General features: G+C 41.2%; 7 protein-coding genes and 1 pseudogene across 7 annotated transcripts in view; 4 read left to right on the top strand and 4 right to left on the bottom strand.

Moving 5' to 3' along the window:
* Nucleotides 1-1385: 1385 nt before the first annotated feature.
* Nucleotides 1386-2339, bottom strand: LOC117458529 (olfactory receptor 5B17-like). Its single transcript, XM_034099087.1, has one exon. The coding sequence runs from the start codon at nucleotides 2337-2339 to the stop codon at nucleotides 1386-1388; it is 954 nt and encodes a 317-aa protein (XP_033954978.1).
* Nucleotides 2340-12820: 10481 nt separating this feature from the next.
* Nucleotides 12821-13771, bottom strand: LOC117458530 (olfactory receptor 5B17-like; annotated as a pseudogene).
* A 10284-nt stretch (nucleotides 13772-24055) lies between these two features.
* LOC117458531 (olfactory receptor 5B17-like) lies at nucleotides 24056-25009 on the bottom strand. The gene has a single exon (XM_034099088.1). It carries the CDS (start codon nucleotides 25007-25009, stop codon nucleotides 24056-24058), a length of 954 nt encoding a protein of 317 aa, XP_033954979.1.
* Nucleotides 25010-37958: 12949 nt separating this feature from the next.
* Nucleotides 37959-38909, top strand: LOC117458532 (olfactory receptor 5B17-like). Its single transcript, XM_034099090.1, has one exon. The coding sequence runs from the start codon at nucleotides 37959-37961 to the stop codon at nucleotides 38907-38909; it is 951 nt and encodes a 316-aa protein (XP_033954981.1).
* A 3471-nt stretch (nucleotides 38910-42380) lies between these two features.
* On the top strand, nucleotides 42381-43325 carry LOC117458535 (olfactory receptor 5B17-like). Its single transcript, XM_034099096.2, has one exon. It carries the CDS (start codon nucleotides 42381-42383, stop codon nucleotides 43323-43325), a length of 945 nt encoding a protein of 314 aa, XP_033954987.1.
* Nucleotides 43326-51539: 8214 nt separating this feature from the next.
* Nucleotides 51540-59320, top strand: LOC117458536 (olfactory receptor 8U1-like). The gene is made up of 3 exons (XM_034099098.1): nucleotides 51540-52051; nucleotides 52948-53377; nucleotides 58988-59320. Exons 1-3 carry the CDS (start codon nucleotides 51540-51542, stop codon nucleotides 59318-59320), a joined length of 1275 nt encoding a protein of 424 aa, XP_033954989.1.
* A 2168-nt stretch (nucleotides 59321-61488) lies between these two features.
* The window catches only part of or6at1 (odorant receptor, family 6, subfamily AT, member 1), a 12024-nt gene continuing 1423 nt past the window's right edge, over nucleotides 61489-72089 (bottom strand). The window contains exons 3-5 of the mRNA XM_034099100.2: nucleotides 71390-72052; nucleotides 70668-70767; nucleotides 61489-61634 (exon numbers count right to left, since the gene is read on the bottom strand). Coding sequence (XP_033954991.2) covers nucleotides 61489-61634; nucleotides 70668-70767; nucleotides 71390-72052 — 909 coding nt within the window. The remainder of the gene's footprint in view (nucleotides 61635-70667; nucleotides 70768-71389; nucleotides 72053-72089) is intronic.
* Nucleotides 67255-68211, top strand: LOC117458537 (olfactory receptor 5B17-like). The gene has a single exon (XM_034099099.1). The coding sequence runs from the start codon at nucleotides 67255-67257 to the stop codon at nucleotides 68209-68211; it is 957 nt and encodes a 318-aa protein (XP_033954990.1).

Genomic DNA, 72089 nt, shown 5'->3' on the forward strand with positions numbered 1-72089 from the left:
AAATATCTGGAACAAACTCCCAGCAACCTGCAGGTCCGCTGCAACTCTTACTACTTTTAAATCAAGGCTGAAGACTTTTCTTTTTGTCGCTGCCTTTAATTGAAACTGAGCCGTTATGTTCATCAGTAAAGTGGAACTTCTGTGTGAACTATTCATATCTTAAACTGCACTGTAACCTTTTATTCATGTACTTTTTATTCATGTATTTGTTCTTATAATGTTTATTTTATTATCTTTTACTGTTTTTAAATGCCTTTGTCTGAATGTCTTTCATTTTTGTAAAGCACCTTGACATTCCTTGTGTTGAAAGGTGCTATATAAATAATCTTGCCTTGCCTTGCCTTGCCTTGCCTTGCCTTGCCTTTAGCTTAGCGGTGGTGACGTGAAGTCATGTGACCGTGCTGTAGTTCCTTTATAGCCCAACATTTGCCACCTTTAGCTTAGCGGTGGTGACGTGAAGTCATGTGACCGTGCTGTAGTTCCTTTATAGCCCAACATTTGCCACCTTTAGCTTAGCGGTGGTGACGTGAAGTCAAGTGACCGTACTGTAGTTTCTTTATAGCCCAACATTTGCCACCTTTAGCTTAGCGGTGGTGAAGTGAAGTCATGTGACCGTACTGTAGTTCCTTTATAGCCCAACATTTGCCACCTTTAGCTTAGCGGTGGTGACGTGAATTCATGTGGCCGTGCTGATGAGTTGTGGTGTGTGTGTCTCACCTGTCTCACCTGGAGCTCCTGCAGATAGCCGGCGCCGCAACGCCTTTTTATAATCTGAAACACTGTCCTGCAGCGCTGCACGGCTTTCATTAAAGATCACTGTTTCTGTGCTACAGAGAAAACACCTATGGAAAATATAAAATAAACATTTTAGTTTAGGTGTTTTGGATGCATAAATACGAGTAGCATGACTTCCTATTAAACAGTCCAACCCTTTCACTTCAAAACTATGATATTTAAAGGCCAAAAACTTCATTTATAATAAAATAAATGTGAATGGCAGGCCTAGTTCCGACTTTAGGCGGCATCACATTTTTTTATAGTTTAATCATTTCTTTCTTGGCCCATGCTACACTATTTTGCTGAGTTTCATTAAAAGTGTTTCTGTGATCCTACAGACTGACAAACCAAACTGAAAACACTGTCAGAGTAATAAGAGTCATGAAACGATCCGTAAAAACCAAGTTCATAAGATTTTATTTAAATATTATTCTGGATGTAATCACTATTTACAGCCTTAATGCATTCAGACATTGAAATATAAGATGTATTTTGGAACAATGCAGTTCTTTGAAGCGTCATTTATAATAATATGATACACACTATGGGTCAGGGGTATTTCTGTAGATACACTGCTATCCAGTCGCTTCAACATAATCAACACCGTGTCATTTAGCATCCATTGAAGCGACTTTACTCTTACGAAACAGAGCCATAACCCTCTGCCGGACCTCTTTGATCTGCAGTCCGTAGATCAGAGCGTTCAGGGCGGGCAGGACCACGTTTAGCATGACGGACGCCACCTTCCTATGGGACGCCACCTGAGGGAAGCGGTGCAGAATGATGACGATGAAGCCGGACACCAGCAGGATGGCGTAGACGGCCAGGTGAGTGGCGCAGGTCTGCAGCGCTTTTCTGTTCAGAGTCTTGTTCTTACTGCGCAGACACACCATGGCGATCCTCAGGTAGGTGAGCGTGACGCTGCCGATGGACGAGCCCAGCAGGACCACGGTGTATCCGAGGCCGTAGATGTTGTTGATGAGCACGCTCTCACAGGACAGCTTGAACAAGGAGGCGTTATTGCAGGAGAAGGAGTGGACAATAATCCACCTGCAGCGAGACAGACGCACACTGAGGCCGATGAGGATCCCCACCAAGGGGAGGGGGATCACCCACGCCCACACGGACAGAACCAGCACCATCCTGTGGGTCATGATGGTGGCGTAGCGCAGAGGGTTGCAGATGGCCGCGTAGCGATCGAACGCCATAATCATGAGCACGGTGTGAGAGGCGCTGGAATGGAGGTGGACGCAGAAGGCCTGGACGACGCAGTCCATGTACCGGATGACCCGCTGCGAGTGTGGCGTCAGGAGGTCCCGCAGAACATGAGGGATGATGATGGTGGCCCCGAACACATCGTTGATGCTCATGTTGCACAGCAGGAGGTACATGGGCTGGTGGAGGCCGCTGCTCCTTAAGATCAGCACCACCAGGCCGATGTTGGACACCATGATGAAGAAGTATACGATTAGGAGGAGGATGAAGCAAGGAATATAAGACTGGGAGGGGATATTGAACCCCTCTAGGATCAGGATATCTTTACCAAAAGTGCTGTTTTCCATAGCTTTCTATCATGTAGCAATACAGGCTTTTATATGTTAAAAGTTATATAGAGTTGCAGTTGCAGAAAATCAAAGACATGTACCTGAAGATCTTTGAAAAAAAGTCTTAATAAAGTGACTACAATGATTCTAAATATGCCCACATCACATAACAATGACTCGCTGTAAATAAGACGCATACATTCTGTTTTTTGAAGAAACAGAAGCACTGAACATATTAAGTCACCATGTGTTCAAAGTCAACATCTACTTCAGTTCATTAAATGGTTGATTCACCTAAAATGAAAATAGACAATTTTAAATGGTATTTCAATATTGGATGAAGTTACGCAATGAAGAGTTGTTCCTGAAGGCCGTTAGTTATTGACAGTAACATAGACACTGGTTCTGCAAAGGCAACATGTTCATGTTAAGCTCAACATAGAACAGGTTTCAGATCAGTACAAAACTCCAATGAAAACCTTTAAATGGGGAGAAAATGTGAATTACCTGAAGATGATTAAATAAAGTCTTAATAAAGTTACCACACTGAATCCAAATGATTTCACATCACAATAACAATGACTCGCTGTAAATTGGACGCATACATTTTGTTATGTTGCAGAAATAGAGACACTTAACATAATAAGTCACCATGTCTACCAAGTCAACATCTACATCAGTTCATTAAATGGTTGATTCACCTAAAATGAAAAAAGACAATTTGAAATGGTATTTCAATATTGGATGAAATTACACAATGAAGAGTTGTTCCTGAAGGCCGTTAGTTATTGACAGTAACATAGAGACTGATTCTGCAAAGACAACGTGTTCATGTTAAGCTCAACATAGAACAGGTTTCAGATCAGGAAAAAACTCCAACAACAACCTTGAAATGGGGAGAAAATGTGAAAGGAAACAGCAACAGAGGAGGGATCGCTCTTCCAGGACAGACAGATACATCCATGTTGAATAGTTTTCAACGTCATTTTTCAATGCTATGAGAAACAAAACAACACTTTACATTCTCCTATAATGCTTTAAAGTGAAGGCAGAAAGAAACACACCAACAAGACATGAGAATTGAAACTGTAGCTGGTTAAAATTGGGGTAAACCAACATTCGAAGGAAGCTTGAACACTGAGAAATCCTATAAACTGCTACAGTGAATAAAGGATATGTGAAAGTACATTCATTAATTAAGCACAATGTCTAACAGCAGCTGCTCAGACACAGTCCTGCCTCCACCTCCGAGCAGAAGTGAAGACTTTTATTTGGTGCATCGCGCGTTGATAGGTCAACGGTAACTTGGCAACAATGAAGCTTCATTATGTGTATCTAACGAAGGTTAATTCAAGATATTGGCAGGAAGGGTGGCTAAGACATATATGACTAAATATCTTAGGGTTTGCTCGTGTGTTGACCAAGCAGCAACTTCCGGTTCTAATAAATAAAGCCAACACGGCCTGGTGATCTTCAAATGGCCACTTTAGGGCTCTGAAAGTGAGATAATCCCCATTGACCCCCTTGTTAAAAGGCCCAACCCTATACAGCAGAAACAAACATGTTTGCAGCCTGGTGGAAGAAAACAAACGTTCTGGCCTATTTATGACAGCTCTACCGAGGTTTACATTTGTATATAACTTGCTTGTTTAATATAAATGTAATGATGCAGGAATAAGTCCTAAAACCTGTAAATTAGTCAGCATGTTGTAACCTTCAGTCCCCTGGTCTGTAGGTCGATGGTTTTTGGTTTTGGTTGTTATCCTGAAATAAGGTCTGTGGTTAACACAAGCTGAAGAGGTTAGAATTCTACGGCCTAAAATACGTCAGTAAATACCAGAGGTGGGGTCTCGAGTCACATGACTTTCCTTTTTTTAATTAAATATTTGCGTTCGTTTTTGTATTGAGATATTACGTTTAGTTTTTTCGAAATGTGATTGGGTGATTATAGCGCCGTGTGTGCAAACCTGGCAACTGTGGAGTCTATTTTTATATAACATTACAAGACTGATTCTTATTATTACATGATATGCTTATTATGCTCATGATATTGCTATGACTATAGAATAAATAGACACAATCACTAATCCCAGGTTCTGATGGGTTAGATACCAACGAGGGGAATAGTCAGAAGAAAGTTTGGCTTGCAATATCGAAAGTAGCAAGGTCGAGTGCAGAGACTGAGAGAACACAAAGAGGTGGTCAGAACGGCACATCGCACCGGCCTTGACTCTGTATGGGAGCCGCGCTCCCCCGCAGAGCTAGGAAGCAACATTATGGTTTCCCACTATATCTGAAGAAATGTTAGAGAAAACAAATGAGTATGATGGTGCCAGAGTAGGGAGGGACTTCCACAGGCCGGCCGAATGCTGATTGGAGGATCGTGTTGCCAAGAGATTTTATCTGAGTCTGCGCACCGACCAAAGAGAACCAAGTCTAAACCGCGCTATCTCTTCAGCTATTCTTGACCAATCATAAATGTACGGGCAACGCCCTGTGTAATAAAATGTATTGTCGCACGAGGTTCAAGGCTCTTGACGGATTTGGTGGTTACAGATTACAGCTTTGCTGCCTGTGATTCCCAAAGACGTGACGAGTCCTTGGCCAAGTAAAATATATCTTTCACTCTCTTAACAATACATAGTTAAACTTAGAAGTTGTCTGTCTTTTCTGGAATTCTGAACCCAACACAACCCAGGAGTGTCAGTTAACATGGCAGCGGCTAGCTTTACTCCAAAAATAGTCAAGTTTTGATTCAAGGATTATGTTGTTGATGACGCGACTAAGAAAAGAACAGCGGTATGAAGGGTCTGCAGCATAAAGATCGGTGACAGGACCACCACAGTCCACAACATCCAACTTCATTCGTCACTACAAAAAAACCCACGGAGAAAGGTAGGCTTCGTGGATGTGTTGTGTTAGCCAGAAAGCTAACGTTAAGTTTAAGCTACGTTAGACTTGGTTTTAAATTGATTAAGCAAAGAGAAGACAAAACGGTAAATGAACACTAGAACCGACAAGGGATATCTTTTTTTACTGACAGGCTGTCAGGAGAGAGAGAGAGGGAGAGGAAAAGAGATGCCTCGTTTATTTCCCCTGTGTTATTATCAGAAGTTACTGTAAACTTTTGAATAATGTAGTTCATCTACTATATACTATAATTTGGAATTGAAATTTGTCCGACAGTCTTTCTTCTCTGATATCATTGCCAAAAACAAAAACAACGCACGTGCCTTGTTCGCTACCGTCGACAGACTAACTAACCCCCCAGTGTCAGTAGCCTCTGAATTTCTATCCACCAGGGTGTGCAATGATTTTGCCTTCTTCACTGCATCAGGAACAGCAAATATGTTGTCTCTGTGTCCACCTAATATCAACTCAGACATCATGACACAATTCCATCAGATTAATGATAAAAACCGAGAGGACATTATACAACTTTTGAAATCCTCCTCTTGCTGCCTTGATATTATTCCAACAAGATTTTTTTCAAAGATGTTTTGCCTTGCATGGCCTCAGATCTACTTCATATACAGATGTAGCACCCCAGATAGGACTCACATGGGTGTGTCCCAGTCAAAAGCCCAGCGGATGCCAGTGGCTGGGGGTGTTGCCAAATTGCTAGAGGGCGTTGCCCAATTTCCCCATGTGTTCAATTACAGGATTTAACCAAGAGATGGCGCTTCATTCACAAAATACACAATGGGTGTTGTAGAAACATCAATATTTTAGATCAAATAAAGTATATAGTTTGCTTTATGCAGTATATTTCTTGTAATATTGTTGGGGTGTTTTTACACAGTACAGTAGATTGAAGTAAATCAATTTATACATTAAGATAAGATAAAATGGATCTTAATTAATCCCGTGGGGAAATTCAGTAGTTCAAACAGCAACAGGGTGAGAGTGAAAAACAGGACAGCACAGATTCATACAGATTAATACAATCAAAAATAAGATGAGTGATACAAATAATATTAATGAGAAACTATGAAATAAGAAATGAATAAAACTAAAATGTAATTATCATATCATATATTATAATGTATTGTATTATTAAGTAATATCATACATTAACCCCATTATAGTAGATGCCACATTGAATGGATGAACACATGTAGGCTATGCATCAATAATTACAACAGAGTATTTCTAAATACAAGTTGTAAAAATACTTATATGTATTTAATATTAACCCTTTGGAGTCGACCGTCACGCCGGCGTGATCAGATCACATGACCTGTTCAAGCCGGTGCCGCATAAAAACAACAGTCCGGACAACATTGCCGTGTGTTTCTGTCGTGTGTTTACTGGCTTGAAACTATATCCCAGTCTTTGTTTCATGCAAAAATACCCAGTAAACACGGAGATACGATGATATAAAGTTAATACATTTCAAAAGTATGAAAAATGGAAGCACATTTTTGAATATATTCGCCGTATTTGATCATTTCACGAAATGTAAAATACTGGAAACTGTAGATCCTGCTCAACAGGATGTATATGTGTATTTCTGTCGAAAGTACTTGCTTGAAACTATATGCCAGTCTTTGTTTCATGCAAAAATACCCAATAAACACGGACATACGATGATATAAAGTTAATACAGATATATTTCAGAAGTATGAATAATGGAAGCACATATTTTAATATCTTCACCGTATTTTATCATTTTACGAAACGGAAAATACTGGAAACTGTAGATTCTGCTCAACAGGATGTATTTACCAGGGAGGGGGTGAGGTAATCAGGTTTGTGTACATAATGTGTATATATATATATATATTTGTATTATATTTATAATAACACTTTTGCCTTATCAGAATGAAATCCCATGCTACCTCAATCAAACTTTCACATTATCATAGTGACATCCCATGTATATATTTACAGCTTTTAAATGGTTTCGTTGTGTATGTTTGTGTTATGAAAAATAATGTAATTTTCAAAACGTTTTTTTTTTGTGATTTTGGCTCCAAAATGTTCATATAGTAGAAGATCACTGCTCTAAACAAAGTCAAAAATCCTACATCCAAACGAAATAAATATAATTAATTATGATGAATACGTTAAGTCTTGTTCATTGTTTTTCACTTTTATTAAATGTTTGATATTTCCGGTGGAAATGGTGGACTATCGGACATTCAAAATGCAGCACATTTTCACTCTTACACACGGATATTCTCCTTTTGCTCTCATGCGAAATCTACTAAAACAAAGTATGTCATGTATATTTAGTTTTCGTTGAAGAGACGAGACGGACTAAGGTGTTAATGGTGGACTATCGGACATTCAAAATGTAGCATATTTCCCCCAAGTGTCTGTCAAAATGCATTTTACGTTTTTAACTTGCAATATCATTATTTCCGCTCTCTTCAGTCCAGAAGAGCGATCTCCCTGTGTCTCTCTGTGTGCGGGGGATCACAGAAGGGGGGGGGGGGGGGGGGGGGGAGAGCTGTGGAATTTGACTCCACACATTCCGATGGCCAATTAGTTTTAAACAAAGAGTCCCCAACATACAGCATATGAAACATGGGGGGTTGGGGCTGGTGAACGGTATCTTAGCATATTCATACACACTGTTAATACTGCACACTGGCTGATATCTAGTGTATTCATATCCCTCATCACTGTTTATTCATCATTCAATTAATTCTATATTTTATTCTGTAGATTGTGAACATTACTTTTCACTTTACTGCTTGTTGCTCCTGGTTAGAAGCTGCATTTTGTTGTCTCAGTACCTGTAATCTGTGCAATAACAATAAAGTTCAATCTAATCTTGAGCAGGAACTAATGTAGGCTATTTACTTAGTAGGCCTACATATCTGACATTAACGATTAAACACGTTTGTGCATTCTTTATGAATGCAAACCGAGTCATTTCGTTTATTTTTAACGAAATAAATGTGATTTAATCCACATAATTTACTGTGTTAATTGTTTACTGTAGTATTGTATAACTTGAAGGTGCCTGATGTGAACATTTCCAGAATGTATTGTCTTAACTTTTTAAATGCCTCTGTGATGTGCTGCTACTCATTTCCCCTCGGGGTCTAATAAACGAATACTATGACATTAACGATTAAACACATTTGTCCATTTACACCTTCCTTTTTTCCCGTCAAGAGTTTGAATTGGAGAAAGGTAATCGATGGTGCTTTTATAGCCTATTGCATAATAACTGTGTGATTTATATTGCTTTTCAAATGAGAACATGCAGATATTAAACTCATAAAATAAATGGTAGACATATTAGTACTCTTAGTGCCAAGTTGTCTCAGACAATCTGCTTTTCCTAATGTGGGACAGTTCTGTGCAAAATGTGGGACACTGAAAAGTGTATATTAAAAAGCCTCAGTCACCTTCATTCATGTAATACAAAAATATCAGGCCAGTAACACTCAAAGCTACAGTAAATGTGCAATACCATGCTATGTTACTATTTATAATGTTATTGTTGTTACAACAGAAGATGTTTTTATTTAAATTGAAGTTAAATGCATCAATCTGGTGCACTGAGTACAAAATTAAGAGATTTGTGGATACGGCTCTCAACACTCATATGAAACAGAACAGTTCTTACAATGTGTGTTGGAAGGTATTACATTACTATGAATATTTTATTGTGTAAACACACAGCTGATCACCTGAGAGCTGCCGTTTCATTCAGAGCGTTTAAAAAAAATAGCGGTCTGATTTCAACAACTCAATGTGTGATTATTATAGCAGTAATATTAGACACTAATAATACAATAAACTATTAACACTACATATTATTGTTTGTGTCAGAGAATATTTTAAGGATATCTCTTTTTGTTTTAAGATGCTCAGTTCTTTTTACCTGTGCTCTGTCTGTAACTAGAGGAGGACAAAGGTCAAAGAGGTCTTCTGCTTTCCTGTGGGTGAGGGGTTTAAAGGCACATGCAGAGTTGCATATAGAGATGTCTTTGTTTTTAGGGTCTGGTGTTGATTACCAGAGGTGGGAAAATAGGCCACTCCTTATGGATATACAGACCATGTATTTGAGTTATGTCTTCAGAGATTGCAAGGTGGCTCACATGAAAATGTGACTATGCTGTGTAATCTCTCCCGGCCGTTGGATCTCTCAATAAATCCCAGTGTTTGACATTCAGAATTCCTGCTCCTCCCGTGTCTCTCTGAGTCCTGATTTCCATTGCAACAGAAGTTTCCCTTACAGTTTGCACGTGGGATTAGGATGATCGGGAGTTAGAGCCGCTGCATTTTCCTCCGGTCGGATGTGATATAAAAACAAAGCGATTATTTTTGTTGTTGTAAACTCACGTGGATTACATTTAGTGCATTCATTTCAACTCACGAACATATGACAGGCCTACATTAAATGTGACCCGCTCTATCGAAATCAGTCGGAAGTCGCAACGGCTCATTTCAGAATAACCGTGGATTTACGTAAAAAACTATTTTTTCAAGGTTCGGGTGTTTTGTTTGATTTTAAACAAACCAAGTCTTGGCTTTCAGAATATGAAACTTGTATTTCCAAAATCACACGATAAGTACATTTTTGAAGCTTGTGAAGGGACGAAGACAGGCACCTCTCACTCGCACTCTGCTCTTCCAGCAGCGCCGCCCCCCCTCCCTCCGGCTGACATTATGAACGTAAGAGTATAGTAATCATAGATAACACGGCAGGGTCCGTTACAGTTTGTTTTCATCTGATTTCAAATAAACAAAGTATTGGCTTTCAGAATATTACACTTGTTTCGGCAAATTCAGATGATAAATATAACTTTGAAGCTTGTAACGGCATAATTACAAGCGGAGAACGGAGTAATTTAACGCCACAGCAGGCACAACAACAGCCGGTGTTTCTCGTGAGGGTTTTCCCCGGGAAACAAACACAATACACACAAACGCAAAAATACACAAACACACACGCACACACACGTATACATGTACACTCGCGAGCTTCCCCTCCAAACGAAAATATCTTCCCTCCGTAGTATTTTGATCATTTGCTCCACTAATAATCAATCAGAACGATGGATTCCAGAGAAGAGGAAACTTTAAAGGCCTTTTTCTCAAAATGAGGACTCGGTGACAGTCATTATATAATGTGACATATTTCGCTTAATATTTGGAGTACAAAAACAATCCTGATATCATTAGAAAGCTAGGAATATCCTCTTTCCAACAGTGTATAGACTCAAAATGTGTCTTCGGGTCAATGCGACTGATTTCGATGGAGCAGGTCACAAATGATCGCGAGGATGACGATTGAAAATCGTTTGTTTGACCCTGGATGCATTTCCTGATCTAAAAACATAGCGATGGTTTTGTACTTACACCAACGTGAATTAAACCTTATTTTGTTAAATAAAAACATGGTGATGTTTAGTAAATGATTACATGTCTCTTACTTAGCACAGAATATGATCCTATCCGTGACATATGGATCTTAACAAATATCCGCTATATCAGATACCTGTAGATCAGCTGTTTATTTCACATGAGTTCCAGTGTGGCAGGTTTTCACAGCTCCCCCTGGTGGATCCATGATCCATTGCAGCTGGTTTCATTATAATTAAATGTATTTATCAAGGGGGCGTTTCAAATCCTGCGGGGGGATTTCCTTTTCAGCAGGGGCCCACCCCGTGCCGATCACGGACCCGCACGGGTAGGCGTCTGAAACGAAGCGCTACATCTGTAGTAAACAAATCTCTTCACTCAGGTATTTTTCCACAGGCCCTGGAAACTGCAGTCATTAAACCGCTCTTAAAAAAGAATAATCTAGATGCTTCAGTAATGAACAATTACAGGCCCATATCAAACCTGCCATTTCTAGGTAAAATCATTGAAAAAGTAGTCTTTCAACAGTTAAGTAATTTCTTGCATTTAAATAGTTGTTTCGATGTGTTCCAGTCAGGATTTTGTCCAAACCACAGCACTGAGACTGCTCTTTAAAGGTCTTCAATGACATCCACTTAAACACAGACAGTGGCAGAACTTCAGTGTTAGTATTATTAGATCTCAGTGCTGCGTTTGACACTGTTGACCACAGCATATTACTAGACCGACTGGAAAACTGGGTGGGACTTTCGGAAACAGTTCTAAATTGGTTTGAATCCTACTTAAAGGACAGAAACAACTTTGTTTCTATAGGTAAATACACATCTGAGTTGACACTTATGACATGTGGGGTTCCTCAAGGCTTCTTGGGGCCTCTTCTCTTTAACATGTACATGCTACCACTGGCTCAGATAATGAAAAACAACAAAATAAGTTATCATAGCTATGCGGATGACACACAAATGTAGATAACCATTTCACCAGGAGACTATGCTCCAATTCAAACACTGAGTAAGTGCATCAACAGTCACATTAAAACAGTTACTAAATCAGCCTAATATCACCTAAAGAATATATCTAGGATTAAAAGACTAATGTCACAGCAGGATTTGGAAAAACTTGTCCATGATTTTATCTTCAGTAGACTGGACTACTGTAATGGTGTCTTCACAGGTCTCACTAAAAAATATATTAGAAAGCTGCAGCTGATTCAGAACGCCGCTGCTCGAGTCCTCACTAACACTAAGAAAGTGGATCACATCACTCCTGTTCTGAAGCCCAACATTTTCCACCTTTAGCTTAGCGGTGGTGAAGTGAAGTCATGTGACCGTACTGTAGTTCCTTTATAGGCCAACATTTGCCACCTTTAGCTTAGCGGTGGTGAAGTGAAGTCATGTGACCGTGCTGTAGTTCATTTATAGCCCAACATTTGCCACCTTTAGCTTAGCGGTGGTGAAGTGAAGTCATGTGGCCGTGCTGAAGAGTTGTGGTGTATGTGTCTCACCTGTCTCACCTGGAGCTCCTGCAGATAGCCGGCGCCGCAATGCCTTTTTATAATCTGAAACACTGTCCTGCAGCGCTGCACGGCTTTCATTAAAGATCACTGTTTCTGTGCTACAGAGAAAACACCTATGGAAAATATAAAATAAACATTTTAGTTTAGCTGTTTTGGATGCATAAATACGAGTAGCATGACTTCCTATTAAACAGTCCAACCCTTTCACTTCAAAACTATGATATTTAAAGGCCAAAACCTTCATTTATAATAAAATAAATGTGAATGGCAGGCCTAGTTCCGACTTTAGGCGGTATCACATTTTTTATAGTTTAATCATTTCTTTCTTGGCCCATGCTAAACTCTTTTGCTGAGTTTCATTAAAAGTGTTTATGTGATCCTACAGACTGACAAACCAAACTGAAAACACTGTCAGAGTAATAAGAGTCATGAAACGATCCGTAAAAACCAAGTTCATAAGATTTTATTTAAATATTATTCTGGATGTAATCACTATTTACTGCCTTAATGCATTCAGACATTGAAAAATAAGATGTATTTTGGAACAATGCAGTTCTTTGAAGCGTCATTTATAATAACATGATACACACTATGGGTCAGGGGTATTTCTGTAGATACACTGCTATCCAGTCACTTCAACATAATCAACACCGTGTCATTTAGCATCCATTGAAGCGACTTTACTCTTACGAAACAGAGCCATAACCCTCTGCCGGACCTCTTTGATCTGCAGGCCGTAGATCAATGCGTTCAGGGCGGGAAGCACCACGAGTACCATGACCGACGCCACCTGCCTGTGGGACGCCAGCTGAGGGAAGCGGTGCAAAATGATGATGATGAAGCCGGACACCAGCAGGATGGCGTAGACGGCCAGGTGAGTGGCGCAGGTCTGCAGCGCTTTTCTGTTCAGAGTCTTGTTCTTACTGCGCAGACACACCATGGCGATCCTCAGGTAGGTGAGCGTGACGCTGCCGATGGACGAGCCCAGCAGGACCACGGTTTATCCGAGGCCGTAGATGTTGTTGATGAGCACGCTCTCACAGGACAGCTTGAACAAGGAGGCGTTATTGCAGGAGAAGTGGACAATATTCCACCTGCAGCGAGACAAACGCACACTGAGTCCGATGAGGATCCCCACCAAGGGGAGGGGGATCACCCACGCCCACACGGACATAACCAGCACCATCCTGTGGGTCATGATGGTGGCGTAGCGCAGAGGGTTGCAGATGGCCACGTAGCGATCGAACGCCATGATCATGAGCACGGTGTGAGAGGCGCTGGCGTGGAGGTGGACGCAGAAGGCCTGGGCGACGCAGTCCATGTACCGGATGACCCGCTGCGAGTCCGGCGTGAGGAGGTCCCGCAGAACATGAGGGATGATGATGGTGGCCCCGAACACATCGTTGATGCTCATGTTGCACAGCAGGAGGTACATGGGCTGGTGGAGGCCGCTGCTCCTTAAGATCAGCACCACCAGGCCGATGTTGGACACCATGATGAAGAAGTATACGATTAGCAGGAGGATGAAGCAAGGAATATAAGACTGGGAGGGGATATTGAACCCCTCTAGGATCAGGATATCTTTACCAAAAGTGCTGTTTTCCATAGCTTTCTATCATGTAGCAATACAGGCTTTTATATGTTAAAAGTTATATAGAGTTACAGTTGCAGAAAATCAAAGACATGTACCTGAAGATCTTTGAAAAAAAGTCTTAATAAAGTGACTACAATGATTCTAAATATGCCCACATCACATAACAATGACTCGCTGTAAATAAGACGCATACATTCTGTTTTTTGAAGAAACAGAAGCACTTAACATATTAAGTCACCATGTCTACCAAGTCAACATCTACATCAGTTCATTAAATGGTTGATTCACCTAAATTGAAGAAAGACCATTTAAAATGGTATTTCAATATTGGATGAAGTTACACAATGAAGAGTTGTTCCTGAAGGCCGTTAGTTATTGACAGTAACATAGACACTGATTCTGCAAAGACAACATGTTAATGTTAAGCTCAACATAGAACAGGTTTCAGATCAGGAAAAAACTGCAACAACAACAACAACAACAACAACCTTGAAATGGGGAGAAAATGTGAAAGGAAACAGCAACAGAGGAGGGATCCCTCTTCCAGGACAGACAGATACATCCATGTTGAATAGTTTTCAATGTCATTTTTCAATTCTATGAGAAACAAAACAAAACTTTACATTCTCCTATAATGCTTTAAAGTGAAGGCAGAAAGAAACACACCAACAAGACATGAGAATTGTAGCTGGTTAAAATTGGGGTAAACCAACATTCGAAGGAAGCTTGAACACTGAGAAATCCTATAAACTGCTACAGTGAATAAAGGATATGTGAAAGTACATTCATTAATTAAGCACAATGTCTAACAGCAGCTGCTCAGACACAGTCCTGCCTCCACCTCCGAGCAGAAGTGAAGACTTTTATTTGGTGCATCGCCTGTTGATAGGTCAACGGTAACTTGGCAACAATGAAGCTTCATTATGTGTATCTAACGAAGGTTAATTCAAGATATTGGCAGGAAGGGTGGCTAAGACATATATGACTAAATATCTTAGGGTTTGCTCGTGTGTTGACCAAGCAGCAACTTCCCGTTCTAATAAATAAAGCCAACACGGCCTGGTGATCTTCAAATGGCCACTTTAGGGCTCTGAAAGTGAGATAATCCCCATTGACCCCCTTGTTAAAAGGCCCAACCCTATACAGCAGAAACAAACATGTTTGCAGCCTGGTGGAAGAAAACAAACGTTCTGGCCTATTTATGACAGCTATACCGAGGTTTACATTTGTATATAACTTGCTTGTTTAATATAAATGTAATGATGCAGGAATAAGTCCTAAAACCTGTAAATTAGTCAGCATGTTGTAACCTTCAGTCCCCTGGTCTGTAGGTCAATGTTTTTTGGTTTTGGTTGTTATCCTGAAATAAGGTCTGTGGTTAACACAAGCTGAAGAGGTTAGAATTCTACGGCCTAAAATACGTCAGTAAATACCAGAGGTGGGGTCTCGAGTCACATGACTTTCCTTTTTTTAATTAAATATTTGCGTTTGTTTTTGTATTGAGATATTACATTTAGTTTATTCGAAATGTGATTGGGTGATTATAGCGCCGTGTGTGCAAACCTGGCAACTGTGGAGTCTATTTTTATATAACATTACAAGACTGATTCTTATTATTACATGATATGCTTATTATGCTCATGATATTGCTATGACTATAGAATAAATAGACACAATCACTAATCCCAGGTTCTGATGGGTTAGATACCAACGAGGGGAATAGTCAGAAGAAAGTTTGGCTTGCAATATCGAAAGTAGCAAGGTCGAGTGCAGAGACTGAGAGAACACAAAGAGGTGGTCAGAACGGCACATCACACCGGCCTTGACTCTGTATGGGAGCCGCTCCCCCGCAGAGCTAGGAAGCAACATTATGGTTTCCCACTATATCTGAAGAAATGTTAGAGAAAACAAATTAGTATGATGGTGCCAGAGTAGGGAGGGACTTCCACAGGCCGGCCGAATGCTGATTGGAGGATCGTGTTGCCAAGAGATTTTATCTGAGTCTGCGCACCGACCAAAGAGAACCAAGTCTAAACCGCGCTATCTCTTCAGCTATTCTTGACCAATCATAAATGTACGGGCAACGCCCTGTGTAATAAAATGTATTGTCGCACGAGGTTCAAGGCTCTTGACGGATTTGGTGGTTACAGATTACAGCTTTGCTGCCTGTGATTCCCAAAGATGTGACGAGTCCTTGGACAAGTAAAATATATCTTTCACTCTCTTAACAATACATAGTTAAACTTAGAAGTTGTCTGTCTTTTCTGGAATTCTGAACCCAACACAACCCAGGAGTGTCAGTTAACATGGAAGCGGCTAGCTTTACTCCAAAAATAGTCAAGTTTTGATTCAAGGATTATGTTGTTGATGACGCGACTAAGAAAAGAACAGCGGTATGAAGGGTCTGCAGCATAAAGATCGGTGACAGGACCACCACAGTCCACAACTCCAACTTCATTCGTCACTACAAAAAAACCCACGGAGAAAGGTAGGCTTCGTGGATGTGTTAGCCAGAAAGCTAACGTTAAGTTTAAGCTACGTTAGACTTGGTTTTAAATTGATTAAGCAAAGAGAAGACAAAACGGTAAATGAACACTAGAACCGACAAGGGATATATTTTTTTACTAATCCTGATAGTGACAGGCTGTCAGGAGAGAGAGAGAGGGAGAGGAAAAGAGATGCCTCGTTTATTTCCCCTGTGTTATTATCAGAAGTTACTGTAAACTTTTGAATAATGTAGTTCATCTACTATATACTATAATTTGGAATTGAAATTTGTCCGACAGTCTTTCTTCTCTGATATCATTGCCAAAAACAAAAACAACGCACGTGCCTTGTTCGCTACCGTCGACAGACTAACTAACCCCCCAGTGTCAGTAGCCTCTGAATTTCTATCCACCAGGGTGTGCAATGATTTTGCCTTCTTCACTGCATCAGGAACAGCAAATATGTTGTCTCTGTGTCCACCTAATATCAACTCAGACATCATGACACAATTCCATCAGATTAATGATAAAAACCGAGAGGACATTATACAACTTTTGAAATCCTCCTCTTGCTGCCTTGATATTATTCCAACAAGATTTTTTTCAAAGATGTTTTGCCTTGCATGGCCTCAGATCTACTTCATATACAGATGTAGCACCCCAGATAGGACTCACATGGGTGTGTCCCAGTCAAAAGCCCAGCGGATGCCAGTGGCTGGGGGTGTTGCCAAATTGCTAGAGGGCGTTGCCCAATTTCCCCATGTGTTCAATTACAGGATTTAACCAAGAGATGGCGCTTCATTCACAAAATACACAATGGGTGTTGTAGAAACATCAATATTTTAGATCAAATAAAGTATATAGTTTGCTTTATGCAGTATATTTCTTGTAATATTGTTGGGGTGTTTTTACACAGTACAGTAGATTGAAGTAAATCAATTTATACATTAAGATAAGATAAAATGGATCTTAATTAATCCCGTGGGGAAATTCAGTAGTTCAAACAGCAACAGGGTGAGAGTGAAAAACAGGACAGCACAGATTCATACAGATTAATACAATCAAAAATAAGATGAGTGATACAAATAATATTAATGAGAAACTATGAAATAAGAAATGAATAAAACTAAAATGTAATTATCATATCATATATTATAATGTATTGTATTATTAAGTAATATCATACATTAACCCCATTATAGTAGATGCCACATTGAATGGATGAACACATGTAGGCTATGCATCAATAATTACAACAGAGTATTTCTAAATACAAGTTGTAAAAATACTTATATGTATTTAATATTAACCCTTTGGAGTCGACCGTCACGCCGGCGTGATCAGATCACATGACCTGTTCAAGCCGGTGCCGCATAAAAACAACAGTCCGGACAACATTGCCGTGTGTTTCTGTCGTGTGTTTACTGGCTTGAAACTATATCCCAGTCTTTGTTTCATGCAAAAATACCCAGTAAACACGGAGATACGATGATATAAAGTTAATACATTTCAAAAGTATGGAAGCACATTTTTGAATATATTCGCCGTATTTGATCATTTCACGAAATGTAAAATACTGGAAACTGTAGATCCTGCTCAACAGGATGTATATGTGTATTTCTGTCGAAAGTACTTGCTTGAAACTATATGCCAGTCTTTGTTTCATGCAAAAATACCCAATAAACACGGACATACGATGATATAAAGTTAATACAGATATATTTCAGAAGTATGAATAATGGAAGCACATATTTTAATATCTTCACCGTATTTGATCATTTTACGAAACGGAAAATACTGGAAACTGTAGATTCTGCTCAACAGGATGTATTTACCAGGGAGGGGGTGAGGTAATCAGGTTTGTGTACATAATGTGTATATATATATATATTTGTATTATATTTATAATAACTCTTTTGCCTTATCAGAATGAAATCCCATGCTACCTCAATCAAACTTTCACATTATCATAGTGACATCCCATGTATATATTTCCAGCTTTTAAATGGTTTCGTTGTGTATGTTTGTGTTATGAAAAATAATATAATTTTCAAAACGTTTTTTTTTTGTGATTTTGGCTCCAAAATGTTCATATAGTAGAAGATCACTGCTCTAAACAAAGTCAAAAATCCTACATCCAAACGAAATAAATATAATTAATTATGATGAATACGTTAAGTCTTGTTCATTGTTTTTCACTTTTATTAAATGTTTGATATTTCCGGTGGAAATGGTGGACTATCGGACATTCAAAATGCAGCACATTTTCACTCTTACACACGGATATTCTCCTTTTGCTCTCATGCGAAATCTACTAAAACAAAGTATGTCATGTATATTTAGTTTTCGTTGATGAGATGAGACGGACTAAGGTGTTAATGGTGGACTATCGGACATTCAAAATGTAGCATATTTCCCCCAAGTGTCTGTCAAAATGCATTTTACGTTTTTAACTTGCAATATCATTATTTCCGCTCTCTTCACTCCAGAAGAGCGATCTCCCTCTGTGTCTCTCTGTGTGCGGGGGATCACAGGAGGGGGGGGGGGGGGGAGAGCTGTGGAATTTGACTCCACACATTCCGATGGCCAATTAGTTTTAAACAAAGAGTCCCCAACATACAGCATAGGAAACATGGGGGGTTGGGGCTGGTGAACAGTATGGTCCTACCGTTTTCATACTTTATATATCTTAGCATATTCATACACACTGTTAATACTGCTCACTGGCTGATATCTAGTGTATTCATACCCCTCATCACTGTTTATTCATCATTCAATTCATTCTATATTTTATTCTGTAGATTGTGAACATTACTTTTCACTTTACTGCTTGTTGCTCCTGGTTAGAAGCTAAACTGCATTTTGTTGTCTCAGTACCTGTAATCTGTGCAATAACAATAAAGTTCAATCTAATCTTGAGCAGGAACTAATGTAGGCTATTTACTTAGTAGGCCTACATATCTGACATTAACGATTAAACACGTTTGTGCATCCTTTATGAATGCAAACCGAGTCATTTCGTTTATTTTTAACGAAATAAATGTGATTTAATCCAAATAATTTACTGTGTTAATTGTTTACTGTAGTATTGTATAACTTGAAGGTGCCTGATGTGAACATTTCCAGAATGTCTTAACTTTTTAAAAGCCTCTGTGATGTGCTGCTACCCATTTCCCCTCGCGGACTAATAAACGAATACTATGACATTAACGATTAAACACATTTGTGCATTCTTTATGGATGCAAACCGAGTCAAGCCGACGCTAATAAATGAATACTATATATTGAACGTCTATTGAATGGCCTTTGTATGTATACAGTACAGTATAGCCCAACCATTTACACATTCCTTTTTTCCCGTCAAGAGTTTGAATTGGAGAAAGGTAATCGATGGTGCTTTTATAGCCTATTGCATAATAACTGTGTGATTTATATTGCTTTTCAAATGAGAACATGCAGATATTAAACTCATAAAAGAAATGGTAGACATATTAGTACTCTTAGTGCCAAGTTGTCTCAGACAATCTGCTTTTCCTAATGTGGGACAGTTCTGTGCAAAATGTGGGACACTGAAAAGTCTATATTAAAAAGCCTCAGTCACCTTCATTCATGTAATAAAAAAATATCAGGCCAGTAACACTCAAAGCTACAGTAAATGTGCAATACCATGCTATGCTACTATTTATAATGTTATTGTTGTTACAACAGAAGATGTTTTTATTTAAATTGAAGTTAAATGCATCAATCTGGTGCACTGAGGGCAAAATTAGTAGATTTGTGGATACAGCTCTCAACACTCATATGAAACAGAACAGTTCTTACAATGTGTGTTGGAAGGTATTACATTACTATGCATATTTTATTGTGTAAACACACAGCTGATCACCTGAGAGCTGCCGTTTCATTTAGAGCGTTTAAAAAAAACGACGGTCTGATTTCAACAACTCAATGTGTGATTATTATAGCAGTAATATTAGACACTAATAATACAATAAACTATTAACACTACATATTATTGTTTGTGTCAGAGAATATTTTAAGGATATCTCTTTGTGTTTTAAGATTCTCAGTTCTTTTTACCTGTGCTCTGTCTGTAACTAGAGGAGGACAAAGGTCAAAGAGGTCTTCTGCTTTCCTGTGGGTGAGGGGTTTAAAGGCACATGCAGAGTTGCATATAGAGATGTCTTTGTTTTTAGGGTCTGGTGTTGATTACCAGAGGCGGGAAAATAGGCCACTCCTTATGGATATACAGACCATGTATTTGAGCTATGTCTTCAGAGATTGCAAGGTGGCTCACATGAAAATGTGACTATGCTGTGTAATCTCTCCCGGCCGTTGGATCTCTCAATAAATCCTAGTGTTTGACATTCAGAATTCCTGCTCCTCCCGTGTCTCTCTGAGTCCTGATTTCCATTGCAACAGAAGTTTCCCTTACAGTTTGCCCGTGGGATTAGGATGATCGGTAGTTAGAGCCGCTGCATTTTCCTCCGGTCGGATGTGATATAAAAACAAAGCGATTATTTTTGTTGTTTTAAACTCACGTGGATTAAATTTAGTGCATTCATTTACGTAAAAAAATATTTTTTCAAGGTTCGGGTGTTTTGTTTGATTTTAAACAAACCAAGTCTTGGCTTTCAGAATATGAAACTTTTATTTCCAAAATCACACGATAAGTACATTTTTGAAGCTTGTGAAGGGACGAAGACAGGCACCTCTCACTCGCACTCTGCTCTTCCAGCAGCGCCGCCCCCCCTCCCTCCGGCTGACATTATGAACGTAAGAGTATAGTAATCATAGATAACACGGCAGGGTCCGTTACAGTTTGTTTTCATCTGATTTCAATTAAACAGAGTCTTGGCTTTCAGAATATTACACTTGTTTCGGCAAATTCAGATGATAAATATAACTTTGAAGCTTGTAACGGCATAATTACAAGCGGAGAACGGAGTAATTTAACGCCACAGCAGGCACAACAACAGCCGGTGTTTCTCGTGAGGGTTTTCCCCGGGAAACAAACACAATACACACAAACGCAAAAATACACAAACACACACGCACACACACGTATACATGTACACTCGCGAGCTTCCCCTCCAAACGAAAATATCTTCCCTCCGTAGTATTTTGATCATTTGCTCCACTAATAATCAATCAGATCGATGGATTCCAGAGAAGAGGAAACTTTGAAGGACTCGGTGACAGTCATTATATAATGTGACATATTTCGCTTAATATTTGGAGTACAAAAACAATCCTGATATCATTAGAAAGCTAGGAATATCCTCTTTCCAACAGTGTATACAACTCAAAATGTGTCTTCGGGTCAATGCGACTGATTTCGATGGAGCAGGTCACAAATGATCGCGAGGATGACGATTGAAAATTGTTTGTTTGACCCTGGATGCATTTCCTGATCTAAAAACATAGCGATGGTTTTGTACTTACACCAACGTGAATTAAACATTATTTTGTTAAATAAAAACATGGTGATGTTTAGTAAATGATTACATGTCTCTTACTTAGCACAGAATATGATCCTATCCGTGACATATGGATCTTAGCAAATATCCGCTATATCAGATACCTGTAGATCAGCTGTTTATTTCACATGAGTTCCAGTGTGGCAGGTTTTCACAGCTCCCCCTGGTGGATCCATGATCCATTGCAGCTGGTTTCATTATAATTAAATGTATTTATCAAGGGGGCGTTTCAAATCCTGCGGGGGGTTTTCCTTTTCAGCAGGGGCCCACCCCATGCCGATCACGGACCCGCACGGGTAGGCGTCTGAAACGAAGCGCTACATCTGTAGTAAACAAATCTCTTCACTCAGGTATTTTTCCACAGGCCCTGAAAACTGCAGTCATTAAACCGCTCTTAAAAAAGAATAATCTAGATGCTTCAGTAATGAACAATTACAGGCCCATATCAAACCTCCCATTTCTAGGTAAAATCATTGAAAAAGTAGTCTTTCAACAGTTGAGTAATTTCTTGCATTTAAATAGTTGTTTCGATGTGTTCCAGTCAGGATTTCGTCCAAACCACAGCACTGAGACTGCTCTTTAAAGGTCTTCAATGACATCCACTTAAACACAGACAGTGGCAGAACTTCAGTGTTAGTATTATTAGATCTCAGTGCTGCGTTTGACACTGTTGACCACAGCATATTACTAGACCGACTGGAAAACTGGGTGGGACTTTCGGAAACAGTTCTAAATTGGTTTGAATCCTACTTAAAGGACAGAAACAACTTTGTTTCTATAGGTAAATACACATCTGAGTTGACAAATATGACATGTGGGGTTCCTGAAGGCTCCATCTTGGGGCCTCTTCTCTTTAACATGTACATGCTAGCACTGGCTCAGATAATGAAAAACAACAAAATAAGTTATCATAGCTATGCGGATGACACACAAATGTAGATAACCATTTCACCAGGAGACTATGCTCCAGTTCAAACACTGAGTAAGTGCATTGAACAAATCAATGACTGGATGTGTCAGAACTTCCTCCAATTAAACAAAGATAAAACTGAGGTAATGGTTTTTGGAGCAAAGTCAGAACGTATAAAAGTTAGCGCTGAGCTTCAGTCTGCAATGTTCAAAACAACAGATAAAGCCAGAAATCTAGGTGTAGTCATGGACTCTGACCTGAGTTTCAACAGTCACATTAAAACAGTTACTAAATCAGCCTAATATCACCTAAAGAACATATCTAGGATTAAAAGACTAATGTCACAGCAGGATTTGGAAAAACTTGTCCATGCTTTTATCTTCAGTAGACTCGACTACTGTAATGGTGTCTTCACAGGTCTCACTAAAAAATATATTAGAAAGCTGCAGCTGATTCAGAACGCCGCTGCTCGAGTCCTCACTGACACTAAGAAAGTGGATCACATCACTCCTGTTCTGAAGCCCAACATTTGCCACCTTTAGCTTAGCGGTGGTGAAGTGAAGTCATGTGACCGTACTGTAGTTCCTTTATAGCCCAACATTTGCCACCTTTAGCTTAGCGGTGGTGAAGTGAAGTCATGTGACCGTGCTGTAGTTCATTTATAGCCCAACATTTGCCACCTTTAGCTTAGCGGTGGTGAAGTGAAGTCATGTGGCCATGCTGATGAGTTGTGGTGTGTGTGTCTCACCTGTCTCACCTGGAGCTCCTGCAGATATATATATATATAATAATATAATATAATATAATCTGAAACACTGTCCTGCAGCGCTGCACGGCTTTCATTAAAGATCACTGTTTCTGTGCTACAGCGAAAACACCTCTGGAAAATATAAAATAAACATTTTAGTTTAGCTGTTTTGGATGCATAAATACGAGTAGCATGACTTCCTATTAAACAGTCCAACCCTTTCACTTCAAAACTATGATATTTAAAGGCCAAAACCTTCATTTATAATAAAATAAATGTGAATGGCAGGCCTAGTTCCGACTTTAGGCGGTATCACATTTTTTATAGTGTAATCATTTCTTTCTTGGCGCATGCTAAACTCTGTTGCTGAGTTTCATTAAAAGTGTTTCTGTGATTCTACAGACTGACAAACCAAACTGAAAACACTGTCAGAGTAATAAGAGTCATGAAACGATCCGTAAAAACCAAGTTCATAAGATTTTATTTAAATATTATTCTGGATGTAATCACTATTTACAGCCTTAATGCATTCAGACATTGAAAAATAAGATGTATTTTGGAACAATGCAGTTCTTTGAAGCGTCATTTATAATAACTTGATACACACTATGGGTCAGGGGTATTTCTGTAGATACACTGCTATCCAGTCACTTCAACATAATCAACACCGTGTCATTTAGCATCCATTGAAGCGACTTTACTCTTACGAAACAGAGCCATAACCCTCTGCCGGACCTCTTTGATCTGCAGTCCGTAGATCAGAGCGTTCAGGGCGGGCAGCACCACGTGTAGCATGACGGACGCCACCTTCCTGTGGGACGCCACCTGAGGGAAGCGGTGCAGAATGATGACGATGAAGCCGGACACCAGCAGGATGGCGTAGACGGCCAGGTGAGTGGCGCAGGTCTGCAGCGCTTTTCTGTTCAGAGTCTTGTTCTTACTGCGCAGACACACCATGGCGATCCTCAGGTAGGTGAGCGTGACGCTGCCGATGGACGAGCCCAGCAGGACCACGGTGTATCCGAGGCCGTAGATGTTGTTGATGAGCACGCTCTCACAGGACAGCTTGAACAAGGAGGCGTTGCTGCAGGAGAAGGAGTGGACAATAATCCACCTGCAGCGAGACAGACGCACACTGAGGCCGATGAGGATCCCCACCAAGGGGAGGGGGATCACCCACGCCCACACGGACAGAACCAGCACAATCTTGTGGGTCATGATGGTGGCGTAGCGCAGAGGGTTGCAGATGGCCACGTAGCGATCAAACGCCATGATCATGAGCACGGTGTGAGAGGCGCTGGCGTGGAGGTGGACGCAGAAGGCCTGGACGACGCAGTCCATGTACAGGATGACCCGCTGCGAGTCCGGCGTCAGGAGGTCCCGCAGAACATGGGGGATGATGATGGTGGCTCCGAACACATCGTTGATGCTCATGTTGCACAGAAGGAGGTACATGGGCTGGTGGAGGCCGCTGCTCCTTAAGATCAGCACCACCAGGCCGATGTTGGACACCATGATGAAGAAGTATACGATTAGGAGGAGGATGAAGCAAGGAATATAAGACTGGGAGGGGATATTGAACCCCTCTAGGATCAGGATATCTTTACCAAAAGTGCTGTTTTCCATAGCTTTCTATCATGTAGCAATACAGGCTTTTATATGTTAAAAGTTATATAGAGTTGCAGTTGCAGAAAATCAAAGACAGGTACCTGAAGATCTTTGAAAAAAAGTCTTAATAAAGTGACTACAATGATTCTAAATATGCCCACATCACATAACAATGACTCGCTGTAAATAAGACGCATACATTCTGTTTTTTGCAGAAACAGAAGCACTTAACATATTAAGTCACCATGTGTTCAAAGTCAACATCTACATCAGTTCATTAAATGGTTGATTCACCTAAATTGAAGAAAGACAATTTTAAATGGTATTTCAATATTGGATGAAGTTACACAATGAAGAGTTGTTCCTGAAGGCCGTTAGTTATTGACAGTAACATATGCTATTGGCAACAAAAAAACAACTTTACATTCTCATATGTCTACAAAGTCAACATCTACACTGCTCCTATCTATCTCTCTATCTAGTTCATTAAATGGTTGGTTCCCCCTTTAAAAAAAAAAAGGTTAAAATGGTATTTAAAGATTTGATGAAGTTACACAATGAAGAGTTGTACCTGAAGGTCGTTTCTACAAAAGACACATGTTTGCAGAGTTATTGACAGTAACATAGACACTGGTTCTGCAAAGACAAAGTGTTAATTTTAAGCTCAACATAGAACAGGTTTCAGATCAGATCAGGAAAAAACTCCACAAGTCAAAACAACACTTTACATTCTCCTATAATGCTTTAAAGTGAAGGCAGAAAGAAACACACCAACAAGACATGAGAATTGAAACTGTAGCTGGTTAAAATTGGGGTAAACCAACATTCGAAGGAAGCTTGAACACTGAGAAATCCTATAAACTGCTACAGTGAATAAAGGATATGTGAAAGTACATTCATTAATTAAGCACAATGTCTAACAGCAGCTGCTCAGACACAGTCCTGCCTCCACCTCCGAGCAGAAGTGAAGACTTTTATTTGGTGCATCGCGCGTTGATAGGTCAACGGTAACTTGTCAACAATGAAGCTTCATTGTGTGTGTTATGTGCCAGGCAGGCTGTACTTTTGAGGTTTTCCTTCCCTCCTGCTTTTCTCTATTCTCCCGGGTGGCGGTCCAATAGTCCAAAAATCTGCTCCTAACGTCTATCCCTTGACCTCTGAATGAAACGTCACAGGGTTAAGGGATAGTGGATAGGAGAATTCAAAAGTATTTAGGAGAAGAGACATGTTTCTGATGCGCCAGCGGACGTCCTGAATGTGCGTCTGCTGCTGTGGGGAAACCATGGAAACTACAGTTTTCTATACAGCGGACTACAAACATGGATGTTCAATAAGAACGAGGGACTACTGTAAACTCATCCAGAGACTCTGTACCATGCTCTGATGCTGCTGCTTTGCTTTATGAACGTGGACAACAGAGAAACATATTCTTCAGGACCAAAGCTGGAATTGAAATAAAAAAGGAAAGTGAAACTTCTGCTCGTCACCCTCTCCCTCCGGTCCACATTAATACCAATGATCCCAATACGTATGATTGATGGAAAGATAAATCAATACAGATGTATTTATTATAAACGTTAGTCCTTAACATCTATCTCTGTGTATATCACCATTCAAACATCTTTTAGAAGTTGAACAAACTCCACACAGCTCAGTAAAGACTGTGAAATGTTGACTTTATTTGATCATTTCAGTAAAAACTAACGTTCATATTTCTCTTTTTGATTATAATACTGATGAACGTTCAAAACAAAGCACTTTGGCAACTTACCACATACGTTTTAAAAGCTTAATAAGCACCGTAACTTTCATGATATAATTTCTCCGTCATGATCGGTTGTATCCGTGAACGGCCAACTGTTGTGTGACGGCAAATGCTGCTGCCACAAGGCATTGTGGGGCAGCATTTTCTCCTCTCCTTTTGTAAAGAGAGGTCCAGTGGTTCCTAAGCTAAAGGAGGTTATAAAGGAAGTTTGAAACCTCCTTTCCTGGGTGCCACTGAGGGACTTCCGGGTCATTTCACTCCGTTAAAGTTCCTAAGCTAAATGGACTATTGGACCGCAACCCCTGTACAGCTAATCAGCAGCTGATCAGTATATGCCTGTGCACCTGAGTCTGACGGCTGATGTTATCCTCTCACCCTCAGCTGGCCTATCAGCAGCCAGGGCCGACCATAAAGGAGGCACCCAGGAAGCCTTCTCCCTCTCTCTCACCCTGGGCCTGTTGCTGACTGAGGAGCCTGAATTCAACTCTTGTTAGAAACTGATACTACTTTGTATCTTCTCACCTTTGTGAATGTGTGTGTGTTTTGGGAGGTGGAGGGGTTAGTTAAGTCTGGGGTACATTTCTCATCACGTAGGTAACTAATGTTAGACTCACATTGTTGCCACCCCTGTATTTTGCTTTGTCCAGTTCTGAGTAGTTTAGTTAGTGAGGGTTTTTGTTTGAGTTTTGGTTTCAGAGGATAGAAGTAGAGATAGGCCTGGTTTTGTTATACTTATTTATTTTGTTTGGCACAATCTCCTTTGACCTCCAGCATGTCTCCCTCACATGCGCACTTCCATAACCTTGCACACCGTAAGTCCCCGGGTCCCCGGACTTAAGCATCCCCCACGGACTAAACCCAGATGGGGGGCTGGATTTTGCTGTGCTTTACTGGGTAAACATTGTTTAAATAGTCTGATACCTGGCACTGTATCAACCCCTGGGAACCTTCAAGGTTATATAAATGTTTTATTATTTATTTAATTATCACACGATTTTTCCAAAACAGTATACACAATATACATAATAAACATAATAAAAACATGATTAGTGGGACCATATTAGCCGTCTAACTTGTACGATGCACCGGGGAAAAAAGGTTGAGTCCACGGCCCCTACCCCCTCATCAGGAGTATCAACTGGCCCTGAAGAAGAGGTATCGCTGCTCTCAGCCCCTGAGCCCTCTTCGAAGGTATCTGACGGCGGTAGAACTCCTTCCGATGATGCTGCTGCAGCTGCTGCCGCCCTGAACATGGAGCGGATCTTCAATCCCTCCTTTATTCCAGGCGTATTCGCGTAGAACCGGTCTGCAGTGCTCACGTCGTGACATATAAACCTGGCGAGAATCGACCTGCTTTCTGGATCTTGGTGATGCTTGATATTGTGAGCCAGGGCAGTGCGCAGGATTGTGAAGGTGACGGCTGTTTCTAGCCCAGCATCAGCCCAAGCCCTCTTCAAGTGAGCGTTCAGGTTCCTGGAGGCATGCTTCCCCGTCTTGTGAAAAGGAATAATTCATTCTGAGGACCGACAAGCCCTCTTTTATCCCCATCCACCGCATGACCCAGCTAAAGTCCTTTACTGTAAGCACCAGCTGTGCTTCGCCAAATGTCTTGGCAGTGATCCTGCACGTGGATGATGTAGCCCTCAGCAGTGCCCCTTCTGTCCGCCTCAAATACCTCAGTGTTGGTCATGTATGCATACACACCCGGACGGTGGCCATACAGGAGGCTCCAATGGAGGGTTAGATATAATCCGACCTCAATCACCCAGTACCTGCCATATAGCAGGTACTGGGTGATTGAGGTCGGATTGCTAGCCATCAGGTCAAGGAGATCAGGGATGCGCTTCTCAGCAGCTGCCATGGCGGCGAGAAGCTCCGCCTGGCTCGGCAGATGATCCAGCTTGTTCCTCTTCACCTTAAACTGGTGGACAGTGACAGACTTTTTCAAGTCGTTCATGTTGGCTGTCACCTCTCTGATGATGTGGGTCATATCAGACTGGGTGAGCCTGCACCCCCGGAGCTTTGACTCAGACAAGTACCTCAGGATATGGTTCACATTCTTCAGGAACAACAGCGATGTTGTGACTGCCCGGCCCTACTTTGCAATATACTCGCTCCAGCCACGGACCTTCTTCGTGTCTCTTAGGAACAGACAATCTGACAGCCGGTTAACAGCATGGGCCATGAATACAAGGAAGTTCATATGAATGTGTGTCTCCATGCTTTGAGGCAACGTGATTTCACGCATGGTATTCCCCCGTCCCTTCCCAGTGGACCAGTGATGTTGGTGAGAGGGACAGTCCTTATTGTAGACAGACGTACGGGTCTTCTGGCATACAGCGGTCTCACTACCGGAGGCTTCTGAGGACCGCATGAGAATCTTGACCGGGGTCTTGAGAGGGGTATTGCTGCCAGAGGCTACTGTGTTTATGCCAGAGGTACTTGAGATTGCCAGGACCTTAAATCGTATACATTCTTCTTCTTCCTCAAGCACAGCAGCAGTGGCACTCTGCTTCCTGGGTTTTAGCCCCTTTTTCAGTCTGGAGTGCAGGGTCTTCACCTCATCAATGAAGGCATCCTTCTGAGCCCTCAATGCCACACTTTCCAGCATCACCTGCCTGCAGTCCTCTTCGTCACACTCGGTATGTGGGGAAAAGCGTGGGGGGTGCACCGTGTATTCCTCCTCATTGTCTATATCCAATGATGTAGCCATTCCAATGATCTAGTCTCTTCCCAGCATACGAACACCCTGTGATGCGACAGGGTTTGGTCCGAACATTTATTCTGCCACTGGCCATTTTAAGAATGATGCCTCTTTCCTCCAAGTTCTGCACTGCATGTTTGTGCTTAAGGTACTTGTTCAAAGCCAGATAGAAGAGTCTGCACACCGGGCATTCGGACGACATCCTTACTGAAACAGACATAGTGAATTGTTTTTAAATTATGTTCTGTTTATCCGTTTATATGCGTTAGCGTAACCGGTGATTGCAACAATGGGTACAATGCTTCAATGCATGGTACACGGACCAAGGGAGGACTTGGGTTACCACTGGGTTAAATGGTCCCACCTCCGCACCAACGCGGGGCTGGTGATGGCAACATTGGATCCGTGTGACGGAGCGGGTCACAGAGTGACTGACTCTGCCACTGACAGCCGACACACACACACACACACACACACACACACACACACAACACACACACACACACACACACACACACACACACACACACACACACACACACACACACACACACACACACACACACACACACACACCAAACATTTCCTGCTCTCTTCCGTCAAATGAACCATGCAATTTCTTATTTATGTTGTGTTTATTAATTATGGGGAATGACTGTTAAGAGATAGTTAACCTGTGTATGTTTGGTTCAGATAGTTTCCTCAGGTTTGAGGAAATTACATTTATGTTGAAATGTGGTTTTGAGTTGATTGTGTCACCTGTTGACGGTGAGCCTGTGGGAGGGGCCATGGGTTCAAAGGGGACGGTGTTGGTTCCTTGTTGGTTGGGTTTTTTGGACTGTGTCACTCTGAAGAATGTTGCAGTGAAGGCAACAGCTGGGACGTGTTCGGGGGTTTGTTGCAGAGAAGGCAACAGCCAGAACACGTTTACCTGTTTGTGGATATTATTTTGTTGTCTAACTTGCGCTGGTTCGCTATTTCTTTTTGTTGCTGATATAAATAAAGTGTTTTTGGAGCTTAAACAACCGACTAAGCCATGTATCGAATGGACGAATTGAACCCCGTCACAGTCCGATGCATCAATTAATGGTGCCCCGATCATGAGAGGGTTTGGGGTGCCCCGGAACCAGGCAGTACCCCAGCAGGAAACACGTGTTATGGTCAAAGGAGGAAAGAATGATAGAACCGGGGTAAAGCAAAGAAAGTGTCCGACAATAGTGACTTGTGAGGCGGCCAGAGAGTCTGTCACCTTTCGGTCCTATCCTCCAGACAATTCGGAACCAGAACTGGGTCAAATTGACCAAAATGTAAACAACAAATAAGTTTCAATTCATCCATGGAAAAGGGCTGAAAATGAAAAGAATTATGCGAAAATAGTCCATGAGCCCGCAAGAGTCCCCTGACAACTCTCCTTACATTCCTCCAGAGTCAGAAAAAGTCTGAGTTAACTTTTTGCAGATCCATAGAAAAGGGATGAAAATGGAAAAAAGTATCCGAAAATTGTGTCTCATAAGGCGTACGTCCCCGTTGTGAAAAGGAATAATTCATTCTGAGAACCCGACAAGCCCTCTTTATCCCCATCGAAAAATAAAATAGTGTCTCATAAGGCGTGTAGACTCCCCTGACGACTCTCCTTACATTCCTCCTCAGTCAGAAAAAGTCTGAGTTAACTTTTTGGAGAACCATAGAAAAGGGGTGAAAATGGAAAAAAGTATCCGAAAATAGTGTCTCATAAGGCGGGTAGAGTCCCCTGACAACTCTCCTTACATTCCTCCAGAGACCAGCTCAAAAACGTAAAGTTTGGTAAGAACCATGCTGGGGGGTCTCCATGCAACAATTGTATCCGAGCCAGAGCACACATGGAGCGGATACATTCCTCCATGAAGTGAAACAGTCGAGAGGATTCCCCTCTCTGTTGTAAGATGCAACGGGGGAGTGGAAAAGTGTCCGGGGCTTCGGCCCAAAGCGCCGAAGGGTTGAGCTTTTGTGAGCCCCTTCTCCGTTGGCACTTATTTGTTTTTTCGAGAATTTTTTTAAACTTAGTTTTTGATTATTTTAAGATATAATTGACCGTTTTCTTTACTTTTTTCTTCTTTCCACGGGTGGGGGTGCACGGCAGGCCGCCTATGAGTTCCCAAATTTGGCCTGGAACCTTCAGGAATTGTGGGCTAAGCTCCATAAATTGACAAAGTCACCCAGAAATGTCACTTTTATAGCCCAAAAATATATAATACAAATACATTTAAATAGTAAAAGGTACAATTGTGCTCCGAATTACCCGGAATTTGATCTATATAGCCCCATGATAGTGAATACAAAACATTTTGTTATGAACCGAGATACAGGACGCAGGACCCAAAAGCAGGATTCGGAGACAGATGTCCAAAAATAGAATGTTCTTTAATCACAAATTAAATCGTACTTTCACAAAAAATAGAAAGTAGATAAAAAGCCAAAACAAAGTTGTACAGCAACACAAAAACTCACTTGACAAAAGGTCTAAATCCCAAGGTAGGTATCAGGAGTCAAAAGGCCTGGGTGCTCACGACATGAAACATAACGAACTGACAAAGGAACAGAGAAACACCAGGGCTATATATAGGTGAGGGGGATGGGCACAGGTGAAAACAATCAGGGCAGGGCCAAGCAATCTCACTGGCGGGAAACACACAAAGACAGGAACTGTGGGATCTGAAATGACAGGAAATCAATCAATCAATCAATCAATCAATCAATCAATCAATCAATGTTTATTTATATAGCCCAATATCACAAATGTTACATTTGTCTCAGTGGTCTTCACAGTGTGTACAGAATATCAGTATGACAATACGACACCCTCTGTCCTTAGACCCTCACATCGTACAAGGAAAAACTTCCAAAGAAAACCCAGTTTAAAGGGAAAAATGGGAGAAACCTCAGGGAGAGCAACAGAGGAGGGATCCCTCTCCCAGGACGGACAGACGTGCAATAGATGGCGTGTGTAAATTGAAAAGATAATACATTTGCAACATAGGTAGTCCAAATGTTTGGAAATGCATGTGTGTATAATAGGAAGATGAATCCAGGAGGATATCCATCCAGGACCTATGATCCAGGACCACAGCCACGACTCAAGATCCAGCGCTCGCGATCCAGGACACAGGACCGCAGGATCATCCATGACTCCGGATCCCAGCGTATATAGACACCAAAAAGAAAGACATTTGGGGAAGCGGGGTTAATCGGAACATGAGTGTACACGGGTATAGACAGAGAGAAGGAAGAAGTAAGATGTCCCCCGACAAACTAAGCCTATATCAGCAAAACTAGGGGCTGAATCTAATCAGCCCTAACTATAAGCTTTATCAAAAAGGAAGGTCTTAAGCGCGCTCTTAGAAACGGATAGGGTGTCTGCCGCCCGAACACAAACTGGAAGCTGATTCCACAAATGTGGAGCTTGATAAGAAAAGGCTCTGGCTCCCATTGTACTTTTAGAGATTCTAGGAACAACCAACAACCCTGCATTCTTGGAAAGATTACTTTCAAAATAAAAACATAACTAAACCTAACATATCTGTCGAGTCACAACACATTTTCATGGAAAAAAGTGTTAAAACGCCTGATTAATATGTTCGTAATGCTTGCAGCAGGTTCACTGCTGTTAGCAGGGTCTCACACTCACAGGCACCTATTCAGAGATCCAGGGTGATGCACAAGGCTTTTCTACCCAGCAATGAGTCTTTGAAAGCTGGGGAAAAGTGCTGTGAATACAGAGAGAGAGCACCCAGAGAGAAGCGGGGTATGAGACTCACACAGAGACACAGAGAGCTCCTTGCAGCACATGGCTCTCCGACCCAGACTGCACCCAGAAGACAGGCTGCTTCACAGCACTTTGTAACCCAGGAAATCAGCTTGAATTGTGGGTACATGAGTGTTAAACGTGCATTAAACTGTTTTAATTCCAATGCGCATTTGACTGCATAAACAGCCAGTCATATGGACAGGAAAATGTCCATTTCGTCCACATTTGACTCATGAAATGTACAAGAAGATAAGTACAGCAGAGTCACTGCTGTTAGCAGGGTCTCACACTCAAAGGCACACAGACAGAGACCCAGGGTGATGCACATGGCTCTTCCACCCAGCAATAAGTCTTTGAAAGCTGGGGAAAAGTGGTGTGAATAGAGGGAGAGAGCAGCCAGAGAGAAGCGGGGTGTGAGACTCACAGAGCGCACCCAGAGAGATCCTTGCAGCACATGGCTTTTGCACCCAGACTGCACCCAGAGAACAGGCTGCTTCACAGCACTTTGCAAGCCAGGAAAAGTGATTGAATCCTGGGTATACATGTTTTAAATAGTCTGATACCTCCAGGGCACATCACCGCATTTTACAAGCCAGGGAAGGTGCCTGAATCCTGGGTAAACATGTTTTAATTTTTTAAGTGTTTTTAAATGTGTGGAACAGTGTTTTGTCACTTTCAAAACTCTCCTGTCATTGACCGGAGACATTGGGTCGATGTTGTATTCAATCTGACCGTTAATATTCCGGTGAGACGAAGTACGTACAATGACCGGAGTGATCCCATGTTAATTTGGTCCCAAAACCGGAGCATTCCCTCACCCCTCTGAAACTTCTTAATTCGGACTAAATTGAGCTGGATGAACTTTGCTGTCGCACTGGTGTTTATTACGAGTTCATGTTTGTTTGTCTGATTGTTTGTATGGGGGGTATATATACTGGTTTGTCTACCCGCCATCTTGTGTATGTTTTGTAACAACTAATAATGAATCTGTCCATAGCCAGGGTAAAATGAACTAAACTTTAGTTATCTCACCAAAAGTAAATGACTTGAGAAAAAAAAAATATATAAAGATGGAAAGCAATATTCTGGTAGTATAAATGTGCTTCAAAATGAAAATAAATAGCAAAAGAGTGTTTTTTATGTCCTGCATCTGAGTGTGCAGTGGAACATGTAATGTAAACAAGAAGCACACTGTTCAGGGTGTGTGCTGTAGGTGTAAGAAGAAAATAAGATGATATTGCTTTAAGAATCCATCTGTAAACTAGTTAAAAGGTCTATTGAGAGAGAGGCTGGTCAGAATTGATGTGGCAACTCTCCGGGCAGTCAGAACCTCTGGCTGTGTGACTGGTGATGTGAATTTCTCTGGCCGATACTTGTAATAAAACACCAGTGTTTGACATCAAAGCTCCAACTCTCCTCGTGTCTCTCTGAGTCCTGACTCTCCATTGCTGCAGAAGTTTCCCTTACACTAGTCACTCTTTTGCAGCCACTAGTGGCACTTTCGTCTGACTAGTTACTACATAAGCCTTACTAGTGACGCCAGGAGCAGCACCAAAGTCCCAACTTGTAAGCTTTGTTGATGAACTAGTGACCCTCTGACCGTACTAGTGACACTAAAAGTTAACTGCTCTGCAAAGACTTTGACAAGTTGGGACTTTGGTGCTGCTCCTGGCGTCACTAGTAAGGCTTATGTAGTAACTAGTCATACGAAGTATAATTGTGTATTCAACTAGTAAAGCAGAGTGCCAAACTAGTGTGACCATATATCTAACAAGTGAAATCAAAGAGCCAACTAATGTAGGCAGCTGCCGTCTGATATCAAGGATATGGAATACATATTCAAACGGCTTGCAAAACCCCTTGAAATTTTTCTTTTTACAAAAAGAGAATATAACTAATTTGTATTAATTTTACTTTTTTGTGAACAATAAGTACCTTTTGAAATATGTATTTTAATTTCTAATTTTATTTTGAAATGTAACTTACAGTTTGATGGTCTTTAAAAAAGAAAATTGTTGCAGTAAGAAATTGCATGTTTTAGAATTAATGTTTTGATTGGATGAACAATTTAAGGCTGAATAAATTAAAGGAAAGTCTACAGAAGTTGTTGAAGTTCTTTGAGTATTTTGTACTTAAATACATAAATAAGAAAATATTGGCCAATGAGTTATCTAGAAATATATTTGTTGATTAATATATTCCTGCAATTAAGTACTTTTGCATCAAACTAATTAATTATGGAGAAATTAAACATTTAAAATATGTCAAACAATGTTTATAAGTACAGTATACTTAAATAATACAAAAATAATAATTAAAGTTTTAAGTTTAAGTAACTTATCATTTTTGATCAATCATTTACTTAAGTTAGTTTACTTACTTAAGTGGTAATCAGTTTCCACAAAAGTGTTGAGTACTCCGAACTAATCGGGTTTTACAGTGTGTGGTTACATTACTTAACCAGCTCATCATCTTCACCAGTCAGAAAATGTCCGATAATTGATTGGTGATGATCACTGGCACGTATTGTGTCCAATGAGAACGTTAACACGTTTTAGAGAGTTATACAACATTTTTGTTTAGCGAAGACGGAGGTCAGCCACTGTCAGCCGGAAGTGGCGCATTCGATTACTGTTTGGGCTTACTGCCGTGGATGGGCTGCATTCCACTCCAAATAGCCGGTTGGCCGTAACCAGAATCCAAACGCCATCTGTTTTATGGATTCTCATTTAATTTCCAAGAATATCTCAGTACTGGGTTATTTCCAATTTCAAAATGCAGATATATATATATATATATATATATATGCGTGCATATATGCATGTGTGTGTCTGTATATATTTATAAACTGTATATTATTTTCCATCATTCAATGGACAATGGAGTATTTGTACTTTTTTAATGTATACCATCAACCATATGTTGATATATAAAGTGGGTAACTATACAAAACGTGAGATAAATGTTTATGAATATCTGTTCAACTGTATGTAAACTTGTGTAACTCATGAAGGATAAATGAGTGTTTCAATAATATATATATATATAACCAATATATTACAATATATTTTTGTTTCATTATTACATTTATATTCAACAGGCAACTTATATAAAAATGTAAACCTCGGTATAGGCCGACACTTTTTTTTTCTTCCACCAGGCTGCAAACATGTTTGTTTCTGCTGTATAGGGTTGGGCCTTTTAACAAGGGTGTCAATGGGGATTATCTCACTTTCAGAGCCCTAAAGTGGCCATTTGAAGATCACCAGGCCGTGTTGGCTTTATTTATTAGAACCGGAGGTTGCTGCTTGGTCAACACACGAGCAAACCCCAAGATATTTAGTCATATATGTCTTAGCCACCCTTCCTGCCAATATCTTGAATTAACCTTCGTTAGATACACATAATGAAGCTTCATTGTTGCCAAGTTACCGTTGACCTATCAACGCGCGATGCACCAAATAAAAGTCTTCACTTCTGCTCGGAGGTGGAGGCAGGACTGTGTCTGAGCAGCTGCTGTTAGACATTGTGCTTAATTAATGAATGTACTTTCACATATCCTTTATTCACTGTAGCAGTTTATAGGATTTCTCAGTGTTCAAGCTTCCTTCGAATGTTGGTTTACCCCAATTTGAACCAGCTACAGTTTAAATTCTCATGTCTTGTTGGTGTGTTTCTTTCTGCCTTCACTTTAAAGCATTATAGGAGAATGTAAAGTGTTGTTTTGTTTCTCATAGCATTGAAAAATGACATTGAAACCTATTCAACATGGATGTATCTGTCTGTCCTGGAAGAGGGATCCCTCCTCTGTTGCTATTTCCTTTCACATTTTCTCCCCATTTCAAGGTTGTTGTTGGAGTTTTTTCCTGATCTGAAACCTGTTCTATGTTGCGCTTAACATTAACACGTTGTCTTTGCAGAACCAGTATTTATGTTACTGTCGATAACTAACGGCCTTCAGGAACAACTCTTCATTGTGTAACTTCATCCAATATTGAAATACCATTTTAAATTGTCTTTTTTCATTTTAGGTGAATCAACCATTTAATGAACTGATGTAGATGTTGACTTGGTAGACATGGTGACTTATTATGTTAAGTGTCTCTATTTCTGCAACATAACAAAATGTATGCGTCCAATTTACAGCGAGTCATTGTTATTGTGATGTGAAATCATTTAGATTCAGTGTGGTAACTTTATTAAGACTTTATTTAACCATCTTCAGGTAATTCACATTTTCTCCCCATTTAAAGGTTTTCATTGGAGTTTTGTACTGATCTGAAACCTGTTCTATGTTGAGCTTAACATGAACATGTTGCCTTTGCAGAACCAGTGTCTATGTTACTGTCAATAACTAACGGCCTTCAGGAACAACTCTTCATTGTGTAACTTCATCCAATATTGAAATACCATTTAAAATTGTCTTTTTTCATTTTAGGTGAATCAACCATTTAATGAACTGATGTAGATGTTGACTTGGTAGACATGGTGACTTAATATGTTAAGTGCTTCTGTTTCTTCAAAAAACAGAATGTATGTGTCTTATTTACAGCGAGTCATTGTTATGTGATGTGGGCATATTTAGAATCATTGTAGTCACTTTATTAAGACTTTTTTTCAAAGATCTTCAGGTACATGTCTTTGATTTTCTGCAACTGCAACTCTATATAACTTTTAACATATAAAAGCCTGTATTGCTACATGATAGAAAGCTATGGAAAACAGCACTTTTGATAAAGATATCCTGATCCTAGAGGGGTTCAATATCCCCTCCCAGTCTTATATTCCTTCCTTCATCCTCCTCCTAATCGTATACTTCTTCATCATGGTGTCCAACATCGGCCTGGTGGTGCTGATCTTAAGGAGCACCGGCCTCCACCAGCCCATGTACCTCCTGCTGTGCAACATGAGCATCAACGATGTGTTCGGGGCCACCATCATCATCCCTCATGTTCTGCGGGACCTCCTGACGCCGGACTCGCAGCGGGTCATCCGGTACATGGACTGCGTTGTCCAGGCCTTCTGCGTCCACCTCCACGCCAGCGCCTCTCACACCGTGCTCATGATCATGGCGTTCGATCGCTATGTGGCCATCTGCAACCCTCTGCGCTACGCCACCATCATGACCCACAGGATGGTGCTGGTTCTGTCCATGTGGGCTTGGGCGATCACCCTACCCTTGGTGGGGATCCTCATCGGCCTCAGTGTGCGTTTGTCTCGATGCAGGTGGAATATTGTCCACTTCTTCTGCGATAACGCCTCCTTGTTCAAGCTGTCCTGTGAGAGCGTGCTCATCAACAACATCTACGGCCTCGGATACACCGTGGTCCTGCTGGGCTCGTCCATCGGCAGCGTCACGCTCACCTACCTGAGGATCGCCATGGTGTGTCTGCGCAGTAAGAACAAGACTCTGAACAGAAAAGCGCTGCAGACCTGCGCCACTCACCTGGCCGTCTACGCCATCCTGCTGGTGTCCGGCTTCATCATCATAATTCTGCACCGCTTCCCTCAGCTGGTGGCCCACAGGAAGGTGGCGTCCGTCATGGGACACGTGGTGCTGCCCGCCCTGAACGCTCTGATCTACGGCCTGCAGATCAAAGAGGTCCGGCAGAGGGTTATGGCTCTATTTCATAAGAGTAAAGTCGCTTCAATGGATGCTAAATGACACGGTGTTGATTATGTTGAAGTGACTGGATAGCAGTGTATCTACAGAAATACCCCTGACCCATAGTGTGTATCATGTTATTATAAATGACGCTTCAAATAACTGCATTGTTTCAAAATATATCTTATTTTTCAATGTATGAATCCATTAAGGCTGTAAATAGTGATTACATCCAGAATAATATTTAAATAAAATCTTATGAACTTGGTTTTTACGGATCGTTTCACTACTCTTACGGAGCCTAAACACGGCGGCGTGCGTTGCCGCTTGGCGGTGGGCGTGTCTTGAGCTTGGGGAGTCACCGCAAGCAACGCGACCAACAATGTCCCGCCCGGAACACAAAGCAAAGCATTCATGCTACATCCATGCTGGCTAAATATACTGTCTATGCTTGCTAGCTGTCCATTCAAACGAAGTACACTGGATATAAACTCCCCAAACAGGCGAAAACCTACCAGTTTCCCCCACTGTCTCTGCCCCCCCCCCCATGCCTGGCTCCTCCGGTTTGTATCCCTGTATGTAAAGAGGGACTGGTTATAGAGTACCGGGTGACTCCCTACCGCCACGATCATTTTCTCCTCCTTTTGTTGACATATGGGAAATAACTGCGTTTTGGCTCTCCCAACATACACGCGGTTTGATTGGCTAGCGCTTGTACTGTCAGATTTGCATATGCGGGATTTGATTGGCTGACCCCTCCGTCGAGGCGGCAAAAGTAGAACATTGCTCTACTTTTGCAGCGAGCACCGCACTACGCTTTGCTCCCACAATGCAGTTCGACGAATCGTGACGTCACCCCATTCAAAGTGAATGGGCAGAAGCGTTGAAGCGGCAACGCACGCCGCCGTGTGTAGGGGCCGTTATTACTCTGACAGTGTTTTCAGTTTGGTTTGTCAGTCTGTAGGATCACAGAAACACTTTTAATGAAACTCAGCAAAAGAGTGTAGCATGGGCCAAGAAAGAAATGATTAAACTATAAAAAATGTGATGCCCCCTAAAGTCGGAACTAGGCCTGCCATTCACATTTATTTTATTATAAATGAAGGGTTTGGCCTGTACATATCATAGTTTTAAAGTGAAAGGTTTGGACTGTTTAATAGGAAGTCATGCTACCCTTATTTATGCATCCAAAACAGCTAAACTAAAATGTTTATTTTATATTTTCCAGAGGTGTTTTCTCTGTAGCAGAGAAACACTGTGATCTTTAATGAAAGCCGTTGAGTGGGCAGCGCTGCGGGACAGTGTTTCAGATTATAAAAGGCATTGCGGCGCCGGCTCTCTGCAGGAGCTCCAGGTGAGACAGGCGAGATACACACACCTCAACTCATCATCCGTCTCTGTTAGACTCTAAACACTCATTATAGAGAGAGCAAACTCAAGACCTTTTAATTGAGCTTTTAACTGAAGTGTATTTTATTCTTATTTTATTTACAGTATGTGGTATTAAGTGTTCATGGGGAGATAGTATTGTTTCTGTGAAGCACTTTGAGTTACCATTGTGTATGAGAAGTGCTATATAGATAAAGTTTCATTTGATTTGATTTTTCCAACATATATATCTGTATATATTCACTACTGGTTCACTTGTATGCTTCTTGCATATTGCTCTGAATACGTTTTGAAGTTTTTTCACTCTTTCTAACACTGAAGATCCTGCATTAGAAAAGTAAAAAAAACTGTGAAAATGTCAAATAAATAGTAAATACAACCATCGAATTATGATATATAATTATAATAATTCCTAAAATAAACAGTAAAACTATTACGTCTTATACAAGTCAATAAATGCATGTGTTTATTTATTACAGGACAGGTTTTCATTCATATCAGCAAGGCCGCAATTCACAAATGGGTATTACATGTGGCTTTCTTTGATTTTACAGTCCTAGATTAATTTGGGAATACAAATCTTCAGAAATTAGAAAAAAAAGTAGTAAGGCTGCTGGAGAGCAAAGCTTACTGACTTGTTAGAAAGAGTGAAAAAACTACAAAACATATTCAGAGCAATATGCAAGAAGCATACAAGTGAACCAGTAGTGAATATATACAGATATATATGTTGGAATAATCAAATCAAATGAAACTTTATCTATATAGCAGAAACAAGAAACAAAATGCCTGATGTAACCTCCTTATTTTTGATCAATATGCATCTTTCATTTTAAAAGTGAACACCACGTTGAGTCCCCGTAATAGCTTCACAATGTGAGATAAACTCATATTCTGCATCATCTTTTTAAATCTATATTTATATATATATATATATACAGTATATATGTAGAGTATGTGTATTGAGGTCAAATTCAAAACGTCTTTAGTTTTATATTATATATTATATTCAGTTTTTTGTAAATATTTGTACATGCTTTCCAATATCAATTATCATACCCAGAAAATAATTCACTTACATGTTATATACGTTTAATTGGATTACCTCGTGTCTTGTTGTTGCACAGCACGAGAGGAATAATAATACAGTCTTTTTTATCTTGAACTGAAATCTGTGGATATTTAATGAATTACTATAATTGTTTTTAGTTGGCTTTAATTTCACTTTTTCAATCAGGTTTTGAAAGTGTTCGAAAAGAATTTGGACAAAGAAATAAAAAAAAGAAACTGTATTTAAGTAAATGTAACGAAAAGGAAAATGAATAACACCTGAAATAAAGCCTTCACTCAATTATGATACTGTTTTAAAGATTGTATACAATTTTAATAATGTTTTAATAAGTCAGTAAGCTTTGCTCTCCAGCAGCCTTACTACTTTTTTTCTAATTTCTGAAGATTTGTATTCCCAAATTAATCTAGGATTGTAAAATCAAAGAAAACCAAATGTAATACCCATTTGTGAATTGCGGCCTTGCTGACATGAATGAAAACCTGTCCTGTAATAAATAAACACATGAATTTATTGACTTGTATAAGACGTAATAGTTTTACTGTTTATTTTAGGAATTATTATAATTATATATCATAATTCGATGGTTGTATTTACTATTTATTTGACATTTTCACAGTTGTTTTTACTTTTCTAATGCAGGATAAGGCTCTGCACCATTACTGATGACATGATTAATCGAAAAACTCAAAACAGTTTGAGGTCTTCTTGTCACCACTGGGCTACGGCAAACTGAGAACACTTTCCTAAATTTAAAGTAAGTGCCCAATTTTCAATTATACCCGGTTAATTAAGACCTTTTCATTTATTTAAGGCATGTCTCTATTTGTTCTTAATGAGTAGGTTTATATAAATGTCTTTGTATGCCCTTTTTTTCTGTATAGACACGCAGGTTTATTCTAATAAAGTATCACTGAAACTTCTATAAACAGTAAAACCAGGTCATTTTGCAGGTCTTTTTATTTATTTCCAGAGATGTGTATGATTTCTTATCTTCAGCAGGGTGCTGTATTTGAGAGTAAAGAAATGTTTCTCTGTCCATCATTTACTAGGATCCGATAACGCTGTGCAGTATGGAGAACCAGACCCTAGAGGGAGATACTTTGCTCCTGGAGGGGTTGAAGGTCACGCGTCAGTCCTCCATCCCGGCCTTCATCCTCCTCCTCCTCATCTACTTCTTCATCATGGTGTCCAACATCTCTCTGGTGGTTCTGATCAGCACGGAGCGCAGCCTGCACCAGCCCATGTACCTGCTGTTCTTCAACATGAGCATTAACGATGCGTTCGGGGCCTCCGCCATCATCCTGCCCTTGTTGAGCGATATCTTTACTCCCATCTCGGAGCGCTACGTTGGTTACATCCACTGCGCCTTCCAGGCCTTCTGTGCTCACTTGTATGCGAGTGCCTCTCACACCGTGCTCATGATCATGGCGTTCGATCGCTACGTGGCCATCTGCAACCCACTGCACTACGCCACCATCATGACCCACAGGATGGTGCTGGGTCTGTCGGTGTGGGCGTGGACCATCTCCTTCCTCATGGTGGTGATCCTCATCGGCCTCAGTGTTCGTCTGTCTCGCTGCAGGACGGTTATCCTCAACCCGTTCTGCGATAACGCCACCTTGTTCAAGCTGTCCTGTGAGAGCGTGCTCATCAACAACATCTACGGCCTCGGATACACCGTGGTCCTGCTGGTCTCGTCCATCGGCAGCGTCACGCTCACCTACCTGAGGATCGCCATGGTGTGTCTGCGCAGTAAGAACAAGACTCTGAACAGAAAAGCGCTGCAGACCTGCGCCACTCACCTGGCCATCTACGTCATCATGTTCGTGTCCGGCTTCATCATCATCGTCCTTCATCGGTACCCGCACTTGTCGGATCACAGGAAGCTGGCGTCTATCTTGTTCCACGTGGTTCCTCCCGCTATGAACACGGTTATCTACGGACTGCAAATCAAAGCGGTCCGACAGAAAATCTTTATCATGTTAACCAGGAATACAACGACGGGGGGTAAATGACACAATACTGTAAATACATGTCAATAAAACTATTCCACTTGCTGAAATGTTAAAACCCTGATCTGAAATCCTAACAATGCACTGAAATGACGATGAAATAAAAAGTACCTTTACACGAGTAAACTGAGTTTGACCTTTTGATTTCCTTCATAATACGGCCCATACATATTGGAAAGAACCAGGAATCATAAAAACATTATCAGTGTAGTCGTAGCCCCATTAGAAATGATGTGCAGGTCTTTCTCAATTCATGGTATATGACATGTATTTTCTGAAGTGGTGCACACTTAATGGTGCAAGTATGGTACATATATGCTTTATATGTAATTTCATTTCATTTCAAACCTTTATTTATACAGATAAATCCCATTGAGATCATTGATCTCTTTTCCAAGGGAGAACTGCTCAAGTAGTTCCACATGAAACATAAAAGCATAAATAGAACAACAAAAGGACATCATCCAGCACCATGTACATAATTATCCACATAAACAGGTACCAATAGCTTCCGATTGAGTAGCATCCAACCGAGCATTAAAAACATTTAGTGGCACCAGATTGTTCAGTTTCCATTTAATTTGCAGACTATTCCAAGACAGAGAAGCTGCATCTAAAAGCTGTCTTCCCTAAGACAGTCCTAGCAGTTGGCACATTTAATAAAACCACAGCATTCGATCTCAGGCAGAAGCCACTTACAATTCACCGTGAGATCAGGGAGCAGATGTAGGATGGAAGTTTCCCTAACATGAGTAAACAGGCTATGGCAGACTTCCATGAAATACACCGGGAAAAGCACCTCTCTGTGGCGGCTCCAAGAGCCCCAAATGAAGGACTAAGCAGCTCCAGCATTGCTCCCTCACATGAGCAAAGAGGCTATTTTACACTAACAGGAGACAGAGTGCGAAAACCACCTCTCTGTGGCCGCTCCAAGAGCCCCAAATGACGGACTACAGACATCCAGCATGTCTCCCTCACATGAGCAAACAGGCTATTTTACACTAACAGGAGCAACCTGATCTCACCAGAATGCGTGACTCCACCACGACTCCTGTACACCACAATGCGTGGTGGAGTCACGAACTTTGTTACATTTACGTGTCGGCACCACGCAAACAACCCCAATGTAAAGTGAATGAGGCTCCTTTGTCGTGGTGCACACACGCATTTCTACAACGTCCCGCAGTGAGCTTTTATTCTATAAAACGTGTTTAAAATCTACTTTATAGCTTGTAGTAACTCATGGGAGGCTTCTTTTACTTTATTTGTATTCATAATTATTTTTATTTTTCGTCAGAATGTAAAAATTACATTAGTTACGAATTTGTGTTCTCAGAAAACAGTGCATTGTGTGTAATGCAACTGTTAATTTTATTAAATTAGTTAGTTTTTAAGGAAGGCCAGAGCTTCAGCTGTGTCAAATAGATTGTTCCCTTTAGTTAACGTTATTTAAAAGATAAAGATCATGTCCCCTGTATTGTATTACGAGCGTCCATTCCCATTGGATAACGGAGAATTTTACACCCGGAAGTAAGTAGCCTATTCTCCTTACTGTCGATTGATGTTATTTATATGGAATGCAGTTGTAAGTCAACCAATCACAGAGCTTGAGGACTGATCACGGGGTTTGTCAAGCTAAGCACATGGTGTAGTCCCAAACGATAGCTGAGGATTCTGGGTAGTGTAGTGTCTTCTGCCATCCAAAAACTCAGAAAAAATATTTGTTTCTCCGAATCGAAGGGGGAAAATACAAAAGCATTGTACACAATTCAAACCAATCAATGTTGTGTAATTAACAAGGATAATCTGGTGTTTTTTAGTCGATGAGTAGTGCAGATATCACTGTAAAATCAATCGACAGTAAGGAGAATAGGCTACTTACTTCCGGGTGTAAAATTCTCCGTTATCCAATGGGAATGGACGCTCGTAATACAATACAGGGGACATGATCTTTATCTTTTAAATAATGTTAACTAAAGGGAACAATCTATTTGACACAGCTGAAGCTCTGGTCTTCCTTAAAAACTAACTAATTTAATAAAAATCACAGTTGCATTACCCACAATGCACTGTTTTTTGAGAACACAAATTCGTAACTAATGTAATTTTTACATTCTGACGAAAAATAAAAATAATTATGAATACAAATAAAATAAAAGAAGCCTCCCGTGAGTTACTACAAGCTATAAAGTAGATTTTAAACACGTTTTATAGAATAAAAGCTCACTGCGGGACGTTGTAGAAATGCATGTGTGCACCACGACAAAGGAGCCTCATTCACTTTACATTGGGGTTGTTTGCGTGGTGCCGACACGTAAATGTAACAAAGTTCGTGACTCCACCACGCATTGTGGTGTAAAGGAGTCGTGGTGGAGTCACGCATTCTGGTGAGATCAGGTTGAACAGGAGACAGAGCGCGAAAACCACCTCTCTGTGGCCGCTCCAAGAGCCCCAAATGACGGACTACAGAACTTAAGCACTCCCCCACTGACTAAACCCAGATCATCACACCCTCAAGAACCTCGTGCCCCTGGGAAACTTAAAGGGGGGGTGGAGTTTGCGGTGCTTTATTGTCCGCCCATCGGCATCCATATTCGTCCTTATTCACAGCACCACCCACCCTCCTGTGGAGGATGTTCTCATGACCCTGGTAACACTTAAAGGTGGTGTATTTTGCGGTGCTTTATCGTCCACCCATCGGCATTCATATTCGTCCTTATTCACAGCACCACCCACCCTCCTGTGGAGGATGTTCTCATCGCCCTGGTAACCCTTTAAATAATCTGATACTACCACTGCATTTTACAAGCCAGAAATAATGTTTACATTGTTGGGGGAAGTGTTTTAAAACGTTTGGAAGAGATTTTTAGCCTGTCATTTTGCAAGATATCATTTCACATTGAAGCTCTCCTGGAAATGGACAGAATATGTCAATTTACAGGAGAGCGTCTGACTACCGGAGGCTGCTGGAGACCGCATGACAGTCTTGACCGGGGTCTTGAGAGGCGTCTGAATACCAGAGGCTGCTGGAGACCGCATGACAGTCTTGAACGGGGGTCTTGAGAGGCGTCTGACTACCGGAGGCTGCTGGAGACCGCATGACAGTCTTGACCGGGGTCTTGAGAGGCGTCTGACTACCGGAGGCTGCTGGAGACCGCATGACAGTCTTGACCGGGGGTCTTGAGAGGCGTCTGACTACCGGAGGCTGCTGGAGACCGCATGACAGTCTTGACCGGGGTCTTGAGAGGCGTCTGACTACCGGAGGCTGCTGGAGACCGTATGACAGTCTTGACCGGGGTCTTGAGAGGCACCTGACTACCGGAGGCTGCTGGAGACCGTATGACAGTCTTGACCGGGGTCTTGAGAGGGGTCTGACTACCGGAGAATGCTGGAGACCGCATGACAGTCTTGACCGGGGTCTTGAGAGGGGTCTGACTACCAGAGGCTGCTGGAGACCGCATGACAGTCTTGACCGGGGTCTGACTACAGGAGTCTGCTGTGTTTATGCTGGAGGTACTTGAGATTGCCAGGCCCTTAAATCGTATACATTCTTCTTCTTCCTCAAGCACAGCAGCAGTGGCACACTGCCGCCTGGGTTTTAGCCCCTTTTTCAGCCTGGAGCGCAGGGTCTTCACCTCACCAATGAGGGCATCGTTCTGAGCCCTCAATGCCACATTTTCCAGCATCACCTGCCTGCAGTCCTCTTCGTCACACTCGGTATGTGGGGAGAAGGGTGGGGTGGGAGAAATTGTATCCCAAAATAGTGTCTCTTAAGGCGGATAGAGTCCCCTGACAATTCCCATCACATTCCTCCAGAGTCAGAAAAAGTCTAAGTTAACTTTTGGAAGAACCAGAGGAAGGGGTGAAAATGGATAAAATGTATCTGAAAATAGTGTCTCATTATTCCGTGCCAACTCCCCTTGAATTCATCCAGAGACCAGTTCAAAAACTTAAAGTTTGGTAAGAACCATGATTGGGGGTCCTCCAGGCAACAATTGTATCCGATCCAAAGTGCTCATGTAGCGGATGCATTCCTCCATGATTTCTCCATGATGGAAAATAGCCCGTTTTTTTCTAAGTGCTCTCAAAAACCGGGTTTCCGATTTCGTGCAGATGGTAGCTTGGAAAAGATGAATGAATGTTTTCTACGGAGGAAGGGAGGTCTCGATTCCCCTCTCGGTGTGCAAATGTCTCCGGGGCTTCCCCCGGAAGCGCCGAAGACTTGAGCTTTTTGTAGCCTCTCCTCCGTTGGCACTTAGCCGTTTTTTCGAGAATTTCGAAAATCATGCATACTTCCATAACCTCGCACACCGTGAGACCCCGGACCCCCGGACTTAAGCACTCCCCAACGGACTAAACCCAGATGTTCACACCCTCCAGAACCTCGTGCCCCTGGTGACACTTAAAGGTGGTGGATTTTGCGATGCTTTACTGTCCGCCCACCAGCATCCACATTCGGCCTTATTCACAGCAGCACCACCCACCCTCCTGTGGAGGATGTTCTCATGCCCCTGGTAACACTTAAAGGAGGTGGATTTTGTGGTGCTTTATCGTCCGCACACCAGCATCAATATTCGGCCTTATTCACAGCAGCACCACCCACCCTCCTGTGGAGGATGTTCTCATGGCCCTGGTAACACTTAAAGGTAATGGCTTTTGTAGTTCTTTACTGTCCGCACACCAGCATCAATATTCGGCCTTATTCACAGCACCACCTGCCCTGCTGGAGGTTCACACTTTAACTTTTTTTTTTTACCCTCCTCTGCCTTACACATCCTCCCACACTTGCGCACTCCTCACTCGGACTAAACCCCTCCATGCACACCCAGACTGCACCCAGAGAACAGGCTGCTTCACAGCACTTTGCAAGCCATGAAAAGTGATTGAATCCTGGGTATACATGTTTTAAATAGTCTGTTACCTCCAGGGCGCATCACCAAATTTTACAAGCCAGGGAAGGTGCCTGAATCCTGGGTAAACATTGTTTAATTGTTTAAGTGTTTTTAAATGTGTGAAAACAGTGTTTTGTCACTTTCAAAACTCTCCCGTCATTGCCCGGAGAAATTGGGCCGATGTTGTATTCAATCTGACCGTTAATATTCCAGTGAGACGAAGTACGTACAATGACCGGAGTGATCCCATGTTAATTTTGTCCTAATACCGGAGCATTCCCTAACCCTGGCCCGTCTCTCTTCCAGGAAATGTGTCTCTGACACATTGAAGACCTCTTCTCTATATCATAGATATTAAACATAGTATGGAAAGTTTCTCAAACCATTTATTTTTTAAACATTTATACTTATAACTCACATTTTTGACAGGGTCCTAAAAAACGGTTTCTCAAGTTCCTGACTCCCTAATTCTGTCACCCTCTCTCGGACCACACTCATCTTCAAACTTGTGACACCATACTACACCAGGGGCACAAAGTAGGGGGGTGGGCAATATCATCCTGGCCCTCATTACTTGCACCGCACCAACATTTCAACTCGACTTTCATTTTGAACTCAACTTCAAATATGTGAATTTTCCTGTATTTTGCTAAGATATTGAGAAAAGTAATCCCACTTTCTCTCGAATCAGGAAGTAAGTGTGTTGTTATTTGGGGTAAAGAAGAAGGTAATATGACTGAAATGACTAGAATATAATGGGATAAACTTTATTTTAATGTACAACGTTGTCTATTAATTGTAGTAGGCCACTTGTGGGGAACTTCTTATCAGTCTTAGACAATAGTGTCTTTCACACATGTTGTTTATCAGATTGGAAAACAATTCTATTTGAATTCCAGACTTGTTATCCATTGGCCACTTGTTTGGTTTATTATTGGTGTTTGTTGGTGGCTAGGAAATCGTGTTGTTGTTGGGCTTTGCCTCAATGTATTTCCAAGTGAAAAATAAATGTTGCATGAAAGTTTTGAGGAGTTTGAAAAAGTTGAAACCAAAACAAGTTAATGACTCAGTGAAAGGCCCTGAGGGTTGCCTGTAGGGCACTGGGAGGCCAGTACACCCTCCTGGTTGGAGTCCCAGTCTCCATCAGATTATAAAAAGTATTTACAGTTCACCTCCGTCAGGATGGAGAGGTCCCCGTCAGAGGTGAGCCTCACACACTCTCACACACACTTTATCAAACTCTCCCCTGTTTACTTACTCTATCAAATCTCTAATCTCTAATAGCTTCACTGCAAGGCTTGCACTTTAAAATAACTTCACAAAACTGAAGTTAGTACACGCGAAAATGTAACTATTGCAAAAATATCAGATTTACTTTATGACTTATTTTATTTAGTAGGGTGTTTATTGAATTAGCTAATATACCTTTGCGAAGTCTCTTCGTTTCTAACCCTAACCCTAACATTTTCAGGATGTTTTATTATCTGTTTTTATCTGTTGTTTATAGTCAAAATGTGGAGTTATTAAATGTCCAAAATGAATCATAGATATCTGTAATTGAGTTTGTATAGAAGTCAATAGTAAAACTTGTTCAGGTATCAATAACTCACTTCTCATGAGTTCTTAATAAGTTCTTTATTTCAGTTTCTTACCAATAGAAATCTTGAGTGTACATACCTGGAACTTAATAACAATTGGTCTCTTCTACCTTTGATTTCTATTCAATTTAAATGACAAATATGTATTTCTTTTTATGTTGATTTGTTATAACTCTAAGCTGACATATTAATAATGACGTTCCAACTAGCGTCCATTCTAGAAAATGGGATCAACAACTCAATGGTTGCTTGGAAGCATGTTATTAATTAATATAATAATGTAATTATTGATATGTCTGCTTTCAAAGGTGTAAAGTAACAAAGTACATTTACTCATATACTGTATAGTACAATTCTGAAGTACTTATACTTGAGTATTTCAATCTTCTACTGTGTACTTCTACTCTGATTAATGATGTGTATAATGTATATATCATCTTGATGATCATGTCGGTACATATCTGAAATCCCTTGTAAATATCTTTAATCTTGGAAATTCAATTCTAAAATAATCTTTCCCGCACACAATTTAAGAAAGTCATTTCTACGCAGTCATTACCAGTGGAAAGTCTGGGTGAGGCCCCTCAGATAAAAGGCTTTGAGTGACCACAACTCACTGAAGATGCTAAATATTTCACCATGACTGTTAGTGCTGATCTTTGCGAATTGGTATGACTTTGCAAAGAGGCTCATATGCATATTAAAGGGAACATTTTGCACCAAATGTCTCTTCACTTCAATACTTGCAAATGTCACATAAGCAGCTAAATGCTCTTTTGTATGATCACAGTTTGAGCTTCATCCTGGAAATTAAATATTTACTTTTTTTCTAATTGTTGCAGGTGTAGTGTTCTCAAAGGACTTTAACTGTGAGTTCGGCCATCAGTTACAAAACATGCAGAATATTTAGAAGATCCAGTACCACTTGACAATAAGACTACCATTATAAAGGATCCATGAAGGGTTTATAATTAGGTTTTTAATTAGGTTGTAAACACTTTATTAATCATTAAGAACCATTTATAAACCAGTTCTAACATTTAACGTGTTCATACATCAACACAGGCTCACTATGTGGCAAGATGACTCAACTCAGTGAGCAACAGATACCAAGGATACTGGCTGATGAAGAAGACGAAGTAAGTTAAGTAGCCAATATAAGGCTTAGTCATCTTGCCAAATAGTGAGCCCACCTGTATCTGTACTGCTAAGTCTTATATTGGCTACCGAGCTTACTTCATCTCCTTCATCAGCCAGCATCCTTGGTATCTGTTGCTCACTGAGTTGATTCTCCCCCCATCCATCTTGATGTTTCTTGGCATCTCTAATGAACATTTATTTACGAGTTACTAACATTTGTATTTGCCAAAAGGGAGCCTTATAGTAAAGTGTAAAACACATTCCCATGTATTAATGAGTTACTACCATTTATAATAAGGCTTAGCAGTACAGATAAATGTGGGCTCACTATTTGGCAAGCAACCGATCAGAGTTGCCCTGTTTATCTCATGTCTTATAAAAGCTTATTAATGATTTATAAAATGTTCACAACCTAATTAATATATGAATTACAAACTATTTGTAAACCTTTTATAAGGATAGTCTTATTATAAAGTGGTACCGAAGATCCTTTATACTCCTGTAGTGTCCTTTGTTTGTAAAGTGTATTTAACTTTGCACTGCACATCACAGTCACTGTTCTCTCTGCAGGATCCTCCCCCCGCAGAATGGAGAACCAAACTTTAGATTTGGATGTTCTAATTGTGGAGGGGTTGAAGGTCACGCCTCAGTCCTCTGTCCCAGCCTTCATCCTCCTCCTCCTCATCTACATATTCATCATGGTGTCCAACATCGGGCTGGTGGTTCTGATCAGCACGGAGCGCAGCCTGCACCAGCCCATGTACCTGCTGTTCTGCAACATGAGCATTAACGATGTGTTCGGGGCTTCCGCCATCATCCCGAGGATCCTGAGTGACGTCTTTATCCCCATGTCTCAGCGCTTCATGTCCTATGATGAGTGCGCCCTCCAGGCCTTCTGTGCTCACTTCCATGTATGCATCGCTCACACCGTGCTGATCATCATGGCGTTCGATCGCTACGTGGCCATCTGCAACCCACTGCGTTACGCAGCCATCATGACCCACAGGATGGTGCTGGGTCTGTCGGTGTGGGCGTGGTCGATCTCCTTCCTGCTGGTGGGGATCCTCATCGGCCTCAGTGTGCGTCTGTCTCGCTGCAGGTGGTTAAATTGTCAAAGATGGGTTAGTGTAACAGTAAACCTGGGGAAATGTGTTGTCTGGGGATTCAAAATGGATGAAAGGAATATAAAAAGCTTAGAAAACTGTCAAAATAACTATAATTTCACGGGAAGTCTAGATAGAGGAATGTGAGAATTTGGTCTGTGATATTGTCAAATATCTGGAACAAACTCCCAGAAACCTGCCGGTCCGCTGCAACTCTGACTACTTTTAAATCCAGGCTGAAGACTTTTCTTTTTGCTGCTACTTTTAATTGAACTATTCACATCTTAAACTGCACTGTAACTTTTATTCATGTTTTATTATCTTTGCTTTTTAATGTTTCTAAGGTGTTTTATGCTCTTAATGTCTTTCATTTGTGTACAGCACGTTGAATTGCCCGTACCACTTTACAATAAGACTACCCCTTTGAATTGTTCACGAATAGTGTGTAATTCATGTATTAATTAGGTTGTGAACACTTTTTAAATCATTAATAAGCTTTTATAAGACATGAGATAACCAGTTGACCGGTTGCTTGCCAAATAGTGTGCCCACATTTATCTGTACTGCTAAGCCTTATATTGGCTACTTAGCTTACTTTGTCTCCTTCATCAGCCAGCATCCTTGGTATCTGTTGCTCACTGAGTTGATTCTCGCTAAGTAGCCAATATAAGACTTAGTCATCTTGCCAAATAGTGAGCCTGTGTTGAGGTATGAAAACTATGTTAGAACTGGTTTATAAATGCTTCTTAATGATTAATAGACTGTTTACAACCTAATTCATAACCTAATTCATAACCCTTTATGAATCCTTTATAAGGGTAGTCTTGTAAAGTGTTACCGAATTGCCTTGGGTTGAAAAGTGCTTTATAAATAAACTTGCCTTGCCTTGCAGGAGGGTTATCCTCAACCCGTTCTGCGACAACGCCTCCTTGTTCAAGCTGTCCTGCGAAAACGTTCTCATCAACCACGTCTACGGCCTCGGCACCGCCATACTCATATTGGCCTCGTCCCTGTGCAGTGTCATGCTCACCTACATGAGGATCGCCATGGTGTGTCTGCGCAGTAAGAACCAGGCTCTGAACAGCAAGGCGCTGCAGACCTGCGCCACTCACCTGGCCGCGTACGCCATTCTGCTGTTTTCAGGCTGCATCATCATCACCCTGCACCGCTTCCCTCACCTATCGGATCACAGGAAGCTGGCGTCCATCTTGCTCAACATGGTCTCTCCGGCTATGAACGCTATAATCTACGGACTGCAAATCAAAGCAGTTCGAGAAAAGATTATCATCATATTCAAAAGGGCAACCCCTGGGAAGGTGAAGGTAAAGAATTGCGACAGTCAGAAATTAACAAATGGGAATTAAATGTAGTTAAATGGTGAGGAAATACAATTGAAAATGTCCTGTTATCTAATGTTTTGGACATTCTCACGTTTATTTAGACACAATTCTGCGTACATTTGGCGTCCCTTCTCCCACTTTGTTAGTCACAGTGTGCAGAACATAAAGATGACAGTTTCTTACGTTAGAAACATTCCTGACTGTTGCTTTAAACGTTTTAAATTATATTCAGGGGTTTTTCCAGAAAGATATAGTATGAGTACTGTGGCGCTGATCTTGTTTATAAGATGTATACATTATCTCGAGAACCTATTTGATACTCAGATTTCTTTCTGTTACCCCGTGCAGACAAAACCCTGTATTTTATTTAAGGATCAGATGCAACCAAAGGCACACATTGATCTTCAAAAGTCCTGAAAGATGTTATTTAATAGCTTCTTTGCTGTATTGTTTCCATAAGATGGTAGATATATCATAAGATAAAGTATTACAATATGTGTCTTCACTATACATTGTTCAGAGAAAGAAAGGGTAATGTGTATAATAAAATAGTCAATATTTATACTTCATACATGTTGTCTGTCTTTATTTATTAAGAATATACCAGCCTGTCCTCTTGCAAAAAACGACCATATAGGTCGATTGTTCAGCCGCATATTACGACCCAGAGTCACATTTTAAAGTGTAGCACCTCTAGTGGTCGTGTAAGAAACAACATGCTCTCGTTGATTGTAAACGCTCCGGAGATTCTTTTATTCACAAATAATCCTCTCTGGAAAATCCTAAATTGTGCAATAGTTTGGCCATTACAATGCTTTTTGATTAGATTTCTAGCGAGAAGTGTACATTGTACTTTTATAATCTACGTCCAGTGGATGTGTAGGATTTATAGTTTGATAGATATTACGAAGATTATTTGAGGTCTCGCCAGGATAACGTGTATATGCGGCAGCTTCCATGTAAAGTTAGCGTCAACCCTCACGGGGTGAAAACAGTATTTCCGGTCTCGAAGTTTACATAATAAAACCGGAAGTATTCCCCTCACTGTCAAATGATTACACAGTGATATCTGCATTACTCATCCACTAAAAAACATCAGTTTATCCTTGTGAATTACACAATATTGATTGGTTTAAATTGTGTATAATGCTTTTGTGTTTTTAACCTTCGATTCGGAGAAACAAATAGTTTTTTCGGAGTTTAGACACTAAGAGTTTCCGAAGACACTACACTACCCAGAATCCTCAGCTATCGTTTGGGACTACAACATCCGTCTTGCTTTACAAACCCCTTGATTAGTCCTCAAGCCCTGTGATTGGATGTTGGAGTGGCAGTGCGACAAGGTTACGTCGAGCGTCAAACAGCTCTTTGAAATTAAATGGAACAACGGCAGACATGCTGGCTATTGTGTGTTTCGCAACATGTTCTATGGCACGTCTCTACTGGGAATTGTAGTTTTAAAAGACGTTTTCGTATTTCCCGCAATGAAGTTGCCAGTATTAAACTGTATACACCCCTGGAGGTTTAGGGGATACGAAACACAGTGGTGTTATCACATTTAAAACATATAATAATAAATGGGTGAAAATTGCGTGTGTCCATAATGGGCAGCATTAATATACCCACATGACAGCTAAGGTCAGAGGAGCTTTATTTAACAGCTGGTCTTATGTCTGTGACCCCTGTTGTTGTTCATTGATAAGCCTGAAACATGCACTTGTCAAGGTTCAGATGCACATTTAGCAAATATGGCAGTAGCCATCGATCATCTTAAGATAAGATAATATATACTTTATTGATCCCAAGTTGGGAAATGTTTTTGTTACAGCAGCATACTACTTTGTTCTACTCCACTACAATTCAGAGGTTAACCTGGTATTTTTACTCCACTACATTTATTTTAGTCACTTTTCAGATTCTGATTAATGATGTGAAATATAAACAACCCTTAAATCAGACTTTAGTTACACCTGAGTAAAATTCAGGGAAGGTGATTGTCAAGTGCCAAAATAAACTATGCAATATATTAGACGTTAAGGCAAGGCAAGGCAAGTTTATTTATATAGCACTATTCAACACAAGGCAATTCAAAGTGCTTTACAAAAAATGAAATACATTAAGAAAATGGCATTTAAAATCAGTCATTAAAAAGAAAAGCAGTGCGGTAGCTTCACATTAGCATGTGTTCTTTGCAGGTGCTTTTTGAGGTTTGACGTGGTGTTTCCAGCAGTGGATAACAGCTTCTGGCCTGTCACAGTTTGCACCTCACCGTCACATTCCTGTCTATTCTTTGGACGAACTCAAAATAATGGGCATACCTCCACCCCTCGAAAGTTATCGCTGACTCAGCCATGTTTATGCAGCACTGCACGTGGAGATTGTAAATTGCGCAGATTACGTACATATACACCTACAAAGTACTGATATAGTAAATAAAAAAATAATAATTTGTGTGTAGTTGTATATTGTAATAATAATGTATGGTTGTCACAAAATCCCACGGCACACCCGGACTTGCCTCGCGGCACACCAGTGTGCACACCGTTTGGGAACCACTGGTCTAGTTAATAAAACATAACAATATCAGCTATTGAAATTGCGATTCCATAGATGTGTCTCCCATCACCCAAATCCCCTGACTATTCTCTCAACTCAGTATTTACATTCTTCAATTCAAAGAAAATCAGTAATATCTTTAAAAACTATCTTGAAGTCCCTTTCTATCAGCTGTGCACCGTTATGGTGTAAATATCTATCTACCGATTGGATCAAATATAAAAGTCAGCCGAATTAGTGTTGATCCTGCAAGGAGACGTATTGTGTGAAAAGAAATGTAAGATGTTGTTTAATTGCTGATATATGTAAGGCAAGGCAAGGCAAGTTTATTTATAGAGCACTTTTCAACGCAAGGCAATTCAAAGTGCTTTACAAAAAAAAAAAAAAAAAAGACATTAAGCATTACAAAAGAAAAGCTAATCAAATAAACATTAAGAAAAAAATACATGGATAAAAGTTACAGTGCAGTCTAAAATATAAATAGTTCAATTAAACATTACAAGAAAAAGTACATGGATAAAAGTTACAGTGCAGTTTAAGATATGAATAGTTCAAATAAAAGCAGCGACAAAAAGAAAAGTCTTCAGCCTGGATTTAAAAGTAGTCAGAGTTGCAGCGGACCTGCAGGTTTCTGGGAGTTTGTTCCAGATATTTGGGGCATAATAACTGAACGCTGCTTTACCATGTTTAGTTCTGACTCTGGGGACAGAAAGCTGACCAGTCCCTGAAGACCTGAGAGATCTGGATGGTTCATAGTTTAGCAGGAGGTCAGTAATGTATTTTGGGCCTAAACCATTCAGTGCTTTATAAACCAGCAGCATTATTTTGAAATCTATTATTTGACACACAGGAAGCCAGTGTAAAGACTTCAGAACAGGAGTGATGTGATCCACTTTCTTAGTGTTAGTGAGGACTCGAGCAGCGGCGTTCTGAATCAGCTGCAGCTTTCTAATAGATTTTTTAGTGAGACCTGTGAAGACACCATTGCAGTAGTCGAGTCTACTGAAGATAAAGGCATGGACAAGTTTTTCCAAATCCTGCTGTGACATTAGTCTTTTAATCTTAGATATGTTCTTTAGGTGATAGTAGGCTGATTTAGTAACTGTTTTAATGTGACTGTTGAAGCTCAGGTCAGAGTCCATGACTACACCTAGATTTCTGGCTTTATCTGTTGGTTTGAACATTGCAGGCTGAAGCTCAGCGCTAACTTTTATACGTTCTGCCTTGGCTCCAAAAACCATTACCTCAGTTGTATCTTTGTTTAATTGGAGAAAGTTCTGACACATCCAGTCATTGATTTGTTCAATGCACTTACTCAGTGTTTGAACTGGAGAATAGTCTCCTGGTGAAATTGTTATGTAAATGTGTGTGTCATCTGCATAGCTATGGTAACTTATTTTGTTGTTCTTCATTATCTGAGCCAGTGGTAGCATGTAGATGTTAAAGAGAAGAGGCCCCAAGATGGAGCCTTGAGGAACCCCACATGTCTTATTTGTCAACTCAGATGTGTATTTACCGATAGAAACAAAGTTGTTTCTGTCCTTTAAGTAGGATTTAAACCAATTTAGAACTGTTTCCGAAAGTCCCACCCAGTTTTCCAGTCGGTCCAGTAATATGCTGTGGTCAACAGTGTCAAACGCAGCACTGAGATCTAATAATACTAACACTGAAGTTCTGCCACTGTCTGTGTTTAAGTGGATGTCGTTAAAGACCTTTACAAGAGCAGTCTCAGTGCTGTGGTTTGGACGAAAGCCTGACTGGAACACATCGAAACAGCTATTTAAATGCAAGAAATTACTCAACTGTTGAAAAACTACTTTTTCAATGATCTTACCTAGAAATGGCAGGTTTGATATGGGCCTGTAATTGTTCATTACTGAAGCATCTAGATTATTCTTTTTTAAGAGCGGTTTAATGACTGCAGTTTTCAGGGCCTGTGGAAAAATACCTGAGTGAAGAGATTTGTTTACTATATGAAGTAGTTCTGAGGCCATGCAAGGCAAAACATCTTTTGAAAAATCCTGTTGGAATAATATCAAGGCAGCAGGAGGAGGATTTCAGAAGTTGTATAATGTCCTCCAGGTTTTTATCATTAATTACAAGATGCAGTAGCCTACCAGGCTTTAGCTGTTGCTAGGCCACGCTACTGTAAGACTGGGGTCGCCGTAAAAATGTTGAAATATGGCTGAAAACCTCCGTCTATTTACGAAGATGAACTGTCCCAGTGATAGGTCAATGTCCAGGAGCCGCTGCTCGAAGTTTTCAGAGAATAAGAATAGGAAAATCAGCATAAAAAGTAAGCAGAGGCAGGAGCAAGCAGAAAAGCGTCTGCACTGTAAGAAAGATAAGCAGGAAGCCTCCCCCAAGCCTTCTTAACTTTTGAGGGGGCGATGAGCCTCACAGCTAACGCCTCTGCACCGGGCTGCTGGGTAGCCAGGAAAAAACGGTCGGCCTCTTCAGCCAATGCACGGGGCTCCGTAATGGACGTGTTGGCTAGCGCCGTCTGGACCCGGGAAGGCAAGTTACGCAGGAACGTCTCCATGAACAAAATCCGGGGGTCTTCCCCCCCTAGGAGATTTAGCATTTTCTCCATAGGCTGGGATGGCTTCCTGTCTCCTAGGCCTTGAATGTCAAGTATCTGGCGGGCCCTCTCCTTAGCAGGTAAGCTAAATGTCTTAAGGAGAAGGGCCTTAATCGCCTCATATTTGCCATGGTGTGGGGGGTCTGCTATAAATCCGACCAACCTGGACAACGTGGAGCTTCCCAGCGCTGCTACAAAATGGTAGTATTTCAGGTCCCCGTCACAGACTTGTCGGCACGATGCAGTGGGTGGAGGGCGCTTGGCAGCCACTCGCCTTTTTCAGCCGCCAGCTGACGCCCAGAGAATGCAGGTACAGCGCCTTTGACCGAGAGCTCCTTGGACTTTATTTGGCCGAGCGGCATTTCCGTTTTTTGCTGGAGGGCCGTGAATGTACGCCATTTGTCGACCACAAGCCACTCACTTTCACCATGTCTAAAGTGGCGGACCCTTGGTAGGCACGTCAACAGCGGCAGCTTTCCTACATCTCGGAGTTCACCACAGACATTAAACACGTGGCTGGTAAGTCGAACCTGGTTGCAGATTGCCTCTCTAGAGTCGTCATCGGAGCCGTCCAGTTGGGCCTGGACTACACTCGCATGGCGGTGGACCATGTCGCAGACTCCGGCATCCAGGCTCTGAAGGTGGAGGGCGTGGGGCTGCGCTTGGAGGACGTGGTGTTCGGCGACGTGGGCGTTACCCTCCTGTGCGACGTTTCCACAGGCCTGTCGCAGCCAGTCGTTTCCGCCAGCTGGAGGCGCAGTGCACGGACTGTCACACCCCGGTGTTAAGCCTTCAGTGCGCTTGGTGGCCGCGAAGTTTGTCTGGCATGGGCTGAAGAAGGATGTGAGGACTTGGGCTGGTGATTGCTTGGCTTGTCAGCGCGCTAAGGTGCACGGCCACACGAAGGCCCCTTTGGAGCGTTTTCCTGGTGCCTGAGATGAGGTTTGACCTTGTCAATATCGACCTGGTTGGTCCATTGCCCTCCTCTCAGGGCTTTTCCTACCTCCTCACCATGGTGGAGAGGACGACCCGTTGGCCGGAGGTGGTTCCTCTCGTGTCCACATCAGCCGCAGACATTGCCCGGGCTTTCATTGCGACGTGGGTGTGTCGTTTTGGCACCCCGTCAGACATTTCCTCGGACAGGTGCTCACAGTTCACGTCCGAGCTCTGGAAAGCCTTGGCAAGTGGTCTGGGGGTTAAGCTGAGCACGTCTCAGTAGACCGGGTGAAGGCTGCTCACCTGGACTTGGGCCAGCCGGTGGTGCTGACTCGACCTCTGCGACAGGGATGCCCCCCGGCTTCTGGGGGACACACAGGCGGAAGACGCTTTTCCGACTCCCGGGCTCAGGAGTCGTGGGGGTCGGCGTGTCGTTCCTCCCCGCCACACAGACTTTGTTTATATGTGAATTCTGGGGGGGCTTGTGTGGTGTCATGTGTGAGGACATAATTCACTGTGTGTTTGGTGTGTGTTGCAACCCGGACCCGTTAGCGAGGGCACCGGGTTGGTGGTTCATTCATGCTAGCTTCACATGCAGTAACAGCTAATGTATTACCTGTCTGATGTTCAAGATAATAAAGTGTGGAGCTCTATACTGAACACCCCGCCTCCGACTCCCATTCATCGGCTCTACAACAGAGATAAAATAATCAGTTAAATGCATCGTGTTGCCCCCCCTCCTCATCAGATTCACGCTGACAGAAACACTGACAACATGCCGAGTTGAAGGCAACCGTCTCCAGGGTGACACCTGTGCCCTGTACGACGAAGCCAGTTCAACAGACCCTGGATATGTTTGAGTTATCTGTCTTAACTAACCCAAAACAAACGCGATCTCGCTAAGCGGTCCTACGGCGCTGGTTATCAACTCGGTAACTCAAGCAAGGGTTTCTCTGTCCAGCTGAGAGCGCGTTCACGTGAAAGGTGCGAGGTTAGCAACATTTGACCAATCACAAAACATGGAGAAGCGTACTTACAGCGCAGCGTCATACTTCCTGAATTAAAAGTAAACTATCACGTTAGACAAATATGAAGAAGTTCAACTTTAAACATCCATGACTTAAACAGATAAACGAGGATCAAAGCAACAGAGCTGCACCTGCAAGGTGAATACAGCTGGTAACAGAACAAGTGTTCGAATGCGTACATTAACAGGTTTATGATATCACTGCGCCGTCTAACACACGATCTGACTTTCATTACATTTGACTCAAGTGTTTCCTCAACTTAATGTGTTGCTTAAAATAATACTTCGGCATACAGTATGTGACACTGTGAGTGTTGCACGGCCAGATACGGCTCAAGAAGTTGACTCAGATAATGAAATAAAATATACATTATGCTGTGATATTACATTACATTACATTACATTGCATTTAGCTGACGCTTTTATCCAAAGCGACTTACAATAAGTGCGTTCGACCAACAAGATACAACCTTGAAGAAAACAGAATCATAAAAGTACATCAGGTTTCATAGAGCCAAACATTTCAAGTGCTACTCAACTGGCTTTAGATAAGCCAGTCCTTCAGTGGCGGCCGGCCATAGGGGCGCTAGGGGCGCCGCCCCACCTCTTCCCACATACAAAAAAATATATAAAAAAAACATTAAAAAAAAAAAATGTAAAAAAAATATATTTAAAAAAAATATATATTTTATATTTTTATTTGTAATGAACAAGGTAAATATCATACAATTGGTATCAGTAAAATGTATAATCTACAATAAAATCTCGTTTAAAATGGTGTTACGATGTCTAAAGTTACTGATAAGTCACATGTTTCCTGCCTGGCCTTGCCCATGGCATTAGTTTATCATTACTGTTAGAGAATATTAATATCTGTGCATGGGAAAATGTTAGTGTTTTCCCTATTTGTCCTGTTTGTAATTTACACAGGGCAAAAGGCCAAAAGGCTCTGCTTCCCTGTGGGGGGAAGTGTGACCACTTGCGCAGATGGTTTTAATAGACCAGTCCTTTGTCCCTGAAACATGTGTTATTAATTAGGATAGAAAGGGCGCGAACAGAGGCTCCTCCTAGATTCTCTGGGTAGAATTGCGCTGTGTTTTCTGTGTATTCCTCAGTGTTGACTCTGGATTTCATAATGCAAGTTGTGTGAATACCTTGTAAATCACTCACGGCCGTGACTCTCAAATAAACTCAGTGTTTGATATAAAGCGGATTCCAGCTTCCATTTCTTCCATCAACATTGCTGAGCAGAAGTTTCTCTCACAATTACCGGGCGGAGCCCCCGAGCCAAACAGCAGCAACCAGCACGTTGCAAAAGTTTCAATAGTAAACTGTGCCGCGGAAACATAATTTCAGCCAATCAGCGCCGTCAAATATTTTGGTCACGAGGGCGCTCACGTTGGCGCCCACGTTGCTTACGTGCGTCGACGTGAGTTGTTTTTTAGACTCGTGAGTGACCAAAGTGACGCAGTATTTGGATGAGAATGGTGTGCAGGTGGAGTCGCCGGACCTCGGTCCGCAGTGCTCCGCACCCTATTCCGTGCAAGAGCTACTCTCCAATCCTTTCGAAAGGAGAAGTTTGGGAGATAAATTGATACTTAAAGACCTTGGACCGGACCAACCCGATTTGTATATATCCCAGCAAGCTCGTGAAAAAGACAAAACGTATCAACGAGGCAGGCTTCTCACGTAGCTGGTACACCAGAAAGGCTAGCTGGATGCAAACAGGTAAATGCTATCTTTTGTTTCCCATGCTTGCTCTTCAAACAGCCGGGGACAGATACGATCTGTTCAGAAACTAGACAAAAGTGAAACAAGTACAAACCACAGACTGTCTGTGTCATGGAGAATACAGTCGCTGGTTTATTTATGTCTGTATAGGCCGTTATTGTGAGTGTGGACGGTCGGAGCATATATAACGTTAGCTTAGCCAAGCTCCATTCAGAAAACAAGCATTTTAAAAGGGTTTTCGCCTGCCGTCTGTCTGCAGACTCAAAGCATTAATTAATGGTTGTTACTAACCGGTATCAGTGTGTTGTTACGTGGGCATCATTTAGAAACGTGTATTACAATTTAATCACGGTAAAATATGTTCATTTTGTTGTAGTTGTAGCTCCCGAGCCAGCGCGTCTTGTTTGAATGATGCGAGTAAACACAGCTGGCAGCCGCGGTGAAACTCGAGCGACTAGAGCGATGCGATAGGAGCGTTTAGAGCGAAGCGAATATTCGCATCGCGTCCGGTCTGAACACAGCATTAAAGCGAGCTCCACGCTGCACTGGAAACGCGCCATTACATCACCAGAAGTCCTAATTTAAGGGGTCATTTATCCCACTATATCAACAGCCCCACCAAAAATATTTTCCACCAGCCGCCACTGCAGTCCTTTATTAGTATATAAGTGCTTTGTTAGTAGTTCTATTGCTCGAGGTGGAGTCGAAAGAGATGAGTTTTCAGTCTGGAAGGTGTGTAAGCTATCTGCTGTCCTGATGTCAATGGGAGCTCATTCCACCATCTTGGAGCCAGGACAGCAAACCCACGTGTTTCTGCTGATGGGAACTTGGGTCCCCCTCGCAGTGCGGGTGCAGCGAGTAATTTGGCTGATGCAGAGCGGAGTGCACGTGTTGGGGTGTACGGTTTAACCATGTCCTGGATGTAGGAAGGGCCAGATCCATTCGCAGCATGGTACGCAAGTACCAGTGTCTTGAAGTGGATTCTAGCAGTTACCGGAAGCCAGTGGAGGGAGCGGAGGAGCGGCGTGGTGTGGGAGAATTTAGGAAGGTTGAAGACCAGACGAGCCGCTGCATTCTGGATGAGCTGCAGAGGTCGGATGGCACATGCAGGTAGACCAGCCAGGAGGGAGTTGCAGAAGTCTAGGCGTGAGATGACGAGAGCCTGGACCAGAAGCTGCGTGGCTTTCTGGGTCAGCTGGGGACGCATCCTCCTGATGCTGTAGAGCATGTATCTGCAGCAGCGGGTTGTAGCAGCGATGTTTGCAGTGAAGGACAGGTTGTTATCTAGGGTCACACCCAGAGTCCTTGCAGTCTGGGTCGGGGAAACAACAGAATGATAGGTGCGACACGTCGGCGTCTTTCCTGCAACGGCAGCTTTTCTGTATTTCCTTTCTCCTGTAATATGACTTGATAGCTTTAAACTCTGCACACGGAGCTCTGATTGGTCAGCAGGCGGTGCTTTCACTAAGTTGATCTCTTAGCCTGCAACATAACCTGCTCCAGAGGTTTGCCGTTCAGCATCAGTTACCATGGAGATCTAGCCCGCTAAAAAGAGAACCAGCGTTCCGTCTGGTCCGTCGGCATATAAAAGCTGAGTGTCAGCCCAACAGCGGTCTGTCAGGAGAAGGTTCACGACAGCAGCGGTAAGCCTGACACACACACACACACACACACACACACACACACACACACACACACACACACACACACACCAACCACACACACACACACCAACCACACACACTGATGTCTTCACTGTTTAAATGCTTTTGTTGAAACTGCAGATGTTTAGCATTGTGATTTCTAACTTGATGGAAAATATGTCAAATCTAAATGTTTTTCTGTCTGCAGAAAATCACTTTGTACAACTGTTGTCTGGTTAAAGAATTTGAAGTTTAGTGGGCAAGATATTTAAAATGTAATAATGAACTAGTCTAGTGAAAAAACCAAATGAGGTTACTGCAAAAACTTAATTAAAGTAATTTCAAAGCTCAAAAGATACGGTTTTAGCCATTTCTAGCTGGTATAATAATAATAATAATAATAATAATAATAATAATAATAATAATAATAATACATGGGATTTGTATAGTGCTTTTCCTAGAGCTTGACATAGAATCAGAACAGAAACAAAACAAACGAAACAAAAAACATAATCCAATTGTGGAGAAAAAGGGGGGGGTTTGTGGATCAGAGTTTGAAAGCTAGAATGAAAAAGTGAGTTTTAAGAGATTTTAGGACCTGTGTACGAAAGCTAAAGGGTTTCAGCTTCAAAATATTCAGAGGCTAATATTGTAGATGTTCCGAGGTTTATGTTGGATGCAAACAAAGGTGAAAACTAACAGATACTTGTTTTCTCCAGATGAAACATTTTTGAAAATCAAATCAAATGAAAATCCTTCTTCAAACAGATAGATATATACTTTATTAATCCCAGTTTGAGAAATGATTTTGTTACAGGACCAGTGACATTAAAATAAAATACAAATACTTAAAAAGTGGAATCAACAATTAACAATAAAAAATCCAATAAAATGAACAAGAAAATAGTATATCAAATATAAACAACATAAAAACACGTTGTTAATCCAGAACAGACAGACCGCTGTCAAGGATTTATTGACCGTTGTTAAGGACGCTCACATTTTAGCCACGGAAGATAGTTTGTTTGTTTCATTCCCATGCATCAAGGTTATTTCCATGTATGTAATTGTTTTTCCTGCACAAAGTAGAGTCTTGTTGTGATGAGGGATACAGGTGTTTCATAAAAAAACTTGCTCGCTGGAGAATAGCTACAGAATTGATATTGTGGGTATTGTCCACAGTACATGTATGATACTAATGTGTACTTGTAAAAGCGCCTCGATGACTTTGAGGCGTGAAGATGGACGGTGTGGCGCAGTGCGCTGTGCAATGATCATCAGATCAAGGGGTGAAACCCGCCGCTGCTGCGTCTGTAAAGCCGTTGTGTCCTTGGGCAAGACACTTCACCTGAACTTGCTCCTGTGGGTATTGTCCACAGTGACCATTGCATGTATACAAAATAGGTGTAATGTGTATTTGTAAAGCGCTTTGAGCACTTGAAAAGCGCTATAATAAATGTAAGGCATTATTAATTATTATTATCACAATTTAATCGGAGCTGATCACAACTTGTCAAAGATGATCCAGTCATCTCGATGAGCGCTCGGGCTATGAATAAACAACTTGTGTTTTACTTGTAGGCTGAAGGTATGGACAGCTATCAAAGCTACTATACATCACATTAAGAGCGATGTATAGTAGCCGGACACAAATATATCATTTAAATGATTTATTCAAGTTTGCAATGTTCAACGTATGAAACGAAAACATGACCCATTAACCCAATTTGGGATTAATAAAGTTAATCTTATCTTATATTCATTATTTCTCTTTGAATGAAACAAACATTTCAAGAGAAGTTAAGCGTCTGAACTCAAAGCTGGAAAAATGTGAATATTTGTTGGTATTTTGTATTTCAACATTTAAGTGGAATTGTTGAGATTAAATATGAACTTTCAGGTAGTTTATCATTGTATTATTGTAAAATAAAACATATAAACATGGACTAACGTAAGTGTAGTCATGGGGCGCCAGGGGGGTCATGCAAAGTTTGAGGGAAAGAGGAATCTTTTTTTTTTTTTAAAGTTACATTTAGATTTTTGTAATGTTATTAATAACTGCATATCTATCAATCTATGTGTCCGTTGATGCCAATCTTTTAATATTTTGTATTTATTAATATATATATTATTTTTTAAATCACACGACCGCCCTTCAAGCCAATCAGAATCGAGCTGCCGCTACTGAGAGTGAAACTGAGTATCTGCTCAGCTTTTGGAGCAAGTGAGAGCTAGTGGATATTTCGCTCTGCAGCCGGATGAGAGCACGGCTGCAGCAAATATTGATGTTTATATATATGAATATAAATATGTTTATTGTTAATATTACTGTTGAATATTATATATAATATTATTAAGGCATAAGTAGCTTTAAAAAATGCTAAAAATACATGTTAATTGTTCATATTACTGTTCAAAATTATATAATATTATAAAGACAGAAATCACTTTAAAAATATGTTTACTGTTGATATGACTGTTTGATATTGTGTTAAGAATGTTTATAACAGAAGACCAATGAATGACAAACAAAAGATAAATACAAAAAACATTTTAGAAGAATAACTGATTATTAATACAAATATATATTAAGAAAATGTATTAAGCTGTATGATTAATTAGTCATATTCTCCATCATAATGTACTCATCATTTAAAACAAATTGCAGCCAGAGGATCGTGCTATATGGGGTCCTTGGCAACGTTTGGGAAGCCCTGACTAATACATGGGTTAGGGTTATGGGTTTTCTATGTGCACTGGGATTCAGCGTCATTTAAAGCTTATATGCGGTTAGTTTTGTTATGTTGCCCAGAAGAATCAATATATTTCTGACTGTGAAGTTTTATTAAAAAAATAGCTAAGAACAGCTGTTTTTATTTTATATGGTAGAGACATTTTGAAAGCAACATCTGAATAAAAAAACAGGGAGAAAGGCCTTTACAGGACAATGATTCATTATTTTATACAATATATATATATCTATGATTTATATTGAATAATTTGCTTTTTTAATAATTCAAGAAAAATCTATAATCATTTAACAAACATTTGAAAATTAATAACACGTTGTTTCAAATTGCCATATTCAAGACTTTCTATCTTTCTTAACTTTATTTGCTAAATTTCTTTCATTAAAAATGAAAAAAAAATATTTTAAACTATTTATTACATTTGCTAGTTACTATTTAAAAAAGTAAAACAATGTTTTATTTTGCGGTATAAAAACATCGACTTACTCCATTTCCATATTACATTTACAATTTCAAAACGTAAATAAATAATGTTTTTTATTCTGAAATATTCCTGATGACTTATTTTGCTCTGTTTTAGGTTGAAACTGCATCATCATTAATAACCCGTCTCTGCAGGTTCCTCCATCTGCAGGATGGAGAACCAAACTGGGGACCTGGACATTATACTGTTTGAGGGGTTAAAGGTCACGCCTCAGTCCTCCATCCCGGCCTTCATCCTCCTCCTCCTCATCTACTTCTTCATCATGGTGTCCAACATCGGGCTGGTGGTTCTGATCAGCACGGAGCGCAGCCTGCACCAGCCCATGTACCTGCTGTTCTGCAACATGAGCATTAACGATGCGTTCGGGGCCTCCGCCATCATCCCGAGGATCCTGAGTGACGCTTTCACTCCCATCTCAGAGCGATCCATTAACTACATCGACTGCGTGGTCCAAGCCTTCGCCTCCCACTTCCACGCGGGCACCTCCCACACCGTGCTCATGATCATGGCGTTTGATCGCTACGTGGCCATCTGCAACCCTCTGCGCTACGCCACCATCATGACGCTCCGGGTGGTCGTGAGGCTGTCGGCGGGTGCCTGGCTCGCGGCATTCATCTCCGTGGCCATCCTGATGGGGCTGAGCATCCGTCTGTCTCGCTGCCGGCGGGTTATCGTCAACCCGTTCTGCGACAACGCCTCCTTGTTCAAGCTGTCCTGCGAGAGCCTGCTCTATAACCACATCTACGGGCTGGGCAGCGCGGTGGTGATCCTGGGATCCTCCATGTGCAGCGTCACACTCACCTACCTGAGGATCGCTTTAGTGTGTCTGACGGGGAGGAACAAGACGCTGAACAGCAAGGCGCTTCAGACCTGCGGCACTCACCTGGCAGTGTACGTCATCATGTTGACCATGTCCTTCACGCCCATGATCATCCACCGGCGGCCGGAGTGGGCGGACAGCGGGAAGGTGGCGTCCATCTTGTTCTTCGTCATCCCTCCCCTCATGAACCCCGTTATCTACGGGCTGCAGTGCAAAGAGCTCCGACTGAAGATCTTCAGCGTGTTTCACAGGAACAGAGTTAAGGATGGGAAAAGCTTTCATAAATAACTGATAAATGTTCAAACGCCTCCTTATACGAGTCAAGTACCCTGAGATAGATGCACATTCATCCACAACATTAAACATTTAAAGATTTTAGTTGATTAATTAAACTTTTTATTTTGCATTTTCAGAAAAAGTTTACAGAACAAACTGATTTTTGGAATAAGAAATCGGTTTGAAATTCAAATTTAGAACGTCTTCAACCTGTACTGTGCAATAACCATACTTATATTTATGTGCAATACATCATTTTTTAAGTATCTCAAACCTTAACATGTACACTTCCATATTGAAATGCTGCCACTCATTTTCAGCAGAGTTAAGGATGGGAAAAGCTTTCATAAATAACTGATGAATGTTCAAACACCTCCTTATACGAGTCAAGTACCCTGAGATCGATGCACGTTCATCCCCAACATCAACAATCAAAAGATTTTCTTTGATGAATTAAACTTTCAGGACAAACTGATTTTTGGAATAAATTAGAAATGGGTACATTTTTCTGAGAAGAATTCAAATTTAGAACATTTTCAACCTGTAATGTGCAATATATACACTTGTTTGGGCAGTTGTGCTGTGCAATGACTGTAGTGATTTTTATGTGCAATACATTTTATCTCAAACCTTAATATGTACACTTACATATTAAAATGCTGCCACTCATTTCTCAGCCATAGATGGGTACTTACTTTTATCTCCAACGTGTGCTTTTTCTCTATATTTAACTGCAATAACTACTTACTTGCCCTTTAACCTGCTATGTCACTTTTGCAGTAACGTTATACATTTCCCCGCTGCAGGACTAATACATAATAATAACCCATTTTGTTTAAGGACGCCTTTCATGACATCCAAGGACACTGTACCATTGAGTAAATGAATAATTTGCAAATTAATTAATTGCATTACTTATACTGAACAAAAATATAAACGCAACACTTTTCGAGTGGCCCATGGTGGTGGTGGGGTTATGGTATGGGCAGGCGTATGCTATGGACGATGAACACAGGCCACTCGATTCACAACATTACCCTACCCCTAACCCTACCCCTCACACCAGATACTGACTGGTTTTCGGACCCCCCCAGACCCCCCCAATAAAGCAAAACTGCACGTTTCAGAGTGGCCTTTTATTGTGGCCAGCCTAAGGCACACCTGTGCAATAATCATGCTGTCTAATCAGCATCTTGATATCCCACACCTGTGAGGTGGGATGGATTATCTCGGCAAAGGAGAAGTGCTCACTATCACAGATTTTTTCAGATTTGTGAACAATATTTGAGAGAAATGGTTATTTTGTGTTTATAGAAAATGTTTTAGATCTTTGAGTTCATCTCATGAAAAATGGGAGCAAAAACAAGTGTTGCGTTTATATTTTCGTTCAGTGTATATACATGTTCTCTTCTTGCTAGACACATTAAGATATTTTTCACTATTATTAAATACTGTAAATCCTCAGTTTAATGTATTTTACATTTCCAATGTAAGCTTTATAAGGAATGTTGTAACTTTATATTCAGATGGGAGATTTATTATACTGTATTTCGTTTTGTTGCATACTTTCGTTTGAATAAAGAGTGGTTCAAATATGTCAATTATTTTGTATATAGCCATCAGTCTCACAGGTTGGAAGTGATGCTTAAAGAGGCCCTATTCGGCTTGCTGTGGTGTTCCCTCTCCTGTAGTGTGTTCTATTGGTTTGTGTGCCTGTAAATGGTCTGCAAAGACTAAAAACCCTGTGCAGGCAGTATGAGAAAAGTAAAGAGCTTTTTGAACATTAAAGCATGGAGACATGTCAAAGTAGAGACACTACATACTTAGATTCACCATTTGAAACGTTTAGAGGTGATTTGAGTCTTTATTGGAACTCCCAGAGATATGAAACAGGACAAGGAGCCATTACTACACACTGATTTTAAAAAACAATATCGAAACACTGTTTTTTTTATTTTATTTTACCCTGGTTGTTCGACTCATTCCAGAATCCAGCACCACTCCATTAACAACGGCTATACGGGAAGAACTGTGCGTCCAAAACTAGAGAGTGCATGGAGCGCCATAGTTTGATGCGTGGCTGACGAGTTGGGGGCGAGAAAACATAGAAATCATATCGGCCATGCACTACATATGAACCCCTGTCTCTGATGAACAAGTACTCAGTTCTTGAGAAGAAGTACAAAAGTATTTACATCAAAATGTATTTAAAGTACTAAAAGTAAAAGTACTTATTCTTAATCAATTATTAGTGATTCCTTTTTAGTGCTATTGTCCTGAATCAACATTTCCCTCTGAATTGTGGTGAAGTAAAAGTGTAGGGAGCAGCAGGAACTCAAAAACTTTTGAGGTATTTCTACTTCGCTCGGGTACTACTCATGTTTGTTCTGGATAGACTTCCTGTCAGGACACTGTGGAGACGTCCTTTCTGGGGGACACGGCAGCAGGTCTGAAGCCGCTCAGAGTCCTCCGGATGGAGTCTCGCAGCTCCTTGCTCCTCAGACTGTAGATCATCGGGTTCAGGAACGGAGTCAGGGCGGAGTACAGCACGGACACAATGATACGCACCTGGATCAACATCAGATGTCATGTTTTATTAAACACATTATCACACGAGGAGAGAGAGCATTTCTACCCACTATAGCGGCAGGTTGATTATGGATTATTGATTTCCTATTCAACAAAACTGAATTTATTTCTAGGATTACTTTAAATCAACATTTAAACCAAATGTCATCTGCCAAAAATGAAGTTTCCCTTCACGACAGCACAGTTTGGTGGTGATGGATCGTTATTTGTGAACACAAAAGTGATGAAGAAAGCTATATAGAGGAAGGTATCATCAAAGGCAGGTCGATTTATTTTATATTAAGCCGGGATAGTGCTGACTCATCTGTTTAGACTACTTTTAGTACACTTTAAATTGTGCTTATGGCAAATTATTGTAAGATAAGATAAAATAAGATAAGATGAACCTTCATTCATCTCTGTGTGGAAATCCAGTAGTTTAACAGCAACAGGGTGAGAATGAAAAACAGGACACACAGATTCACACAGATGAGAGATTAATAAAGTTAAAGATGAAATCAAAGATAAAAATAAAATGATATATTGACCGGAGAGATTTGAATTTGACGGAATTCTACTTTTTTTTTATGTTTAACGGAAACACTGAGGTGTCATCACCTACCTCTGGTGAAAAGTTCCCCACCCGGTAGGAGATGTATACAAATGAGGCCGAACCGTAAGAGATGGACACCACGATCAGATGGGCGGCACACGTCCCAACAGCCTTCAGCCTCTGAGCCACGCCCATCCTGGACATGGAAACACCGATCAGGGCGTAGGAGGTGAGGATGAGGACTCCTGTGGTCAGGAGCGACACCATGGCAAAGGAAAGCGACACAATGCTATCCACCGACGTGTCACCGCACGCCAGCCGGCGTACGGACGACGGGTCACACCAGCTGTGTCTCACCACGTACGGGCTGCAGTAAGACCGCTGCCACCCCATAGCGGCGGACGGCAGCGTGCAGAAGGCGCCGAAGCTCCAGGCTCCCGCGATGAGGATTAGCCTCACGGGTCGCGTCATGATGGCCGTGTAGCGCAGAGGGTTACAGATGGCCACGTAGCGGTCGTACGCCATGACGGTCAGGATGGCACGGCCGGTAACGGCTAACTGGATGAAGAAATACATCTGCAGGAAGCAGCCGGGGACCGAAATGGTTTTAACGTATGTCAGGAGGCCGGACAGCATGTTGGGGATGGTGGTGGTGGTGTAGACGATGTCCACAAAGGAGAGGTTGGAGAGGAAGAAGTACATCGGAGAGCTGAGCTTCGAATCTGTCAACGCCTGCGGGAGAAAAATAGACTTCAGGTCAGACTGAGGC

This window comes from Pseudochaenichthys georgianus, chromosome 14 (genome assembly GCF_902827115.2).
Source record: "Pseudochaenichthys georgianus chromosome 14, fPseGeo1.2, whole genome shotgun sequence".
Classification (NCBI taxonomy): Eukaryota; Metazoa; Chordata; class Actinopteri; order Perciformes; family Channichthyidae; genus Pseudochaenichthys; species Pseudochaenichthys georgianus.

What these genes read in the sequence shown, in the direction of transcription:
- LOC117458529 (XM_034099087.1), bottom strand. Translation starts at nt 2,339, where the DNA reads ATGGAAAACAGCACTTTTGGTAAAGATATCCTGATCCTAGAGGGGTTC.
- LOC117458531 (XM_034099088.1), bottom strand. Translation starts at nt 25,009, where the DNA reads ATGGAAAACAGCACTTTTGGTAAAGATATCCTGATCCTAGAGGGGTTC.
- LOC117458532 (XM_034099090.1), top strand. Translation starts at nt 37,959, where the DNA reads ATGGAAAACAGCACTTTTGATAAAGATATCCTGATCCTAGAGGGGTTC.
- LOC117458535 (XM_034099096.2), top strand. Translation starts at nt 42,381, where the DNA reads ATGGAGAACCAGACCCTAGAGGGAGATACTTTGCTCCTGGAGGGGTTG.
- LOC117458536 (XM_034099098.1), top strand. Translation starts at nt 51,540, where the DNA reads ATGGAGAACCAAACTTTAGATTTGGATGTTCTAATTGTGGAGGGGTTG. An exon ending in GTGCGTCTGTCTCGCTGCAG is followed by an intron (nt 52,052 to 52,947) that starts GTGGTTAAATTG and finishes CTTGCCTTGCAG; the next exon opens with GAGGGTTATCCTCAACCCGT. An exon ending in CAACCCCTGGGAAGGTGAAG is followed by an intron (nt 53,378 to 58,987) that starts GTAAAGAATTGC and finishes GACCCTTGGTAG; the next exon opens with GCACGTCAACAGCGGCAGCT.
- LOC117458537 (XM_034099099.1), top strand. Translation starts at nt 67,255, where the DNA reads ATGGAGAACCAAACTGGGGACCTGGACATTATACTGTTTGAGGGGTTA.